The 60,948-nt window shown below is 44.5% G+C and overlaps 1 protein-coding gene, 2 long non-coding RNA genes and 3 other non-coding genes across 6 annotated transcripts; 3 read left to right on the top strand and 3 right to left on the bottom strand.

The window, feature by feature from the left end:
- Nucleotides 1-2,278: 2,278 nt before the first annotated feature.
- LOC145504751 (NBPF family member NBPF4-like) lies at nucleotides 2,279-19,990 on the bottom strand. Its single transcript, XM_081486058.1, has 10 exons — nucleotides 19,777-19,990; nucleotides 18,510-18,561; nucleotides 17,411-17,625; nucleotides 16,129-16,180; nucleotides 15,311-15,486; nucleotides 14,252-14,303; nucleotides 13,295-13,461; nucleotides 9,558-9,785; nucleotides 7,354-7,553; nucleotides 2,279-3,415 (listed from the first exon to the last, which is right to left on the bottom strand). Exons 1-9 carry the CDS (start codon nucleotides 19,988-19,990, stop codon nucleotides 7,363-7,365), a joined length of 1,347 nt encoding a protein of 448 aa, XP_081342184.1. The 3' UTR covers nucleotides 2,279-3,415; nucleotides 7,354-7,362.
- Nucleotides 19,991-40,387: 20,397 nt separating this feature from the next.
- On the top strand, nucleotides 40,388-40,551 carry LOC145508163 (U1 spliceosomal RNA). The gene has a single exon (XR_014055417.1). It is a non-coding gene; the product is annotated as a U1 spliceosomal RNA (small nuclear RNA).
- A 4,850-nt stretch (nucleotides 40,552-45,401) lies between these two features.
- On the top strand, nucleotides 45,402-45,475 carry TRNAN-GUU (transfer RNA asparagine (anticodon GUU)). The gene has a single exon. It is a non-coding gene; the product is annotated as a tRNA-Asn (tRNA).
- A 529-nt stretch (nucleotides 45,476-46,004) lies between these two features.
- Nucleotides 46,005-47,982, bottom strand: LOC145505067 (uncharacterized). Its single transcript, XR_014052818.1, has 2 exons — nucleotides 46,834-47,982; nucleotides 46,005-46,730 (listed from the first exon to the last, which is right to left on the bottom strand). It is a non-coding gene; the product is annotated as an uncharacterized LOC145505067 (long non-coding RNA).
- On the bottom strand, nucleotides 47,362-47,433 carry TRNAQ-CUG (transfer RNA glutamine (anticodon CUG)). Its single transcript has one exon. It is a non-coding gene; the product is annotated as a tRNA-Gln (tRNA).
- Nucleotides 47,562-52,336, top strand: LOC145505068 (uncharacterized). The gene is made up of 3 exons (XR_014052819.1): nucleotides 47,562-47,628; nucleotides 48,829-48,960; nucleotides 49,428-52,336. It is a non-coding gene; the product is annotated as an uncharacterized LOC145505068 (long non-coding RNA).
- Nucleotides 52,337-60,948: the final 8,612 nt, after the last annotated feature.

Raw genomic sequence — 60,948 nt, 5'->3', positions numbered from 1 at the left:
CAACAGTGCAGAGAACCAGAGGGTGACAATCTTGAGGAGGCACAATTACTGGGATCAGGTGTGAGACCAAGCTGAAGGGAGCATCCTTTGGACACTCGTGGTGATGAAAAAAGAATGGTGCAACTGGCAGAAATTAAAGGTCCTACTGGAAGAAACAGAATCCCCAAATCAAGAGACACACCATGCCTTTCCCCCAAGCCTTAACTCTGCTAGAGTAATTGCACAAGACAGACCTAGAACAAAGAAATCAGCTAAGCCACTCACAGCACTAATCCCTTCTGACCTGGAACAACTGTTTCTCATTCAGGTAACCTAGTCATGTGAAAATGAAAACTATAGAGCAGACATTTCTTCCAAGGTGACAGAAGAAAAAAGTGTAAAATGAGAGTCAAAAATTTCAGCAAATGAAAAGATTGCCTCAAAATCAATCAAAACACATTGGAAAATGTAAAATGGCATCCATATTTTGAACTGATCTGAACAAAGCATTCAAAGATACATACACATGGAAAAAACTTCAATATTTTATGTAAGAAACACAGAACGTGAGATACAAGTGCGCAGGAAAGAAGAAATGAGAAATTGGAACTGGCAGAGATTTAAAAAATTGAAGGTAAAGAAAATCCTTTGAAAAAAAAAGGCTAAATGACAAGGTACATAGAGAACATATTTATCGAAACATATCAGGGACACTGCATGAAAAATGAAAGCATCAAACAGAATAGAAATGAACAAAAGATAGTGAGAAAGGATCAGAGAGAAAGTCATAGAGACCTAGGGGAAATAGACCTGGAACGGTCAGTTCTAAGACCTATCCTAGTAGAGCTGAGAGACTTTTTTTGAAAAAGAAAAATGGTCCTGAAGCTCCAGACCACCCTTTGCCCTCAGTGAAGAAAAATCAATTTACATTCTGCATCTCAGCAGAACTTATAAAGTAAACATTATTTTTTTAAAAAAGTCAATAGAACTCATTGTGGACAAGTTCTTTATATTTAGCCAAGCTGTCTGTGCTGTATTAAAGCAACAGAAAACAAGTATTAAACATATCAAACTTAAGGAATCCTCAGTCCATCATGAGAAATCTTTAAAGACAAACTCTGCTCATCAAGAATTGACAGGAAACTATGGGTTTTGTACATCTGGTCATCACTGAATATATGTGATTGTAGATTTAAGCCACTGTGTCGTGGGCCCTGCCCTGGGGGCAGCCTAGGTACACCCTCAAACTTCTGCAGGGAGGCTGCTAGTACTCCCAGAGTGGGACAGCCATCTTGTGCCACCAGGGGGTCGAAAGGACCCAGTGGGCCCCTCCTCCAGCTCCTACCTCTATCCTACCAATTAGCACATTAAAAAAAAAAAAAGCTAGGAAAAATACAGTATATAAAGGGTAAGACAGAAGGAAAAAGCAGAACAATGTCCTTGATCTTCACAGTAGTAAAAAGTTGATGTTGATAGATAACATTTAAAATGTTTTAAATATTAGAAATGAGACAAAATACTAAAGGACTAACGTGTCAGAAATTTTAGTGCACTAACTAGCTACCAGGCCTTCCAAATCCCAAGCAAAACACACAGACACAAACAAATATGCATACACAAATAAAATAAAATAACAGAGAAAGAAACACAGAAGATACAATCTACTACAAATGGTAAACATAGATTAAAAGATGCGAGAGGTGTTTAAGATACAAAACTGAATAGGGAGAAACAGAGGGGCTTCCCTGGTAGTAGCTCAGCTGGTAAAGAATCTGCCTGCGATTCAGGAGACCCCGGATCGATTCCTGGTTTTGTAGGATTCCCTGGAGAAAGGACAGGATACCCACTCCAGTAGTCTTGGGCTTTCCTGGTGGAATCTGCCTGAAATGGTGGACACCTGGGTTCGATCCCTGGGTTGGAAAGATCCCCTGAAGTAGAGCATGGCAACCCACTCCAGTATTCTTGCCTGGAGAATCCCCATAGACACAGGAACCTGGCGGGCTACAGTCCGTGGGGTTGCAAAGAGTCGCACACAACTGAGTAACTAAGCACAGCACGGCACATGAGAAACAAGAGTATTTATATGAATAAAATCAATCATGTTAATAGTGGACTGTGGATGGGAGAGGGGTGGGAAGGAGGTTCAAGAAGGAGGGGACATATTTATACTTATGTTTGATTCCCATTGTTGTATGGCAGAAACCAACGCAACATTCTAAAGCAGTTAGCCTCCAATTAAGAATACATTTAAGAAAATAATGGATTATAACACTGAATTTTAAAAAAGCATGAGCTTAAGTTGAAACTCAAAAATATTTTTAATAATATGTTAGGGGTAGGGATTGTCTTTTCCATAGCACAATGCTGGCTATACCACAGATATGAAATTGACACACATCAGGGACCAATAAAGGATGGTAAACTTTTTACAGAAGGAGCACCATAGAATACGATATTCATACACTCTCAAAAGCCCACTAATCAAATTACTCATTACAGACACAAAATCTGCCTTTTCAATGAACAGATCTTATCAGCCTCTGCATAACAGTGTTCAATGTTAAAATAATAATCGTGGAGACAGGTAAAGTGGACACTCTTAACCTCCAAACAGGCTGCGCTAGGAAGCACACAGCATGTGCTAGATGTGTTCTTGGCAAACAGGGTTTACCTGAATTTAATCATGAGGAAATGATCAGACAACTGCAAAAGGTAGACCTTTGAGTAGACAACTGACCAATCCTCTGCAAACAAGTCAATGTCACGACCATCAAGGACAACTACAAAAAGGTGAGGAGATGTTTGAGGTTCCAAAGGACTAAAGAAATACAGGAACACAATCTTTTTAGTCCTTTGGAACCTACAACATCTCATCTCCTTTTTGTGGTTGTCTTTTTGGGGCAAACATCGACTGTTTGAAAAAAGACAGGCCAGTTGTCTGGTTCAAAGTCTAAATTCTGCAGTTATCTGGTATCTACCTCAATATTAAACACAGGATAAACACTTGAAGCAAGAACAATGTATAGTAAATGCTGTCTGCTTTGAGCACAGTCCATCCGGTGGCAAAGAATGACCGGGTTGATATGTTGTCTTCTTCTAATTGTTCCCATGCTGGTGTGTGGAGGATGAATATTTAGAAGAGCAAGAGTTAAGGTCTTTCCAAACTGTGTGTCCATCAAAGCATCGATCACCTTACTGAGGATTACATGCGGAGGCTGATGACTGGGATTACTCCCATCAATTCTGTCCCTTGGAGTGTGGAGAGTGGTCGTTGGTTGGGACGTTCGTTCTCAGGAAAGGATCCCTCTGGCGTTGCTGAGGTTGAAATTGAGTTGCTGTGGTTGAGTTTTTTTTTCATCAAATGGAAAAGGTACATATTATAGTGTGGTTTCTCAAATTGACGATATCTTTTCTTAGTTCCTAACGTAATTGGTATCTGTGAAAGACAGACAGAGAGAAGAAATGTGAGTCTTTGTTAGATCCTGCTGAGCCTGGAGGGATGGCAACATGGTGACTGGGGCCAGGGGCAGACAGAGCTCCTGTTGACAGGACGAGCTGAAGGGAGAGCCACAGGCTGGCTGGAGAGGAAAGTGAGGTCCATGATTTCGAAGGAATACCTCCCTAAACTTTCACCTAGCCTGTGGTGCAGCATCTAAGGACCCTTGTCCTCACCCCACCTGTGCTTGGGGATATCTCAGCTCAGAGCTTCTTCAGAGCCTCATCTGGATCCCTACCACTCAATACTCAACGGTCATTTCACTCTTGAATCCCCTTCATCTGTATGCTTTCCCACACGTTCAGGGATGGATGTGCTGAGCATCCCTCAAACACAATTAGAAACAGACTGCTATGGGAGCAGAGGATCCTCAATTGAGAAAGACACCCTCTTCTTACCTCTGCAGCCCCGCCTTCTGAGGAGGAGAAGCAGGCTACCGGAGAGTCCTGGAATGTGAGCACCAATAGGGACCTCAGAATGTATCCAAGTCCAGTTTCATAATTTACAGAGGAGGAGCTAGGTTTTCAAGGGTCTAAGGACTATCCAAAACCACATGACTTGTTACTGACAACCCAGGCCACAGGCCCTTCCTATATATTTGCGGGAAGGGAGAGGAGAAGGGGAAAAGCTCCAATCTGGAGGAGTCAACAGTTAATAGAGGCTGTTTGGTCATCCTCCTGGGCAGGAATAAGGCTTTCCAGGGAAATCCAGCTCCAAAGAGACTGAGGAATGAATGGAAAGGAATGACTGAGGAATGAATGAATGGAAAGGGGAAACTCAAAATAAAATTAGCGAAAAGAGAGCAGGGAGTGTCACTGTGTCTCAACCCATTTGCATCCCATGGACACCAAAATGCTATGGAGGTGATTTCATGCTGGATCTTCCTTAAGGCATTTCTAGGAATATCCTTGACATCTACACAAATAAAACTCTGAAGTGAAAGAGGGTTCAGTTTAGTTATCCTAAATTCTCATCAACTTTTCCTCAAACTTTTCTCAAAGAAAGAGTCTCTACTAGTATTTTATGCTGGTGTATAGAAAAACATCCAGGAAAACATCTACTTCTGCTTTATCGACTAGGCCAAAGCCTTTGACTGTGTGGATCACAACAAACTATGGAAAATTCGTAAAGAGATGAGAATACCAGACCACGTTACCTGCCTCCTGAGAAACCCGTATGCAGGTCAAGAAGCATCACTAGAACGGGACATGGAACATGGACTGATTCCAAACTGAGAAAGGAGTATGTCAAGGCTGTATATTGTCACCTTGATTATTTAACTTATACCCAGAGTGCACCATGCGAAATGCTGGGCTGGATGAAGCACAGCTGGAATCAAGACTGCCGCGAGAAATATCAATAACCTGAGATATGCAGATGACACCACCCTTTTAGCAGAGAGCGAAGAGGAACTACAGAGCCTCTTGATGAAAGTGAGTGAAGAGTGAAAAGGGTGGCTTAAAACTATGCATTCAAGAAAAAGAAGATCATGGCATCTGGTCCCATCACTTCATGGCAAAGACATGGGGAAACAATGGAAACAGAGACAGATGTAATTTTCTTGGGCTCCAAAATCACGGCAGATGGTGACTGCAGCCACGAAATTAAAAGACGCTTACTCCTTGGTAGAAAAGTTATGAGAAACTGAGACAGCATATTAAAAAGCAGAGACATGACTTTGCCAACAAAGGTCCATCTAGCCAAAGCTACGGTTTTTCCAGTAGTCATGTATGGATACGAGAGTTGGACCATAAAGAAAGCTGAGTGCTGAAGAATTAATGCTTTTCAACTATGGTGTTGGAGAAGACTCTTGAGAGTCCCTTGGACTGTAAGCAGATCCAACCAGTCCATCCTAAAGGAGATCAGTCCTGAATATTCATTGGAAGGACTGATGCGGATGCCGAAGCTTCAATACTTTGGCCACCTGATGTGAAGAGTTGACTCCTTAGAAAAGACCCTGATGCTGGGAAAGACTGAAGGCAGGAGGAGAACGGGACAAGAGAGGAAGAGATGGTTGGATGGCATCATCGACTCCATGGACACGAATGTGAGCAAGTTCTGGGTGTTGGTGATGAACAGTGAAGCCTGGCATGCTGCAGTCCATGGGGTGGCAAAGATTTGGACAGAACTGAGCAACTTAACTGAACTGACAGAAGGGCATGTCAAAGGATCAATATAGCAGGATAAGGCCTAATATTCATTACGGGGCTTTTGCATAAAGCATAGATTCCATGAAAAATAACTTGTCGAATCTGCTGTTCTGAGCCAGTTAGTAGTCTGTGAAACAAGTTTAGTGAATAGCTAACTGCATGTGGCATTTTAACAGTAGAAAAGGAAACACTAAATTTTATTCTTGTGGCAAGGTGGGGGTTGATTTTATACTTTGGGGTCTATGTAATGTTTTTTTCTTTGTTTTATTGTATCTTTTACTATAAAAATTGTGAGAAACTTGAATCCAAACAGAGAGATTATATATCTAACTTAACTATCTACATCTCTTTTTTTCTCTTTTCTCTTCTCCAGGCTCTACAAAACAGTTCTGTTGAGAGAAAAATGCAAATTCCCTTACTTGTTACTATTCAGCTTTTTGAGGAAGCAGCCACTCATAGGCCACTGCCATATTGGTTCCTTGTATCCTATCAGATCCACAGTCCTTCTAATCCTTGAGGCATATTAGCAGAGCTTTGATATCCAAAGCTCATCCCCAGAACTTTAAAATCAGAATTTCAATGGATTGGGTGTAGGCATCCATGTTACCTCAAAACTCAACCCGTTTTCATTTTACAACAGCATGATTTAGAACTACACACTAGACCACCTACACTATTTCACACCAGTCTTTTTATTTTCTCCTTCTAATCCAACATGGACTTCTCTCCACTGGCCCTAAAGATGTTTTGGTCTTTCTCTGTTACTCGCATATAAATAACTGGCTTTCTCAATTGCATTGTCTGAAGCAATGATTATCTTTATTCGCATGTATCTCCCTGGGTCTTCATAAACGTGGCCCAAAGTTAATTCAGTACAATGCTGTCCTACATTCCCTGGCCTCAGATTTCAACTCAGCTCATTTTTCTGGGCTTTTACTAATATGGAGAAGGAATCATGTGAGTAAACTGGAGAGGTCTGAATACCTGTCCATCTCATGCCCTATGTATTTTGAAAACCTGGCTTCTGTATCTCCTTTCCCCCAAAGTCCCTTTAGGGAGCCATTTACTGTCCTCCACCTAATGCCAGCTCCAGGGAGTTCCTGCAAGTCCCCTGCACATTAGCAAAGTTCTGCCTATCAGAGGCTGTGGGGAGTCATGACTCAGGTGAGTGCAGCACTCCTACCTATGACCCAGGGTCTTATCTTATTTTAGTAATGAAGGCCTTTTCCTTCAGTTCCAGTGTTTCTTATTCAGGTGCAAAAGCTGAGGGTTAAGGGCTGTCCTAGCTACTTTCCTCCAGAAGCCAACTCACATGCGAGTGATTCCTTAAGACACGATCCTGAAAGAAAGAGGCAGTGGACTTGGAGGCAGGGGCAGGGAAAGTAAGGTGAAGAAACCAAGCATGTGTGTGATTTAAGGCCAATGTTTTCAGTGGCTTAAATGCTGCTATTCTGATGAGGAGGACCACGGATCTGGGCTTCCTTGTGGCTAATAGGAAAGGTCAGAGGGAATATGAGGATGGCAGCAGTGGGAAAACAGTAGAGGTCCGAGTGGAAAGAGGAGATTGAGATGGAAGGGCACTGCAGGGTGGCAGCCCCCATGGAAAAGAGAGGAAAGACCACACAGAGGTAGTGTCAGCTGTTGAGTGAACAAATGAGGAAGAGAACAATTAGTGGGAGATTTAGCCACAACAGATAATGAGCATAAGGTAGAAGTACATGGAATTACCATTGTTCCCTAAGCTTGAAGGCCAGGGAATCTGCATGCCAGTCTCCACTTGCCAAACAGCAGTTTTCTTTTGATAATCTTCTCCTTCAGGACACTTAAGCACTTCATCTTGCTACACACTGGATGCACGTGTGCGCCTGCTGCGGCGCCCTCACCTTCCAGCTTGGGAGGGTTCTTCATTCTGATGGAAGCATCCAGCTCTGAAGATAAAACCACAACCAACAGGATCCATTGTTAATCATGATTTACGAAGACTTACTCCTTCACCCAAGGAGGACATCAGGTACAGAAAGTGTCCAGGAACAAGAAAGGCCATCTGAAAGCCCATGGGTAGGTGAAGACAATGGGGATAGTTTTATATTTTCTTTTTTGCTGATCTTCCTTATACTACCCAGGATTGTTAAGTGTGCCACAGGGCAAACATGCTTCCGGATGCCAAAAATGAGCCAAGAAGAATAAAACGGATGACAACAGAAATTCCTAGGTAGAAAAGACAAAGGCAAGAAACTCCTACAGGATGCAGTTTGTACTGTTGGCTGGGAAGAGATGAAGCAAAGTCAAAATTGAAGGAAAACCTCATGAGAGAAAAGAAGTGGGGAAGTGTAAATTGGAAGGATTTTTAATGTGCATGAATATAGACTTCATATATATGTAAACACACTACATATGATATGTATATATAATTTAAATAAGACATAGACGATATGATAAAAATGGAAGAAGACTCACAAGTGAGTGTGTTTGTGATGGAATAAATGAGTGAAGGATTGGAGCTATTGAATGGGTCATTCTATTGGCTTCCTGATAAGTTGAACTTGGAAAACAAAATAGAAAAATAAGAAGAAGGAGCAAGAAGCTCTGTTTGGTGACAGGAACTAGGAGATATGAGCAGTGGGTGGGAGCCACAGTGTGGAGGGGTGTGAAAGTAAAGGGCATTAAAACTACCCTTTGCTGCAAAATCTGCTGTGAAGCCTGGGTTTATGCTCAGGACTCCGTGGGAGGTGAGCAGGAAACAGAGTGACCGAGCCAGTGAGGTTCAGTCTTGGCTGAGAATGTGGGAGGCCAAGCACAAGAAAAGGAGACACGAGAGGGAAGAGAAGACAAGAAACACCGCAAGACCTAGTGGCTCTTGTCAGGCTCTGCATCCCGGCCCTCCCTGGGCACTTTCCTTGAGACTCTCCATGCTGCCACAAGGCGTCTCCTTCTTATCTCACCTCTACCTGAGGACATGGGTCTCTCCTTATTCCTCAGATGAGGCCACAGCCTGAGGGATGAGCACCAGGTCGAGTCAGGGTCCAGGGGACGATGTGGAGAGCAATGGAGGGTAAGGATGAATACGTCCCAGATGAAATGGATGTGAGGGTCTGAAAGCTCTTTTAAGGAAATTTGAACAGATGTGGACCCAGAGGAGAGGAAAACTAGGAGACGGACATGGAGATGAGTGGAGAGAAGGACTTAAATGGAGTATCGTAAAAGGGACAGGTGGGTGCACTTCAGAAATGAGGGTAGCCCTTTATTCTAAAATGAAGGTACAATGAGGAAAATCAATTGGATATGAAAAGCAAACATGGGACTGAGTTGCAGGGCCAGTGTTTACACTCCTACTGAATGTTGCTAATACACTGTTACTGAGAGCACCCAACAGGAGTAAATCGCCTTGATGACACATGTTGAACGAAGAGGAAAACATTGCCAAGCTACCTTTCTGAGAAAGCAAGGGAAGATGGGGTCTAGAGAAAGGGTAGACCATAAAGCCTATGCTACCATAGAGGAAACAACCATTGTGCAATGATTTTGTAAGTGTTAAAGCACCAGAAAGACACAACGCTTAGATATTCTATATTCATAGTGGTTATCAAACAAATTTTAGTGAATCAGACACTCTGGACATTATGTTGTTTACAATTCCCAACAATCATGCAAAGGAGAGAATTTTTCAAGTGTTCAGATGAGGGACGAGAGAGGTAAATACCTAGGAAGATAAACAACGTGGCTCAGTTAAACAAGCAGGAATATGCAGAACCAGGGCCTGAGGCTGAGCTGCTCCTGAGGCCCAGGTTCTTGCTCACCTCATTCTGGTAGAGGGTCACAGGTTTCAACTGGGCCGACAGCGGGCATGGGAGAGGCCCTCTGCCTCCTTCACCCACAGCTGTGTGAGGACCAGTACATGGACCAGAGCTTTCGAATCCCCTTTTCTTTCTTACCCAGAAAGAGTGGTCCTTGGTTTCCAGAATCAGGGTTGGTGGGAAAGCCCTGGGTGGTGGAAGAAAGACCAAGCATGGCTTTGCTGTCACCACAGTCAAAGTGCTGGTCCAGCTGCCGCTGCAGACAATTGGTCACGTGGGTGCTTTCCTGAAGCTGTGCTTGTGGAGTTTGCACCTCTGACCCTGGGAAACTCACAGGCCCCTGGTGACAGTCCACCCAGGGGTCACCTGAAAAGAAAGGAGGGTTCAGGACCAGTGGAAGCTTTTCCTTGCTAAGTCCTCTCTGGACACCCATTTCTACCGTCCTTGCCCATGAGTGAAACCACCCAGAAACCCAGACAACAAAGGCAGACATCGATGTGAAGAAGATGCCATATTTCTGGCTGTGACTGGGGTGGTGAGAAGGCAGGTGCCAGGCTGCAATTTCTTGAAATGAGAAATCAGACACTTGAGTCTAGAGGGTTTGGGTGACACAGGAGGTCAAGCCTCGTATTCTGTTCTTAGCCTCAGTCTTGTAACCTAGAGAAAAGGATCTAGACAAGCCTCTAGGCATGGGGGGAGAAAGAGTTGTTGATATCTGCCCACAGGAATAAAAGAACAGGGAGAGACATATGGCCTGAAGGCTTCAGGTACTACTAGAATTTGAGCTGAAAGATACGAGTACACGCCAGACCCTTTTGAACTTCCTTGCTTGAAATTTTTGCCTATGCTTTCACTCAACCATACATGTATATATAGAAGAAAATCTATTCCACATGGAGCAGACTGGGGGGTGCATGGTATTAGCAGCTAGGACTAGTGGAGAAGAGGTCTGAGACCCTCTTGGAAACACGCCTGTGTCTCTTTAGAGAGAGACACAATGTATACTCCTTCAATACACGTTCCTCCACTGGTGCCTGGACAGTGCTCCTAATGAAATCTGTTTCTATTTCTACTGTGAAATGAGGACATAGTCTCAGAACGTGGGCTAACCAAAGATATCAAGTACCCTCCTCAGGTCCAGGTCAGGCTCATGTGAGGTCACAGCCGCCAGGGCCTGCTCTACATTGCTGTGGGGCTCTCCTCTCACCTCCTGCTGATGCATCTGCACCCTCAACAAGGTTTGTTTAACTGTCTCTCATGGATCTCTTACCTCTTAGTCTTCCAGACAGCATCTGTGCCTGACTCTCCTCAAAGATTCATCCAACCTCCTTCTAACTGTTTTCTCTGATTCAGTCCTCTCCACGCTCTCAAAGGTCACCTGTCTTATCACCCCCCAATCCTGTTTTATCACATGTTCCTCAGTTGATGGAAATTCATCCTCCCTTCTCTGCTCCACAGATCTAACCTCCTCACTCGCCTTTCCAGTGCTCCTGTCTTCTAGTCCCTCTTTCTTCTGCAACATCACTGCCCACAACTCCCTCTGCAAATCCTCCCAGGACTCAGGCTGGCCCCTTTCTGACCCCAGCCCTGCACCAGGAGCCTCTGCGAGCTTCCGGGGCTTTTTCCAAAAGCACTTCTCTCAGTCTGGTGTGCCCTTCATATTTCCATCAGGCCAAGTTCATTAATCATTCATCCTCCTATTTTAGGACACTTGATCAGATTTTAGGATAATTCATATTGGGTAAAGGGTAAATCCTCGTATAAAATTTGGTGTTTGAAAGAACTGTCAAAACTACATATCCCCTCATTCTCCAATGTTATTTTGAATCAATGTCTAGGATTGTTTTTAATTATCGTTGTGTAACTTCATCATCTAATTTTCTTTGTCTTTTCTTGAGAATGGGTTTTATTAGACCTATGCTTTGAGTATTCTTTCCACTGACAGAATATAAAATAACCGAACATTTTATCCAACATCAACAATTCTGCCCAATATTGCTAGTGTGGGGAAAGTCCTCCAATAGAAGATCAAGTTGTAATTTAAAAATCAGGTGTTTGTGTTGTTTCTGCAGGGTTTCTCCTTGTACAGAGAGGATGGGGTAGACCTGACTACTTGTACCCACATGGCTGCATAACAGCTATCCACACTGGACTCAGGTTATCATGAAACTCAAGACACAGGATGGATCCCTGTATAGTTTAGATATTCCATTCATCCATCTCAATCCATCTGTGGGGATTTGGCCTTTCCCGGCCCACTGTGTACAATGGACTCGCAGGACTGGGCCGTATCACTGACATCTCACTTCTGAGACACATGTCTGAGCCTCACTCATCCCCTTCACAGGAACCCACACCCGGCTGTCAGTGTTTCTGAGATAGAGCTCCACAGTTTTTTAATGGCTTCAGCACAGCCAAATTCAAGGTGTCCCTGGACCCATCGTGACAGCAGGTGACCTGGGGGCAGGAGGTGGGGACAGGTGTGGACTCTCACCCTGGCTGATTCTCCAGAGAGCCCCGTGGAGCTGTGGCTCCACCTGGAGGGGCTGGAGGAGCCGCTGGCTCTGCTCTCAGGACAGAGTGCACAGAGGGATAGGGAGCTGGCAGGTCTGAGTGAGGGACCACAGGGGTTCTCTGCAGCCCTCTGGCAACTTTATGTTGAAGATTAACATAGCTGCAAATCATTTGGTCGGGGCAAAGAGGAAAAGGTGAGCAACATCCTCTCTTAGTCACGGATGGTCCAACTACTGAGAGGAGAGGACACAGCCTGAGCCAGGGAGTCAGGCCCAGGAGAGGTCAGTGTCCCACCCGCCAGTGGCCAGGAGTCTGGGCCAAGTGAAGGGACCTTGCTGATCCTCAGCGCCCTCGGCTCCGCTATGAGACACCACAGGCACCTGAGAGGGTGCCTGGGAGGGCTGAATGGGGTGTAGTGCGCTTGGAGCTCACTTAGTAAGGAGCATGGCAGGCAACAGGGGCACAATAACTGTGTGTTCCCTTTCGGGTTTGCGAACTACTGTGATCCTGAGAAAGCCTTTGCTTCTCTGCTCCTCAGGGAAGAATGAGAAATAAGAAATCAAGATGATCTTATGAATCAAAGTCCTAACAATAAAAATACTTCTCCTAAAGAAAAAGTCAAAAAATAGCTCAAGAAGGATTTCATACTAGGTTTTCATTTCCATACCCTACGAACTGCTACCCAAGGGGACCTGGCTCATAAATTAGCTCAATACCCCTATCAGATACACAGGTTATGGATAGTTTCCATGCGGTTATGCCACTGAGATTGCATAAAACATTGAAACTATAACCCGCACGTGGAAGACTCCTTTTGGCTGCACAAAGGATGAAACACAAGGGTGTCTCTAGAGGATGGAACAACAGAGACAGATACTTGGCTTCATGGAAATGACAGGGCATAGGCAGATTTGATGTTCAGGAGCTAGTATCTAAATGCTTCAGAGGGAGGTTGGCAGCCCAGGGGTAAGAATCTAGAGCTGGGGAACAATAGAACATGCTACAAATATGGAGCAGATTGCAATCATGAATGAAAAGCCAGAGAACTTGCCAGAAACTTCAAGAAATAAAATTCGCAACAAAATGTCATGACTACAAGGATTCTTATCTTGATCAAAAGAGCTCTGTTACACAAATTCCTGCAGGTGAGACAGTGGTAGCTGAGATTCTGCCCTGATCCCTCCACTTGCCCTCTCTGGTCTGACGTGATACCAGAAGCCTGTGCTGATGAGATAAGTTCAGGTGACAGAGGGCAGCCTGGGGCAAGAAGAATGCAAAGGCTCGAGATGCCTTTTAAAAATTGAAACTGAGAACACAGTTCTAATCAACCTGAGCCTAGGAACCTGTCTGGGAGTACTCACCGTTTACACCTAGATCCAAGAAATCTTCTCTTGTCTCTGTTGGGAAGGAGGCACTTCTATAAGGATGACAGGAACCTGTCAGATGATGGCCACTAGAAGCAGCCAGATAACATTCATCCAGTGAGTCCGGCTGGACTTCATTCTCTTCTACCACGAGCTGATCCATACTGAGATTTGAGGGGTTGGGAGAGCAGATGGTTAAACAAGAGGGATTAGTCAACCTAGAGCCACAGCTGGTTTTGGTGGGAGGGTTAAGGGAGAGGTTGCAGAAAACAAATGGGGAGTCCCCTTAAAGGAGGTATAACAATCCCCCCCACCCACAACTCCCATCTGGGGTCTGAAGGCGCTTGCAAAGGGAAAGGGAGAGAGAGTGAGGGAGAGTGAGCATGAGATGCTCTGAGCACAGAGAAGAAATGAGCTCAGGAGGAAAATGAGCCACCCCAGGACACACAGTCATGTCACACACGTCCTCAGAACATAAAGGTGACTTCAAATACACCATAAGTTTTGTTGAAATTTACATGCTGCATCCAAATGAATACCAGCTCTGGCATCATAATGGACTCCTGGAAATCTTGTCTCCAAGACCAGTATTTTTAATACTGCAATGTGACATGAATTTTTTTTTCCTAGATACTACCTTGCCATGAAATACCTGCCAAGGTCATAACACTAAAGACAGAGGCAGATAAGTATCGCATGCTGGTTTTCATAAGAAGGAGAGAACAGAGGAGTCCAAGAAATCCTGTGGCTGATCAGTAGCCCTGCTTCAACTGATTGCAAGTTACTATCATTGAGAGGGATTCATGAAGGGTGAAAACAGACAACCTTGTTCCAGGGACAATTTGTGGTTGTCTGAATGGAAGAAATAGGCATGTTCAGCGCTTTCTGATTCCCCTGCATGTGAGATGACCAAATGTCACCACTGATGTCAGACCCATGTTTCTCCATAGTTACCTAGAACAGATGATGTCTTGATCTTCCTTGTCCTCCAGATCAGCAAGATTTTCTGTGGATAAATTCAGACAAGTTGAGAAACACTTAGCAGATCTCATTGTGTAAATTAATAATCCACTGTCCAATACTGCCATGGGGACGACAATATCAGCACTGCGATGACAGGCTATTTAAGGAGGATATGCCAGATGCCTCCAGTTGGATCTCTCGGACTCTCCTTGGCTTGCTTTTCAGAGCCATCAGGCCAGATCTCCCTTCCCTGGTAGATTCTCACCACAGTATCCTCTTCCAAGTCTGAGTAAAAAGTTCAAGATTCATCTTCCCCACAGAGTCTGGGGAATAGCCCACAGCAATCGAGCAGAATATTGTCATACTCAGGCCTTTCTCATCATAAGCTGACTACTTTAGCAGAACGATGAGTGGAATGAACAAAACCTAGAATCACATGAATCCTAGTTGTTACACGGAACCTTCAGTCATTCATGGGGTGGGAAAATGCCAGGGCTCTGCCGTGCTTTGCAGAAACCTACAAGCAAGGTGATGGGAGGGCTCTTTGCATCCTGGGGTCCAGATGCTTGGTTTGCTAAGACAAGCAATTTAGAGGAGACAGACACCGGGGATGACAGCAGTGACACCAGGGAAGCAACAAATCATTAAGGCTGTTAGCGCCTCTGGAAAGGCACAGAAATTCCAGGGACACTTGGGTATGGAGATGGGAGCATTGTGGGCAAGAAGAGACATTGCATTGGAGTCAGGAAAAAACAGTCATCTCCGGACACCTGCAAACATACAAGTGAGTGAGCGTGTCACACCAGCCTTGAGTCCATGACCTAACTTGGGGCCGGACCCGTAGGCTCCACCTGAATGAAGAAGACAGCATAGCTCCCAGACCCACCTGATGTCTGTACTTAAAACTCTACCACAGAGTCTCATCCAAATCACTGTCTACAGCGCTTCCAACAGGGATGACAAACCTCAGCACCCCAGAGGTGGGGAGTACGAAGCGTACAGAGTCTACCTGGGCATATAGGTGGAGTTCTATCACAAGAAAATACTCACTGGTTACATCCCGAGCATAAGACACATCCACGTCCTCAGGTGAGAAGATGGCATTGCTCCGATAAGGCCAGAAGGAGTCTGACAGGTCAGGAAGAACCGAGTAAGTCAGGTAGTGTTCATCTAGAGAGTCCTGTGGGACTCCATTCTCTATCATCTGTGGCAGCTGTCTGTTGAACCTGGTGGGGAGGGACGGCAAAAGATTAAGCCAAGACTTATCAGAAACTGTACAGTCCTATCTGGTTTTGATGGAATGTTTGAGTGGTGAAGCCAAGGGTCTGATCCATGACAGGGAGAAAACTCTGTTTTGTGTGTGAGACACAGCGTGGTTTCACAGCGGCAGAAGAGAGAAAAAGCAGTAGGTGCTCAGTGGTCTGACCAAATAACAGGCTGATGAACAGACAGATTTCTCTGTGATGGTACAGTCACGCCTCACATACAGGGACACGGAGTAGTGGCTTTCACACTTCCACTTACATGGCATTGACATTACTATGACACACATGCCAGCATGCTAACACCAAACATATAGCAGATATGCATCTCACTCTAGAAACCACACCTGATAGAAAAATTGAGTGCAAAAAAATCACTCTGACTTAGTTCACCTGGGTCGACTGACTTGGGGTGGAAACTTGACCAGTAAATAAGAAATTGGAAACAATACAAGTACCACAGTGAAAGCAGAGAACATTATGAAAAAGAATAATAGTGGTGGGCAAAACTGACGACACAATACATTCAGCACTTTCTGTCTTTCCCCGGATCAGAGGTCTGCAGAGGTTATCACTGTACAGGAGCCCACAGATATTCAAAATTACCTCGGGGCCACAACCGCTGCTCCTTTCAGGTCATCGTGACCATTCTGGTTTTCTGCAAAGAAATTAACAGAAGAGTTATGTCAGGCAAATGCCTTTCCAAAACGCCCAATCCTGTGCCTATCTTCAGAATGTGGTAACAGGCTATTGAGACAGAAATAATCCAGGAGGCCCTAGAATGAGCCTCAGAAGAAGGCACTGGGTTTCCTTCTTGAGCCATTGGACAAATTTCCTTGATATGATATGTCATCGGCAGAGTATCCTGATCCCCAGTCTGTGCAAACAGCTAAATATATCCTTTTCCCCACAGTTCCTGGGGAACAACTTAATTATATCCTCAGCCTGCTATAATACTCAGGCTTTTTTCATCTGAAATGTTGTTTATTAATGGGATAAGTGATTTCACACTGAGATTAAATGGGAGTGGAATCCACACACCATCAAGTCAAATGAATCTCAAAGCTGCAAACAGAGGCCATTCATCAGGTTGGGAAGTTCCAGGGCCCTGTCTTCCCTCAGAGCTGCTGCTGCTGCTGCTAAGTCGCTTCAGTCGTGTCCGTCTGTGCGACCTCATAGACGGCAGACCACCAGGATCCCCCGTCGCTGGGATTCTCCAGGCAAGACACTGGAGGGGGTTGCCATTTCCTTCTCAATGCATGAAAGTGAAAAGTGAAAGTGAAGTCGCACAGTCGTGTCCCCATGGACTTCGCGACCCCATGGAGCCTACCAGGCTACTCCATCCATGGGATTTTCCAGGCAAGAGTACTGGAGTGGGTTCCCATTGCCTTTTCCGTTACCTCAGAGAAACATACCAAAAACTGACAGTGCGCATTACCTTCTGCTATCAGAAACTTCGAACAAGATAAGTCCAAGGAAAAGAGAGAGGCTATGGGTTGACAGACGTGAACGAAAGTCGTGACATCTCCAAAGAAATAAACAAGACTGCAAAAAGCCTTGGACAGGTGTAGGAACGCAGGGACATTACCCAGAAATGACAATTAAAGCATTTCCTGTGAGATAAGAGGTTCATTCAAAATTAGGAAGCCTTTGTACCTCCTGTGCCACAATTGCTAAGGTTCATGTGAGTCTGGCTGGACCACCTTGGGTAGAGTGGTTTACCCCAGGGACAACCATGACAGGGAACTTAGAAAAGTTCATTCATAGAATGTCTCATTTTAAATGCAACTATAGAGTCTGGTTCAAATCAGGCTTCAGTATGGAAGCATAGGGTCTATCAAACGGGATCATTCTCCCAGAGTAGACTAACAGATATATCGAAGACTACCTGGGAGACCAGTCGAAATTTCATCCTCTTCAGCATGAGAGCAACCACAGGCTCCATCCATGGCAGACTCCACATTCTCTTCATCAAATGCAAATTTTCCATCACTGGAAGGCTGGTTGCAGGCAGAACCTTCCTGGAGAGTGGAAGGTACTGAAACACATTCATCTTGGGATTGCTGGAACACCACCTTCTTTTCAACATCCAGCAAGTTCACGCTGTGTCAGGTGGAGAAGGGATGACAGAAAATTAAGAGGATTCGACCCCAAGCTATCTGGCTGGTTTTCATGACAGGCATTGAGTTTGCTCACAGAAAGCAAAAGGGCAGTCCCCTTAAGGAGGGAAGTAACTCCTCCTGATGTGGAGTGGAGTGTGGGTGCCATGGGGTAGGAGAGAGACAGCAGGTTCTCTGGGCACTGGGCACACAACCAGCGGTTGAAGGAGGAGATGGAATTTTCCCTACATGCTAACGTCACCACCCCCAGCACACACAGAAGGCAGGGACAGTGGTTCAGACTTTTCTGCACAGATTGTATTGATCTGGATATCCTGTGTCCAAGTGAACACAGCTTTTAAGAAGTTAAAGATGTGTTTGAGTTTGGACTCTATTCCATTCAATTTTAAAATATTTCTTGGCACAAATATAGCTTCAAGATCAGTTTTTCAGAGTTGGAGAAAAAGGAGGTATAGACTAGATATTCTGCCTTCAAGAACTATTTTTTTCAATATTTTGTTGTAATATGAATATCGTTCGATTTTCCTCCCTTGAAATCAAATATTTACCAACATGCTGATGCCAAACCAGTGTAAGACCCATAGTCTCTCACCCTACTTTAACCACTCAGGAGAAAACACACGAATACAGGAACTCCCAGGTTTAGTTATTTCACCTGGGACAACTCACTGTACATTACTAAACTTGAAGGATTGAAAAACTGAAACGCACAAACTTGTGAAACATAAATAGACAACACTACTAAAGAGATACTTGCTGCTGCATGAATAGATGAAAGAGTTACATAGAGTACTTTCTATTTTTCTCTGGATCTGAGGTCTCCTGCTGTCACCACTGACATTCACAGCCCACAGATCTTCAAATTACCTGGGAAATGAGAGCTCTTGTCCACTCACTTGCTTGTGATCGTTTTCATTGTCTAGTAGGAAATTCAGAGACAGCAGGTCATGAGAAGCAAATCAGATCTCACACATATCTACTCAGGAAACACATATACAACAGGGACCTTAATATTCTAATTGCAAGAACATAATTCTTTAGCAAAGATATTCTAGGACACTTAAGTCGTATGAGAATTAGACTGGACTGCTTCCAGACCCATCGAGGAAATTTGCTGCTTGATCTGGTATCTCTCCCAACAGCCTTCGTTCTGAGTCTGTAGAAGCACTTAAAAATGTATCTTCCACAGAGATGCTAGAAAATGAGCTGAGTTATTTTCTAGAATTATTTCTATAGTGCTGCTTGGTCCCATCAGACTATGTGGTTGTTGATGGTTTAGAGGAATTTATACTTGAGACTAGAGTGATGGGTGAATTGTGAAAGCGTTAGCCGCTCAGTAGTGGCGGTCTCTTTGTGACCGCATGGACTATAGCCCACCAGGCTCCTCTCTGTCCATTGAATTCTCCACCCAAGAATACTAGAGTGGGTGCCATTCTCTTGTCCAGAGGATCTTCATGATACAGGGATTGAACCTGGGTCTCCTGCATTGCGGGCAGATTCTTTACCATCTGAGCCACCAGGGAAGCCCAGTGAAATCTATTAACCTTCAAATCAAAAAGAATCTTTGGTGCTACACAGAAACCATGACCATTTGAAGCTGGAGGAACTGCCAGAGCCCAGCCTTACTTCATGGAAACATCCAAGCAAGGCAATGGGACAGTTGTGTCTGTCTTGGTGTCAGATACCATCTTAGCTAAGACCTGCCAACATCGAGAAAAGGGAGACTGGGGCTGAGCGCAGTAAAACACATGATGGAAATCACCTCTCCTTATAAAGAGGCAAGTCTGTCATCACTTCTGGAGAGGCCACGAACATTGACAAAAATTTAACTCATTGCGGGGAACAACACACTGGCTCCAAACGAGTTCTGACAGACACCTCCTGTGGATTTCCAGCTGAGGTGGTTGAGAGTTGTCACAAGTGCTTTGTGTCAAATGCCTGATACTGGGGTCAGGGTGACAGAGACAAGCCCGGAGCCAAAAAATGAATGAGAGCTCCCTGACCCACCTGATGTCTGTGTTCCATAATAGATCCGTTTCCCTGGTTTCAGCTAAGATGTGTCTATACAACCTGTCCTTAGAGATGACCTTCCTTGGTCTACTCGGCTTGTGAGGAGAAATAATATGGGGGCTACCTGAGATATTGCTTGGAATTTCATCTTCTTTAGCATGAGAGCAACCAGCGGCTCCATCTGGACCAAGGTCTACTTCCAGTTCATTAAATTTCAATGTATCATCACTGCAAGGCTGGGGGCTGTCAGAACTTCCTTGGAAAATTGAAGGCATCAAGGCACATTCATCCTTGGATTCTTCAGGCACTTCCTTCTTTTCAGCCTCCTGCAGCTCCATGCTGTGCCAGATGGGAAAGGAATGAGAGAAAATTAAATGGAGAAGATCTGACCCCAAGCCATTCTGGCTGCTTTTGACAGGAGGCATGGGGAGTGGTCACAGAGAGTAAAAGAGCAGGCCCCTTACAGACAGAAGGAGCTGTCCTCTCTCATATGAAGTGGAGTGTGTCAGTCTGGGGATGGCAGAGGGAAACAAGCAGGTACCCTACATTCCGGCCACAAACCTCTGATGAGGAAGGAGATTCAACCATCCCAGGATGGGACTTTCAGGAACAGGAAGCACAAACGAACTTCGCACCAAGTGCTTCCCCCGGGTCCTAATCCATGTTGAATATAAGGTGAAGTAGTCAAGTGAATCGGAGAAGGCAATGGCACCCCACTCCAGTACCCTTGCCTGGAAAATCTCATGGACGGAGGGGCCTGGTTGGCTACAGTCTATGGGGTCGCTAAGAGTCGGACACGACTGAGCGACTTCACTTTCACTTTTCCCTTTCATGCACTGGAGAAGGAAATGGCAACCCACTCCAGTGTTCTTGCCTGGAGAATCCCAGGAACGGCGGAGCCTGGTGGCCTGCCGTCTATGGGGTCGCACAGAGTCGGGCACAACTGAAGCGACTTAGCAGCAGCAGCAGCAGTCAAGTGAATAAGGGCTTCCCCGGTGGCTCAGTGGTAAAGAGGCCTGCCAATGCAGAGATGCAGCTTCGAACCCTGGGCCAGGAATATCCCTTGGAGAAGGAAATGGCAACCCACTCCAGTCTTCTCCATGGGAAAAAGCAATGGACAGAGGAGCCTGGCATGCTCCAGGCCGTGGGGTCACAAACATTCAGAGACAACTGAGCAACTGAGCATGCACAGTGAACTGAATACAGATATTAAAGCCTGATAGACTCTCGGAGATGTTCTACCTTCTCTTTAGGAACACAAAGGCCTGCAAGGCCGCTTTCACTCACTATTGTCAAGGAAAACCAATTTTGTTTTGCACAGTTGTCCTGCGGTTTCATTTTTCTAATTGCTTCTCTACTAATTCTGTTGCTAGTTACCTTCCTTGCAAGGCTCTAAAACACCTGTGTAGAAATAGATATTTATCTCACTTGGACTTCCTTTAGAAGAGAACAGATACTCTCTGTGTGGAAAGGAAATCCTAAGGGTGCTGCATTCACCTTGGGTCATACATACACATAGCACAGAGACAGCAGACAACCAAGTTACAGGGACATTTCCATGTGGGTGGGAGTGAAGTAAATGAATCCCATCTGCAGTTGTGCTTATACTTACATCTGGCATGTGACTCTCTTGAGGTACTTATTGTTCTTTTGTGACCCTGTCCACATTTTCCCTACATGTTACCAGCTCCTGATAGAAAGACTGAAAACCACAATCACAGAAAACTAACCAATCTAACCACATGGACTACAGTCTTGTCTAACTCAATGAAACTATGAGCCATGCCGTGTAGGGTCAGGGTGGAGAGTTCTGACAAAATGTGCTCCACTGGAGAAGGGAATGGTAAACCACTTCAGTATTTTTGCCTTGAGAACCCCATGAACACTATGAAAAGGCAAAAAGATAGGACACTGGAAGATGAATTCCCCAGGTGGGTAGGTGCCCTATATGCTCCTGGAGATCAGTGGAGAAATAAGTTCCGAAAGAATGAAGAGATGGAGTCAATGCAAAAACAACACCCAGTTGTGGATGTGACTGGTGATGGGAAGCAAGGTCTGATGCTGTAAGAAGAATATTGCTTAGGAACCTGGAATGTTAGGTCCGTGTTTCAAGGCAAATTGGAAGTGGTCAAACAGGAGATGCCAAGAGTGAACGCCAACATTTTAGGAATCAGCGTCCTAAAATGGACTAGAATGGGTGAATTTAACTCAGATGACTATTATATGTACTACTGTGGGCACGAATCCCTTAGAAGAAGTGGAGTAGCCATCATAGTTAACAAAAGAGTCCAAAAGCTAGTACTTGGATGCAATCTCAAAAATGACAGAATAATCTCTGTTCCTATCCAAGGCAAATCATTAAATATCACTGTTATCCAAGTCTATGCCCCAACCAGTAATGCTGAAGGAGCTGAAATTGAAAGGTTCTATGAAGACCTACAAGACCTTCTAGAACTAATACCCATAAAAGATGTTCTTTCCATTACAGGGGACGGGAATGCAAAAGTAGGAAGTCAAGAAACACGTGCAGTAACAGGCAAATTTAGCCTTGGAGTACAGAATGAAGCAGGGCAAAGGCTAATCGAGTTTTGCCAAGGGAACACACTGGTTATAGCAACACCCTCTTCCAACAACGCAAGAGAACACTCTACACATGGACATCATCAGATGGGCAACACCAAAATCAGACTCTGGGAGTTGGTGATGGACAGGGAAGCCTGGCATGGTGCGGTTCATGGGGTCCCAAAGAGTCGGACACTACTGAGCAACTGAACTGAACTGAACTGATATTCTTTGTAGCCAAAGGTGGAGAAGTTCTATAGAGTCAGCAAAAAGAAGATCGGGAGCTGACTGTGGCTCAGATCATGAACTCCTTATTGCCAAATTCAGACTTAAATTGAAGCAAGTAGGGAAAACCATTAGACCATTCAGATATGACCTAAATCAACTCCCTTATGATTATACAGTGGAGGTGAGAAAGAGGTTTAAGGGACTAGATCTGATAGAGTGCCTGATGAACTATGGACAGAGGTTTGTGACATTGTACAGGAGACAGGGATCAAGACCATCCCCAAGAAAAAGAAATGCAAAAAATCCAAATGGCTGTCTGAGGAGGCATTACAAATAGCTGTGAAAAGAAGAGAATCAAAAAGCAAAAGAGAACAGGAAAGATATTCCCATTTGAATGCAGAGTTCCTGAGAATAGCAAGGAGTGATAAGAACACTTTTCTCAATGAACAGTGAAAGAAAGAGAGGAAAACAATAGAATGGGAAAGGCCAGAGATCTCTTCAAGAAAATGAGAGGTAGCAAGGGAATCTTTCATGCAAAGATGGGCTCAATAAAGGGCAGAAATTGTATTGACCTCACAGAGCAGAAATATTAAGAAGAGGTGGCAATAATACACGGAAGAATTATACAAAAATATTTTCATGATCCAGATAACCAAGATGGTGTGATAACTCACCTAGAGCCAGACATCCTGGAATGTGATGTCAAGTGGGCCTCAGGAAGCATCACTACAAACAAAGCTGGTGGAGGTGATGGAATTCCAGGTGAGCTATTTCAAATTCTAAAAGATAATGCTGTCAAAGTGCTGCACTCAATATGCCAGCAAATTTGGAAAACTCAGCAGTGGCCACAGGACCGGAAAAGGTCAGGTCTGATTCCAATCCCAAAGAAAGGCAATGCCAAAGAATGCTCAAACTACTGCACAATCGCACTCATCTCACACGCTAGTAAAGTAATGCTCAAAATTCTCATAGTCAGGCTGCAAGAATACATGAACCGTGAACTTCCAGGTGTTCCAGCTGGTTTTAGAAAAGGCAGAGGAATCAGAGATCAAATTGCCAATATCCGCTGGATCATCAGAAAAGCAATGGAGTTCCAGAAAAACATCTATTTCTGCTTTATTGACTATGCCAAAGCCTTTGACTGTGTGGATCACAAGAAGGTGTGGAAAATTTTGAAAGAGATGCGAATACCAGACCATCTGACCTGTCTCTTGAGAAACCTGTGTGTAGATCAGGAAGCAACAGTTAGAACTGGACATGAAACAACAGACTGGTTCCAAATAGGAAAAGGAGTACGTCAAGGCTGTATATTGTCACCCTGCTTATTTAACTTATATGCAGAGTACATCATGAGAAACACTGGGCTGGAAGAATCCCAAGCCGGAATCAAGATTGCCAGGAGAAATATCAATAAACTCAGATATGCAGATGACACCACCCTTATGGCAGAAAGTGAAGAAGAACTAAAGAGCCTCTTGATAAATGTGAAAGAGGAGAGTGAAAAAGTTGGCTTAAACTCAACGTTCAGAAAACTAAGATCATGGCATTTGGTCCCATCACTTCATGGGAAATAGATGGGGAAACAGTGGAAATAGTGTCAGACTTTATTTTTTTGGGCTCCAAAATCACTGCGGATGGTGATTGCAGCCATGAAATTAAAAGACGCTTACTCCTTGGAAGGAAGGTTATGGCCAACCTAGATAGCATATTTAAAAGCAGAGACATTACTTTGCCAACAAAAGTCCGTCTAGTCAAGGCTATTGTTTTTCCAGTGGTCACGTATGGATGTGAGAGTTGGACGGTGAAGAAACCTGAGCTCCGAAGAATTGATGCTTTTGAACTGAGGTGTTGGAGAAGACTCTTGAGAGTCCCTTGGACTGCAAGGAGATCCAATCAATCCATCCTAAAAGAGATCAATCCTGGGTGGTTCATTGCAAGGTCTGATGTTGAAGCTGAAACTCCAATACTTTGGGCACCTCATGCGAAGGGTTGACTCATTGGAAAAGACCCTAATGCTGGGTAGGATTGGGGGCGGGAGGAGAAGGGGACGAGAGAGGATGAGATGGTTGGATGGCATCACCGACTCGATGGACATGGGTTTGGGTAGACTCCGGGAGTTGGTGATGGACAGAGAGGCCTGGCGTGCTGCAATTCATGGGGTCGCAAAGAGTCGGACATGACTGAGCGACTGAAATGAACTGAACTGAACTGAGTGTTCAAAATTGACTGGTGCCAAAAACATAACTCTCTACTGCTTTGCAGTTGAAGAAACTGAGGCATAGACAGGGTCGCTAATGGGCCAAGACCCCCTTGCTGTAAGTGCTACAGAAACACCCAGGTAGCATCCCTTCTATTCTAAACCCCACCCCACATTTTCCAGTTCACTCTTGTGTCAGATTCTTCCAAGTAGCTGTTTCCTTCACCCATACTGCATTTCTACCAAAAACGTCCCAGATGTATTAACAATTTCTCACTTGATACTGTTTTTCACAACAGACATTGTTCAGAAAAGTCTATCATTACCCCATGATGCATATTGGTGACTTTATTAAAAAGCTGGATATGGTTACTTACTTACTCTCTCCTGTTTCATTCATCAATTTGTGTTCTCTTTAGTTACACCAGTATAGTGTCTTAATTACTGAAGTTTTAACCTGAATTTTGAAATCTATTAGAGTAAGTCCTCTGACTTAATTCTCCTTCAGTGTGTCTTGGCTAATTGAGTTACTTTGATGTCCACTTACATGTTATAATTAGCCTGCAAGATATACCTCCCTCCAAATGCCAGCTGCAATACTATTCAGAATAACAAAGTTTTGACATTCTAAAAATATTATCTTCCAATCTATGAATATAATGTATATTTCTATTTATTGAGTTGTTCTTTAATTTCAGCAATAGTTTTCAGGCATCGTCAGTATCTATATTCTTAAGCATTAAATGATCGTGGATGTTTATCTCTATTATGTTTTACTGAATTTCATTTCCTAATACTGCTGATGTGGAGAAATGTGGTAGACTTTTAAATGAATCCTCTTGACTGCACCATTTAAAAATATACAACTAAATGCATTTTGATAGATATATACACTATGGAAACTACAACTACATTCAAGATGCAGGATGTTTCCATAGGTCACAACTTTCCTTGTTCCCCTTTGGAGTCCATCACTCCCTCAACTCTTAGCCCCAAGCAACCATTGCCAGTTTAGATGAATTTGCCTTTTTAACAAATTTATGAAATGGGACAGTATACATATTCTTTCTTGTCTGCAAATTTAGCACTCAACATATAGATAAGAGATGATGTGTGCAAAGCCTCAAAATTGTAAATGCAGAAGAATATTATTACCATCTCCGCTTCAGAAATGAGTCCCATTATCCTGGCCCCTGACAAGAATGAAGATCTCTAATTTTTCTCCAAACACCTTTTATCCACTTTATTGCACACTTACTTGCAGGACATCCACGTGTGGGCACTTCCAAGTTTCAGGCTGGGGGTCTAGGGCAGAGCCTCAGGGTCTCGTCCTCCTCCTCCTGGAATTGGTGCTCCCAGCAATATAAACCTCATCCTCCTCCTGGAACTGGTGCTTCCAGCAGTATAAACCAACTGGATCCATCGTGTGGATCTCCTCGGCAGGTGCACAAGTTCACTGTGGACTAAGTTACTCTCCTGGTCCTTCCTGCTCAGCTCAGGTTGCTCCTTGAGAACTTAGATGATGCTGTGCATTCCTCACTTCCTGTTGAATTTTCCAAGCTCAACTTGTCCTTATCCTCACCTCCCTAGGCAAACAGCTCCTCGACCATTCCCTTGCTTTTCTTTGGGTTTTTTCATCCTCCGAACCTGTTGATTTCCTTTCTTCCATCCCCTCTCTCCTTTCTGTGTGTCCAGTGTGTGGGCCCAGTTGAGGTTCCTATAGGAGATGCACAGAGAAGGAACCAAGATCAGGTCTTGGCTGCAGATCCTAGTGCACATTTAACATGCATCTCAGTCTCTCATGCACTCAGAAAAAAACTCAGCAGGAAAGGAATTTGGAGAATTTGAACAACCTTATCTTACAGATGAGGAAACTGAAGTCCAGAGAGATATGGAGATTTCGCCTAAATTCCCACACCCTTAGGCAGCAGAGCTGCCACACAAACCTTAACTACAAGTTTTTGTATCCAAAAGCACCAGGAACCGAAGGCTAAATTTCAGGGGACATTTGATCAAACATACTTCTTATTTCCCTTCCTGAAATAAAAATACCTGACGGACATTTCCACCAAAAAATGTCATCTCTTTTCAATAGTCCTATATTTATACTTGGCATTCCTTTCTCCAGGGTATCTTCCTGACCCAGGGATTGAACTCAGGTCTCCTGCATTGCAGGAGGATTCTTTACCATTTGAGTCACCAGGGAAGCCCAATCTCTTTCCAAGAGTCCTATGTTTATACTCTGTTTTCCACCTTGGTGGAAACAATGGGACCAAGGAATGCATGAATATTAAATACATCACAGTCTTTATTTAAAAATTAGATGTGATTCTCTGTAAAACATCTGGCTCCTGTGCTAGAGGCCATATTCCTGAGAGCCAGGTACTCTCTGTGCCTTACTCAACCCTCCTCCCCAGAGCCTCTTCAAAGCCTGCCACATAGAATATTCAGTAAATACTTGTCAAGCAGGTCAATACTAGTTACTAGGAATCACTAACTCTTACTAATGTCTTCTACTTCCCACCCTATTTCCATCGATCATACCCTGTGTCTATGTGAAAACAATGAAAGCACAGCCCTGGTGACAGAAGTCCAAGACGCAAATTCCAGTTCCACCAAAATACCAAGTTTGCTTTACGTGGTGACTTCATTACCCTCTTTGAGCACATGGATCTCATGTATAATGGAGAAGAATGCATCATGTAAAATAGAGAAAGTAATACTAACCTTGGATGATTAACTGTGGTATCATACAGGAGACAGGCCCCAATCCCTGGGTGCTGGCTGCACGGTATAGAAAATCTACACCAGAACACTACACGGCCTGTTATAAACTTGGGGATAAGGCTCGAGAAACTGCATCTTAGACAAAGATTCCAGGGAGATTCTCATGAAGGAAAAAGCACCAACATTAAACAAATGGCCTAGAACGAAGACCTTGAAATCCTAACAGGAACAAGCATGACTCAGCTTAAGTAAAGCAAGTCCCTTGTCAAGGTGGCTTCTCAAGGCGAAACGTCTCCTTTGCAGGATGGTGCCCAAACCTGCCCAGCCCCACTCTCTTCCAGGACAGAACTGGGCAGCAGTGGCCAGTGTTACATGATGAGACCTCAGGAAGTGAGCATAACTGGAGACCTATCCTCGCGCTCCTCCATGTGCCAGCTTCACTCCAAACCCACAGGTAACCACAAAGCTGAGTAGGTCAGCCTGTGAAATGAAGTCTCATTTAGGATCCACCTCTCTTCTTCCAGGGCATCCTCTTCCATTTCTCCTCTAGTCCCTGCTCACAGAGTAAGGTAAAGGAAATATTCTAGCGGTGCCAAGTCCTTCCAAGTGCACCCCTCATCCTCCTCACTCTGGTCCTCGGGGCGGAGCAGGGTTTGAAAGAGTCAATGACTACCTCTGTGCTCTCACAGTCACACCCGCTCAGTCCCTGCACCCTGGTCCCCTCGAAGCCCACTCTCAGACCCTTCCAGAATGCCAGGTGCCAAATTTGCAGAACATTCTTCCATCATGAAAAGTTATTACAGAAAGTGGGATTGTTTCTACACAGATCCTAACCCCATATACGTGTCCTGTGCACAAATCCAATTCAAACTCTCCTTCTACCTCCTAGCTCCCTGGTCTCCGCCTGCTGGAGAGGTGCACCCACACAGGTGAATGCTGGGATGCAGCCCAGTTCCAACAGAAGAGAACAGGGATTCTCAGTAAAAGGCTGTGTCCAGGCAAAATGAGGCATTTGATGGAGTCGGTCATCAGCACCCCACCCACTGCTCTTTCCTGCATCTTTTTTTCTTTTCTTTGGGGTGTTTTTTCCAACTCTCTAATCAGCTTTTGGATTCCTACTTCAGTGCCATACAGACAAAGATAATGTCATACTGCTGCTGCTGCTGCTGCTGCTGCTAAGTCGCTTCAGTCGTGTCTGACTCTGTGCGACCCCATAGACGGCAGCCCACCAGGCTCCCCCGTCCCTGGGATTCTCCAGGCAAGAACACTGGAGTGGGTTGCCATTTCCTTCTCCAATGCACGAAAGTGAACATTGAAAGTGAGGTTGCTAAGTCGTGTCTGACTCTTCGCGACCCCATGGACTGCAGCCTACCAGGCTCATCCGTCCATGGTATTTTCCAGGCAAGAGTACTGGAGTAGGGTAATGTCATACTAGAGATGTTTTTATGCAAACACAGGTGCAGCCATTTATGTAATAGTAGATAGTTGTGACTGAGACTGAATTGGCACTTCCAAATCAGGGTTAGTTAGTATGTTGGAGGAAGAAGAGCTAAGAAAAGGCATTTTAAGGTCTGTTTACAAATAACAGGACATAGAATAGGCCAATCTCCTTTGGAAAAGCAAATTCACCTGGATTACCTACTGGAAGGACTGGAGATGGCAAATATTCAAAACTTTAGCAACCAAAGGCAATGGCCTTGATGAGACAATGGGATGGTTAGTTGAAACATTAAACAGCAGACATCATTTACAATCATTTTTGCTCCTCTCAAACAAAGACCACATCACAGATCTCTTTGGAAGAGTTGAGTGAGCTTTCTTCCTTCCATAATAAAAGTTATTTGAGGGAATTTTTGAGTACCAATCATTAAGCACACAGGATGAGTTGACATGAGGTACTAACGTTTTAAAATTTATTTATTTATTTGTTATTTTTGGCTGTGCTGGGTCTTCATTGCTATGCAGGAGCTTTCTCTAGTTGCAGCAAGTAGAGGTTACGCTCTAGTTACTGTGTGCAGGCTTCTCATCGTGGTGCCTTCTTTTGTTACAGAACCAGGATCCTAGAGCATATGAGCTTCACTAACTGTGGTGACTGCATAGGCTTTGTTTCCCTGCAGCATGTGGAATCTTCCTGGTCCAGGTATCAATCTCATGTCCTCTGCATTGGCAGGCATATTCTTAATCACTGGGCCACCAGGGAAGTCCATGAGACACCCACTTTTACTTTAGGCCTCCTCTCTAAGGGTGGAGAAAGGGCATTGTTCCTTGCTAAGGAATGTTCAGTCAAGGGTCAGTGTGAGGAGAAATATTAAGGTAGATTGAACTCCACCTTATCACACTCAAAGTCAACTCAGGCAAAGGTCACACCTATCTAGACTATAGACTGAGATCCACAGCCTTCAGTTATTTTTCTAGACAATGGGAAACCCCTTACACTTACCAGTTGCCCAGGTAACTGTACATGTATTACAACTCCCTTACACATACCCCTGTATGGGAAGAGGCCCCTAGGGCTTGCTTAGCGTCACATGTCCTGTGTTTGAAGCCAGTTTACTCTTCAAGCAAGCTCACCTAAACTTCTGGATATCTATGTGAGAGAGGATGGTGATATTTAGAGATTTTGCTGGCCAAGCCCCACCCCCCACATGGGCCCCACTAGTGACCAGGATGCTCCATCCCCACCTCCTCCTGTCCTTCTAGGGGCTGCAGGGGCTGACCTGCTAGAGGAGCATCTTGGTGAAATCTGGGATCTGCGCCAGTGCCTGGAGGAGTCCATCTGCATTAAAAACCACCTGCAGGAGCAGCTGGAACAGAGGCTCAGCTCCACTGCCCACAGAAGCAGTAGGAGAGGCCCAGGGCCTCCTATTTCTGGTCTATTTAGGGAGAATCTGAAGGTTGCCCTTGGGAAGAACTTCGCAGATTTCAAAACACTGTGGTAGGCTTTCCTCTACTGGCTTTTTACAGTCAGCAAGGCAGGGGGCAAGTACCATTCCCCTCCCATTGTTGCTGTATCTGAGCTCAGATAGTAACTCTCCTCACTGCAGGTCTAACCAGGTCTGGTCCCCAGAATCCTGACTTCTCACCCATCCTAAATCTACTCATGTACTGCCTGCTGACTTCTGTGCCCTGGTCTTGTGATTGTCAAGTGGTGGAGCCAGGTCTGTTTGCAGGGCCACTCCCAGATGCTCACTGTGGTAGCCTCCTGCCCACACTCTCCCTCAGGCTGCTGACACTGGGAGGCCGGCCTTCCCCACACCCTTGTCCTGCCCACACCACAGCAGCAGCAGCTATTTAGGAAATAGAGCCTCCTGAACAACTCACCCAGGGCATGCGAAATGCACACAATGAACCCACACAGAGGAGGTACATGGTCCACAAGGCTTTACATGCAGGAGTTGAGGCCCTCAAGGTCTTCTGCTGGATTGGGAAAGATGTTTGGAGATACAGAATGAGCAGTGAGCCTCTGTTACCCAAATGTGTGACTTGCCTGCCTGCATTTCCCAGGACAGGCTCCACCTTTTACTTCTACAATCTGGGCCTGGAGTCCACACCTCAGCTCTGCAATGAGAACAGAATTCTTAGAGGAGAACACCAGAGGCTTCAGGCTCAGTTCAGTCACATTTCCAGGGGTGGGAGGGCACTCCCAGCCCCTTTCCTCCCTGACCACACCATTCACCAATTAGAGAAGCAAAGAGAGAAGGTGGAGGGAATAGAGCTAATCAGACCCACCAAACCAAACTTCTATAGCTATTCTCAGTCTAGAAAACATCCTCTACTTCCTACAGAAGATCATGTCTGTATGCACATGTTTCATACTAAGCACTTTTTCCCCTAGTGAATGACAAAAGCCATCCTCTTGCCCTTAAGCAAACTGGAGAGTGAACTGGCCCCTGAAGAGGGAGCTGTAAGGTCTGGCCACCAGGTGTTCAGTGGCTTTGAGCAGAGATCTGACCACAGGAGGTGGCGGGAAGGTTTCACTCTAACCTGGTGTCAGCAGCTGCTCCTCCAGACCTCAGCGCCTCCCCTCAGCCCTTGACAGGCTCTCACATGATCCTGGCTTCTGTCACCACTCAGCCCTCTTCAGCCTCAGTTAGCTACCAGCAGGGCCTGATAATGGACTCTTACTTCCATTGTGTTCCTTTGGTCTCCAGGGTGAAATCCCTAAGGGCCCTGCCATGCACTCCAGTCCTGTGACCCTTGACTTCCAGGAGACATGCAAGAAGCGAAGCCACCAGAGGTCCTTAAAACAGCAGGAAGGATGGGCCTGCGCCCCTTCTTCACAGCTCCCTGTCTGCTGAGGAGGATCTGGAAGGAGTCAGAGATATGGCCTCGTGGGCAAGGTGAAAGGCAGAAGGCCTTTCCTGCAGTTGAGGAATAACCAGCCAGGTCCCCATGGCTCAGCACTAAGGAAAAACATGCCTAGTTAGTAGAAGACCTTGTGACACTGCTTCTGAACACTCAGGGGCATGGGAGCCGGCAACAGACATTTCTTGCCTCATCCCCTATCCTCAGTGGGTCAGCTCAGGGGAAACAGGACCTGCTTCCCCCCAATGGAGCATGTGGTCCCCACATTGGAGCTCCTCAGCAGAGCTAAAAGCACAGGACTGAGCAGCGGTGCCCTGCAGGACAGTGTGGGCAGGGGGGCCTGACTGCCTAACTTGGGGTTGTCACAGCTGGGTCACCATCAGGCTGGGCATCAGTCTACACTGCAGCACCTGAGTTCTTTGAATTCACGTGGTAGGAGTGGAGACTCCCAGACGCCGTCTCATGTTTAGCCTAGACCTCCTGTTTCTATTGTTGTTCAGTCACTCAGTTGTGTCCGACTCTTTGTGACCCCATGGACTGCAGCATGCCAGGCTTCCCTGTCCTTCACCATCTCCTGGAGCTTGTTCAAACTCATGTCCATTGAGCCGGTGATGCTATCCAACCATTTCATCCTCTGTCGTCCCCTTCTCCTTCTATTTCTGTTAAGATCTCCAAAAAGTGTCACTCTTAAATTTGCTTTCCTATTTGGTTATCCTAACTTCACTTTGGGATTTGGGAACCAAAGGCCACAGCGAGGCTATTGAAAGTCTTGTGTAAAGCAAACCAGTGATCATTTTAAAGTGATATGTGAGCAGCCCCCAGCTGTGTTAAAGTCTTGTCTGTGTCTTCACAGTGCTTTAGAAAGTGTGTATATATGAACAAATGTAGGATATTTACTCATATACATTGTTACAAGGATATGTTGAAGACTAACATAACTGGTGGACAGGGTTGGTGAGAGGAAATGAAATAGTGGTTTTGATGGCCATTACACCAAAATATATATATAAAGAAATAAGTTTTTCTTCCCCTACTTCATTTCTAATTTCAGCACCAGTCCCAGGGCTAAGTGGGGAAGAATAGGGAAGACAAATGGTCACCGAGAGCTCACCTCACTAACACTTAAAGTCTAAGTTTAAAAGAATGATTTACTGTCTTGCCTTTTTATACGAATCTCCTATTTAAAAATATTAAAAAGCGGTTCTTAAATTTAGGGAATCTTAGAATGAGCTGTTGTGATTAAAGAAGCTACTTCCTGGCTTCCATTTCCCAGAGATTTAGTTGGTGTGGGGTCCTAGAGTCTGAATTTTTCACATAAGGACAACCATATGTTTCTGATGTGGGTAAGCTGTAGATCACAGTTTAAGACCTATTGTTCTATGACACTGATTCAAACCTATACACAAGCTTGTTCTCTTTTAGTTAAAAATCTTTAATTAAAAAGTAGATTAGATGAACCACAAATTAACATGAAGATCTTCAAACATTCCTTGGAAAATGTCCTTAGTTACATTCTTTTGCCTTCCAGAATTAAAATCAGGCACTCATTCCACAATTATTTCCTAGTAACAGTTGAAAAATAAAACAAGCAACAACATGAACAAAAAAACTCACCACCACTACCACCAATTACAAAACGATCCTTCAAATGACTCAGCCCTGAGGTAGAGAGACATACCCCCTTTCTGAAGTAGATGGGATGACCTCAACTTCTGCTTTTTACACTTGACTAATTACATATTTTCCATCAGCACCTCTGGCTGTCACTATAGAGGAACTCACTGGCAGAATTAGCAGAATGGGTGAAAAGTCAGCCAAACTATGAACTATTACTTTAAGTTAAAGTAGTAAAATTTGAGTATCTTTTGCTGTGTGTGATTCAAGCATCCCAGAAAATTTCCTTCATCCCAGTGTTGCTGGGGCTTCTAGGAATTGATAATATAATCAGTAATTAATGGAGGACTCAAGTAATACTTTTAAAAATTTCATTTTGTGGACAAAGCTTTTACAGAAACAACAACATATGAATCATGTAAATTTCAGATCTGGTCAGTATCAAATCACAAATTACTTTTGGGGAAAATTCCTGAAAGCTATTTCGTGTTTCACCCTTTGAAAGGTAGTACTTCACCTTAATTTAAAAAAAATTTTGCAAAAAACTGTATCTTTAAGATGGAGTATTCTACAATATTTAACTTTTCATAAATTATATTATTTCCCTCTACATGTTAGAACCCATTCTAAAACAAATGAAATCAACCTGTGTCATTACCAATGTCTTCCAATTTGCTGTAAATGAGAACCACATTGGGTACAACTGTGCAGGAAATAGGGTGAGAGTCCTTGAGGGAGAAAAAATGGAATGGAAAAAAGACACCTAACGAAATGCTTCAAACATGTGCCAACATTGCTTGACCTGTCAGCAGACAACCTGAAGATCCATACAGGGTTCATTATGTCCCCCATCTTTTAACTTCTAAAATGAACGTAACAGACACATTGAATTGATGTTCTATGTTTGCTGTGATAAGTGACCATGAGTTTAGCCTCTTAAAAGAACACACTTTTATTATTTTACAGTTCTGTAGGTTAGGAGGCCAACAAAGTTTTCATTAGACTAAAATCAAAATGTTGACAGGACTGCCTTACCTTCCGAAGGCTCTAAGGGATAGTATGTTTCCTTGTCAATTCTAAAGGAGGAGGAGGGTGAAACAGAGGCAGAGTAAGGAGGAGGATGACCAGAGCCTGAATGGCAAAGAAGGTTCTAGTCTCTGGTCCCAGAATGGCAGCCACTCTCTCTTGAACTTCCCCTGACCTCATGGTGGACACTTACACATGCCCAACCACCACTTTCATCCTCCAACCCCCTTGATTCCCATAAGAGCAGCCTCTGATCACATCCCCCTCCAAGCCCCCTTACGTGCTCTGATTCTACAGATTTTTTCTTTTTTGCCTAGGTCTCTCTAGAGCTAGCCACAGATTCCTCACCAGCACCCAAACCCTGGTCTGTGGCTCTGGAGAGTCCAAACCACAGGAATCTCCCAGGAGAAAAGGAAATGCAGGCCACATGGGCTCACAGGGTCACTCTGCAAAAATCTCAATCCAGCTGTTCAAGACATGCCAGGTTGATATTTGGGAAGATGTAATAACTGTTTACCAAAAAAAAAACCAAAACAAAAAACAAAAAAGCAACTCCTTTGTGCAGGTTATTGTTACATGGGATAACTTACACTATAAAATCCTAAACCAGGTGATCGATTCTCATTCTAAAGTCACAGATAAGCCTTAACAAGGGAGAGCGGGCTGTGAGTACTAATTACAGGAAATGAACAAAACTGGGGCAGAGCCCACAAAGCCCAGGTAGGAGAAGATGCTTAGGCCAATGGCTAAGCAACCTCCTGTATTAGTCAGCTCGGGCAAGCCATACAAAATTTCCATATATTGGGTGGCTTAACCATCAGTCTGTTTTCACACATTCTGGAGGCTGGTTGTCCAAGATAAAGATTCATGTTATGTTCATGTCATGTCATGTCAAATCAGTTTATGATGCGAACACTCTTCCTGGCTTGCAAATGTTATAGCAGATTTCTCACTGGGTCCTCTCCAGGCCTCTTCTCTGTGGTTGAGCTGGGGTAGGGGCAGGAGCCCAAGCTCTCTGGTTTCTTTTCTCATTAGGACACTAATCCTATCAGATCAGGACCCCAAGGCTACGGGCTCATTTAATCTTAATGCCAAAAATCAAAATGGCTGTCTGAGGAGGCCTTACAAATAGCTGGGAAAAGAAGAGAAGCAAAAAGCAAAGGAGAAAAGGAAAGATATTCCCATCTGAATGCAGAGTTCCAAAGAATAGCAAGGAGAGATAAGAAAGCCTTCCTCAGCAATCAATGCAAAGAAATAGAGGAAAACAAGAGAATGGGAAAGACTAGAGATCTCTTCAAGAAAATTAGAGCTACCAAGGGAACATTTCATGCAAAGATGGGCTCGATAAAGGACAGAAATGGTATGGACCTAAGAGAAGCAGAAGATATTAAGAAGAGGTGGCAAGAATACACAGAAGAACTGTACAAAACACATCTTCACGACCCAGATAATCACGATGGTGTGATCACTCACCTAGAGCCAGACATCCTGGAAAGTGAAGTCAAGTGGGCCTTAGAAAGCATCACTACGAAGAAAGCTAGTGGAGGTGATGGAATTCCAGTTGAGCTATTTCAAATCCTGAAAGATGATGCTGTGAAAGTGCTGCACTGGATATGCCAGCAAATTTGGAAAACTCAGCAGTGGCCACAGGACTGGAAAAGGTCAGTTTTCATTCCAATCCCAAAGGAAGGCAATACCAAAGAATACTTGAACTACCGCACAATTGCACTCATCTCACACACTAGTAAAGTAATGCTCAAAATTCTCCAAGCCAGGCTTCAGCAATACATGAACCGTGAACTTCCAGATGTTCAAGCTGGTTTTAGAAAAGGCAGAGGAACCAGACATCAAATTGCCAACATCCACTGGATCATCGAAAAAGCAAGAGAGTTCCAGAAAAACATCTATTTCTGCTTTATTGGCTATGTCAAAGCCTTTGACTGTGTGGATCACAATAAACTGTGGAAAATTCTGAAAGAGATGGGAATACCAGACCATCTGATCTGTCTCTTGAGAAACCTGTATGCAGGTCAGGAAGCAACAGTTAGAGCTGGACATGGAACAACAGACTATTTCCAAATAGGAAAAGGAGTACGTGAAGGCTGTATATTGTCACCCTGCTTATTTAACTTCTATTCAGAGTACATCATGAGAAATGCTGGGCTGGAAGAAACCCAAGCTGGAATCAAGATTGCTGGGAGAAATATCAATAACCTCAGATATGCAGATGACACCATCCTTATGGCAGAAAGTGAAGAAGAACTAAAGTGCCTCTTGATGAAAGTGAAAGAGGAGAGTGAAAAAGTTGGCTTAAAGCTCAACATTCTGAAAACTAAGATCATGGTATCTGGTCCCATCACTTCATGGGAAATAGATGGGGAAACAGTGTCAGACTTTATTTTTTTGGACTCCAAAATCACTGCAGATGGTGATGGCAGCCATGAAATTAAAAGACACTTACTCCTTGGAAGGAAGGTTCTGACCAACCTAGACAGCATATTTAAAAGCAGAGACATTACTTTGCCAACAAAGATCCATCTAGTTAAGGCTATGGTTTTTCCAGTAGTCATGTATGGATGTGAGAGTTAGATGGTGAAGAAAGCTGAGCGCCGAAGAATCGATGCTTTTGAACTGTGGTGTTGGAGAAGACTCTTGAGAGTCCCTTGGACTGCAAGAAGATCCAACCAGTCCATCCTAAAGGAGATCAGTCCTGGGTGTTCATTGGAAGGACTGATGTTGAAGCTGAAACTCCAATACTTTGGCCACCTCATGCGAAGTGTTGACTCATTGGAAAAGACTCTAATGCTGGGAAGGATTGAGGGCAGGAGGAGAAGGGGATGACAGAGGATGAGATGGCTGGATGGCATCACTGACTCGATGGACATGAGTTTGGGTAGACTCCAGGAGTTGGTGATGGACAAGGAGGCCTGGCGTGCTGTGATTCATGGGGTCACAAAGAATTGGACACGACTGAGAGACTGAACTGAACTGAACTGAACTTCCTTAAAGATAGAAGGCAGGAGGAGAAGGGGACAATAGAGGACAAGATGGTTGGATGGCATCACCGACTCAATGGACATGAGTTTGAGCAATCTCCAGGAGATGTGAAGGACAGGGAAGCCTGGCATGCTGAAGACCACGGGGGTCACAAAGAGTTGGACACGACTGAACAACATCTTCCTTAAAATGCTTTCTCCAAATGTATCCCCACAGGGATTAAGGTTCAACATATGAAGTAGGTGGGGGTGGGGGTGGGGGTGGTGATATACATTCAGTTCCTAACACCCTCCCCAGCCTTCTCCTCCCATGAAGGCATTTACAGCTCTCAGTTCTAGTCCCTAGGAACTTCCCAGGCACTGGTTACTCAGATTCCTCTCCCCATAGACTTTCTCCTTCTCTCTCTCTCTCTGACTCTAGTGCCTGAGCTCAGGGCACAACTGTTGACTGGCTGATACTAAGAAGCAGTGGACTGACTTGCCTTCACCTGAATGACTTTCAGAAGGGAGTGGAAATGTGGTCGCTGAGGAGATTGGCTGTGGAGGCAGGCTAATGCTTCCCCAAAGATGCCCACATCCGGGTCCCTGGCATCCATGATTATGTTACTTGATGTGGCAAAAGAGACTTTACAGTGTGATTAAATTAACGATCTTGAGATGGGCGCCCCATGGAATCTCAAAGGTCCATATAGAGGGAGGAAAGAGAGTTGGTGTCAGAATAATGTATTGTGAGAATAACTTGATCAGTTGTAACTAGCTTTGAAGATGAAAGTGACCTATGAGAGTAGAATGTGGGCATCTTCTAGAGGCTGGACAAGGCAAACAGATTCTCCCCTAGCATCTCCAAGAAGAACCACCACAACCCAACTGTCACATTGATTTTAGCCCAAGGAGATGCATCTTGGACTTCTGATCTCCAGAATCATAAGATAATAAATGTGTGTTTTTAAGCCACTAAGTATGTAGTAACATGTAACAGTAGCAATAGGAAACTTCTACAGTGGACCTCGGTTTATAAAGAATATTTAAAACCAGTTATGGTGGGAATTTGTTACCATAGCTTTAGACCAATTACTCTATCCCCAGAAATGCAAACTTTCAAACTGTTTAATTTTCAGTGTAGAAAATGTAAATAATACTGCATGAGGTACCAACCATGCCCGTATAAGAGGTTGAAACATCACTTGCGCTCAGGGATAAACATCTAGTTTGCTCCAAGACAGGATTGTGCATGCCCGGTCTATTTGACTGACACAGGGTTGTGGGGGCTGGGGCACTGAATTATAATGTTCTCCACTGGGCTAGCTACAGGTCAGTCCATTGTTATATCTTGATCAATTACTATCTGAAACCCCCTTTCCCTTGATGAGGAATTTTCCATATTCTGCAACTTCTAAGGATCACACACTTATTTAGTTTTCCGAGGGGCTAAGCTGTGGCTCTATTACCAGGAATTGGCCACTCCCTATAAGTAACAACTACTCCAGCATTTAATAGGAGTTGAGAGACACAAGGAGTAGGCCCTGGGAAAATTCTTTCTGGCCACTGCAACAGAAGAATCCCCCCACCACAAGATCTTTAGTTTAACACCGACCAGGTGCATGAGAAGTCATGGAACCATGGGTGGTGTCTAGTGCCCAGGCCCAATAGGGTCAGCTGTGCAAAGTTATAGGGTTTGTCACTCAGCAGGAGGCACCAGTGTCCTTTCCATTTGGTTTGTGTGCTTGCTTTCATCGGCCTTTCTTATTCCTCCCAATTTGTACGAATTCATTCTCCAGTTTTCTGGAGATTCTCTAAAGTATTACTAGCCCTGGATTAAAGTTTATGTCAGATGAAAAGAGCCAGAGTCTATTTCTGATGGTTGCAGAGAGAAAAATGGGGGTGAGTGGGCACGGGGGGAAGGGAGGAAGAAAGCAAGATTCTTCCTGGAAGTTAACTGGGTGCTGAGTTCCTTTGCTGTGAGCCCGAAGATTTTCCAGAAGTCACCTTCCCCCTTAAGCCAAAGGCACCTCAAGGATCAAGTGACTCCATTTCCCCTTGCTCTCTGGCCTGAAAACACACGTTGGCTGCCTTCTCCAGCCTCCCACTTCTCCACCCTCAGGTCTAACTAATCCAGTCTTATGCAGCAAGAGAAAACAAATAAACAAACCTCACTCTTCAAGCAAACACGTCATCTTTCTTGCCCTTATTTTAGTCATTAGTTTCTATTTCAGAATCCTCATTTCGTGTATTCTGTATGGTAAGCAAAGGAAAAACATTGTCCTTGGGATATCGTGAGAATGAAAAAGGGAGAATCTGCACAGATAATAAATCCACAGAGTAGCACTTTGAGATGTAACCCTAAATCCGTATGTTTATACACATGAAATATACATATGTTTTTATTTTGTCTCTATAATATTTCTATTCACTGTTTTACAACTTGTTACTTTAAAACTTCTGCATCAGCGTAACACACGATCCCTAAATTTCTCTCCTCGGCGTGCAATCCAGAACGAAAGGTCAGACTCCGAGGAGGCTGGAAAAACCCGTCTGTATCTCCATGCATAGGTATGGCTGAGTCCCTTCGCTATTTACCTGAAACTACCACAACATTTTTAATTGGCTATACCCAAATGAAAAATAAAAATTTTAAAGTTAAATAAAATCCGCCTATGTCTCACTTAAAGGGTAAGAGGTCTCTTGTATCGATGTAAGAAGGTCGATTGCTAAGGTTGATGAAATCATGATGTCACTTCCCCGTCACAGGGGACTCGCCATTGGTCATATCGACAGGGGTGGGGCCGGGCTTGGGTTGAAGGAGAGCAGCCGCCTTAGAGGTCCTGAATGGGGTTGGCTTATGTAAATCTTTCAGCGCAGTGGTACTGTTCCCGGCGAGCCACTTCTCCGGTTACGGAAAATTTCCTGAGATTTTGTTGAATTTTTTTTAGAAGAGTTATTTGGAGGGCCTGAGAGGCATGGGAAAGGAGAGGGTGCGGAGGGTGCGGAGGATAGTGGAAGAGTTGCGGGGAAACGGCAAAGTGAGAGTGTGTGTAAGTGAACGTGTCTAAGGCTGTGCGGGGTAGGGGAAGAGTCAACTCATACTTACCTGGCCGAGGAGATACCACGATCAAGAAGGTGGTCCTCCCAGAGCGAGACTCACCCATAGCACTTCGGGTGTGCTGACCTCTGCGATTTCCTCAAATGGGAGAAACTTGACTGCATAACTTGTGGTAGTGGGGGACTTCGTGCGCGCTCTCTCCTGATAACTAAGTCGTAACTGCAGACTTAACTATTATCTTTCTTTAGTGGTGATTTACTCATTAAGTCGTGTCTGCTTCTTGTGACCTCACAGAGTGTAATCTGCTAGGCTCCTCTGTCCATGAAATTCTCAAGGCAAGAATACTGGCATGGGTTGCTATTTTCTTTTCCAGGGGATCTTCTTGACCCAGTAATCACACCCGGGTCTCCTCAAACAAGAAATTGAGCAAAGCGGTGTGATTACTTTTGAGACACCTCAGGCAAAACTTCTATTGAGACACTTGTAGTTTTTCACTCATTCAATGATGTCTGATTTCTTTGCAAGACGTTTGCTAGTCATGAAACTTTGTGTGAAGTCTTTTGCTGTTGTTTGACAAATGCAGACATCAAAAGATTTTAGTGCGAACCTGTGTTCTGTACCATGTATAACTCTTTTAGAATCTTAATGGTTTTCTCAAAACTTGAGTTCATATACAAGTAACAGAAACTAAGTTTACTTACCTGCTGAAACAACAAAGTCAGACTGGGGACATTAAACAAAGGTTTTCAGGAGATTTGGCATCAGGTGAAGAAGGACAGGGAGTGATCCCTGAGAGATGGGAAACAATGGCTCCAATGGCTGTAACTTATTGCATGGAGAGTTCCCAAGCGAGGCACCAGTAGCAAACTGAAAACCATCCCAGTGGACCTTGCTGAGCTGAGGACACAAGTTCACGGATGCCAAAGAAGCTAGAGTCCATAGGGACAAACTCCCAGGGAGGAGAGAGATGCTGAAGGTAATCAGGGGAGCCCTGCAAAGGAGATTCCTCCAGTGGGCAGCAAAGTACTAATCAGTGCAGCCCTGGGAGAAAACTCCCCAAAGTCAGGGGGAAATCTTTGATAGGGTCAGAGAGAACAGAGAGCCTGGCACTCACAGTTATGCTCGTCCTCAACAGGTAGACTAGAAAATACTAATAATAACCTTGTAATTAAGGAGATCCTGGAGTGGAGTACTCAAGGAAATCTTACCTCAGTAGCAGGAACTTGTTAGCCCTAGACTGAGTGTTCAGCTGCTCCAGACCATTTAGCAAATCATAAAAGCAAGACCTGAAACCATCAAACTGTTTGCAAATAACTTAAGGGCAACCCTGAAGAAAACTCAACATTTATAGGAACACAAAACTATCCAGCACCCAACAAGATAACATTTACAATGTCTGGCATTCCATCAGATTTTTAGGTATCCAAAGAGGAAGGGGGAATGACTCACAATGCAGGGACACATTGATCATTTAGGAGTGACCGAGAGCTGACACAGATATCAGAATAACCAGGGAAAGACATTTAAACTTTTATTCCAGCTATATTCCAGTCAAAGCTATGTTTTTTCCAGTGCTATGTGCTTAGCTGTGTCAGACTCTGTGGACCCCATGGACTATATGTAGCCCTCCAGGCTCTTCTGTCCATGGGGATTCTCCAGGCAAGAAAACTAGAGTGGGTTGCCATGCCCTCCTTCAGAGAATCTTCCCAACCCAGGGATTGAACCCATGTCTCCCACGTTGCAGGTGGATTCTTTACCATCTGAGCCACCAGGGAAGCCTGTTTTTTCCAGTAGTCATATACAGATGTGAGGGTTGGACCATAAAGAAGACTGAGAGCTGAAGATGCTTTTGAACTGTGGTGCTGGAGAAGACTCTTGAGAGTCCCTTGGACTGTAAGGAGATCAAACCAGTCAGTCCTAAAGGAAATCAACTCTGAGCATTCATTGGAAGGATTGATGCTGAAGCTAAAGCTGAAATACTTTGGCCACCTGATGTGAAGAGCAGACTCATTAGAAAAGACCCTGATGCCGGGAAGGATTGAGGGCAAGAGGAGAAGGGGGCAACAGAGGATGAGATGGTTGGATGGCATCACTGACTCAATGGACATGAGTTTGAGCAAACTCCAGGAGATAATGAAGGGCAGGGAAGCCTGATGTGCTGCAGTCCATGGGGTCACCAAGAGTCGGACATGACTAAGGGACTGAACAACAACAACATCACATAAGTTCAAACAGTTAAGTAGACACATGGCAAACATAAACAAAGACCCAGTTTAACTTTAAGTGATGAAATCAATGTCTGAAATGAACTGTATTGCAGGGGATTAACAAGGACCAATTAGAAAATGCAGAGGATTATTTTTGATAGGAATTGCACTGACTCTGCAGATCACTACGAGTAGTACTGGCATCTCAACTACACTGAATCTTCCAATCCATGGAGGTTGTCTTTCCATTTCCTTAGGGGTTCTTTAATCTCTTGCAGCTATGTTTTGCAGTTTTCAGTGTTCAAGTCTTTCACCTCCCTTAATAACTAATTAAGTGATATTGTAAGTGGAATTGTTTTCTTAATTTCCTTTCCAGATTGTTCACTCCTACTGTGTAGAAACACAACTGATTTTTGCCTGTCGTGTACCCATTATGCAAAATTCAGTTGTTGACTCTGGTAGTTTCCTTGTGTGCAGGGTTATTGGGGATTTTTCTATGTATCAGTTCAGTTCAGTTAAGTCGCTCAGTTGTGTCCAACTCTTTGCAACCCCATGAATCACAGCACACCAGGCCTCCCTGTCTATCACCAACTCCCGGAGTCTACCCAAACTCATGTCCATCGAGTCAGTGATGCCATCCAGCCATCTCATCCTCTGTCATCCCCTTCTCCTCCTGCCCTCAATCCTTCCCAGCATTAGGGTCTTTTCCAATGAGTCAACTCTTCGCATCAGGTGGCCAAAGTATTGAAGTTTCAGCTTCAACATCAGTCCTTCCAATGAACACCCAGGACTGATCTCCTTTAGGATGGACTGGTTGGAACTCCTTGCAGTCTAAGAGTCTTCTCCAACACCACAGTTCAAAAGCATCGATTCTTCGGCGCTCAGCTTTCTTCACCATCTAACTCTCACATCCATACATGACTACTGGAAAAACCATAGCCTTGACTAGACGGACCTTTGTTGGCAAAGTAATGTCTCTGCTTTTTAATATGCTATCTAGGTTGGTCAGAACCTTCCTTCCAAGGAGTAAGCGTCTTTTAATTTCATGGCTGCAATCACCATCTGCAGTGATTTTTGGAGTCCAAAAAAATAAAATCTGACAGTTTCCACTGTTTCCCCATCCATTTCCCATGAAGTGATGGGACCAGATACCATGATCTTAGTTTTCTGAATGTTGAGCTTTAAGCCAACATTTTCACTCTCCTCTTTCACTTTCATCAAGAGGCTCTTTAGTTTTTCTTCACTTTCTGCCATAAGGGTGGTGTCATTTGCATATCTGAGGTTATTGATATTTCTCCTGGCAATCTTGATTCCAGCTTGTGTTTCTTCCAGCCCAACATTCCTTATGATGTACTCTGCATATAAGTTAAATAAGCAGGGTGACAATATACAGCCTTGACATACTCCTTTTCCTATCTGGAACCAGTCTGTTGTTCCATGTCCAGTTCTAACTGTTGCTTCCTGACCTGCATACAGGTTTCTCAAGAGACAGGTCAGATGGTCTGGTATTCCCATCTCTTTCAGAATTTTCCACAGTTTATTGTGATTCACACAGTCGGAGGCTTTGGCATAGGGTAGGAGCACCCATCTGCAAAGAGAAAGACAGGAGATTACCCGTTTTGGGTCACCAGTAACCCCTGAATCTTCGATCAGCATGCATAGCCTAGGCCAGAGAAATGGAGATAGGCCAGGAGCCTTTCTTCACAAGCAAATCCAATCGGCAGGAACAGGGCGACCCCTGGAGGACCCCTGAGGCCAGAAAAGGGCGGATTCTTATCAGCTCCGCCAAATGCCCCCGATTAGACAGCGTATTATTTACGGTGCGGCGGGCACTCTCCTCCGGGGGGCACCTGGAGCCCTAGCGAGGCCGAAGCTGGAGGGGAAGCTGACTCCAGGCCTTGGGGGCTTCGGGCGGCGTCTGGGCTGCTTCAGAGCTTGAGTTCTCTGGCGTGGTGTCCGTCTCGCCATCCCACCCACCCGTTCGGTGCGCAGTAGGGGACAAGCCACCAAGTCCAAAAGGTAGAACCACACGATGTTGCTGGCGGTGATCAGGCACGAGAAGCCCGTTCTTTGGTAGGATACGAATTCAGACCCAAGTATTTAGGCGCGGAACCGTCTTGGGTGGGGAGCTCAGAGCCGGTCCAGGTGGTGCCCTCTTGGCCTTTCTAGAACTTTTATCTGTTCCTAAAATCACCTGCTAGAAAAAAGGTTTTGAAGAACGACCGACCTGAAAAATCTAGGTTTATCTAGGACTAAAAACTTGTAGGCGGCATAAGAATTCTCCGTCTACCGACCACTCTCGGCAGCTAAGACGGAATGCATCCACCGCCCAGCATTTCTTGGGCGACTGCTGGGTGCCAGGCCCCGTTCCGGGCGAGTGGCTGCATGGTGAGCCAACTCCAGGTCGTGCGCTGTGGAGTTATTCCCTGGAGGCGCCGAGAAGGGACAGTGCAGTGGGGACACAGCCAGTTGCTGTCCTTGCCCCGTGCGACCCCCAGGGCCCCGGGGCAAGGCCGTGAGCGCTACCTGTGAGGCCGATCACGAATGGGAAGTGGAGGACTTGAGCCCGAGAGAAGCTGCAGTTGTCTCGGGTAGAGGGGCAGCTTTGGAGGCGGCCAGGAGCAGGCGAGGACGGTTGTGAGCTCCGCGGTGTTTTCGTCCGAGCCCCAGCTCACTCTGGTTCCACGTCCGCCGCCTGGCGTGCTCGGCGCCCAGATTCAGTGTCTCTGGTGCCGGCGAGGTCGGGCCAAAATAGAGACATTTGAATCTTCTTTCCGCGGCGGTTGAAAGGCACAGGGGAAATCCACTCTGATTGCAGGATGTTACAGGAGGTTCTTGTAGCAGTTGGTCTCTGTGGCGCAATCGGTTAGCGCGTTCGGCTGTTAACCGAAAGGTTGGTGGTTCGAGCCCACCCAGGGACGAACTCGGCTTTGAATCTAGCGATGTCTCAGCCGTTAGTTTTATGCATCTGCCCTTCACTCCCCCCTCAGCACCCGCAATCCCCAGGCTGTTGATTTCCGCATGCTCCTTCCTCCTGGTTTTTACCTGGTGCCGTTGATCTCTCTGCACCACCCTGAGGCCTGCCCTCACTAAGCCATCTCCCTTGAACCTGCCAGGACAGTTGCCAGTGGATAAAGACACACGGACCAGGGGTGGGGAGGGGGAACACTCTACTCAAGCTATGACGTCACCACCTGCAGGGGCACCGCAATGCCAGGTCTCACGATGCCTCCACCCTTTCTTGTGGAAATATGACTTTCTTCCTTCCTTCTCTTTCTTTTCTTGCGCCATCGCAGGTACAATAATCCGGTTTCAGAACACTACTGTCATCTTCCATTCCCTCCAGCCCAGCTGCAGACAATTCTCGCTCTTTCCTCTAGCCCCAAGGAATGTATGTATTGAATGTACTTGTATGTGTTTATGAATTCACAAATATTGACAAACACCCAATTCCAATTCGGAACTACAGGGTTTTTATTGAATATCTATCTTTTAAGTGAATCTCTTTCTCTAACACCAAGCATTTTTGTTTTTAAGGGTACTACTGGGAGTAATAGAAATAGGATATCCCAGAAAGTCCTTCACTTTTCCCCACATTGCATAGACAAAACAGTACATAATAGCAAAAATACCGCTAACGGTATTCAGTTGCTGAATACCACTCAGTCGTGTCGGTCAGTCACTCAGTCCTGTTCTGACTCTTTGCGACCCTAGGGACTGCAGCACGCCAGGCTTCCCTGACCATCACGAACTCCCGGAGCTTGCTCAAACTCATGTCCACCGAGTCGGTGACGCCATCCAACCATCTCATCCTCTGTCGTCCTCAACAACGATATTGGGGAAAGCAATTTGGGGGTTTGTTGTCCTGAGGTATACATAAATTGTTGCTTCATTTTAATTTTATAACAATAAATTGGATGTAGCTTCCAACTTAAATCTAACCAAATAAGGTATATTCACTATAGTCTAGCCTTGACTATAAATCCGCAGGTGTCTCAAAGGCCAGGATGAAGTTGGATAAGGGACCCTTGGTCTCCAGAGACGCTGGATCCGCGGCCCTGGCTCCTCTTTCTGCCTGAATTTGGAAGGAAAGGACTAGATTTCCTGGAGTCAAGGTTCAAATCTTAGCCTAGTAGCGGCTTTTCGTGTCCAGCGGAGACTTAGGAGCGAGAAATTCTGAAAAAAAAAAAAAATCGAATAAATCGAAATAAATTGAAATAGGATCAATTTAAACTCGAAATAGAATTGGGCACATGAATTAAAATACAGTTCTTCTCACCGGAAAGCTGTCAACCTGGCTGATCAATGACATCACAGCCCCCGCGACCATTTATTCACAGGGACAAGACGTGCGGTGAGAAGCCCCCTCGGTGGGCGCAGCTTCTGCCTTTCACCCCAGAGACCCAGGGTGACCCGATGGGGTGGGGGTGGCAGTGGCTCGGTCGTTGCGCCCCTTGGCGGGGCCGGGCGTCCGATGGCCAGCGATGGGCAGAGCCTTTAGGTCCAGCGAGGACGCCCCGGGCTCGACACCCACCTGCCCGCCACCTCTCCGTGGATCACGGACCTACACAACTCGGATAATAGGCTTCCGGGACCTCGGCTGCTGAGGGGGAGGCAGCAGAGCACGGGGAACGCGTGGCCTCTTTCGCAGGACCCAGACGTTCTGGTCCCGAGAGCAGGAGGGAGGGGGACGCTGGGGCGGGAAAGCAGGTCCACTCAGCGCGCTTCTGAGGCGCGAGTTCACTTTCAGGAGGAGACAGAGCTCCGGCTGAGCGCGTAAAAGACACTTAACGCAGTCTAAAGAGAAAGGTCCCACCGAGACTCGAACTCGGATCGCTGGATTCAGAGTCCAGAGTGCTCACCATTACACCATGGAACCCTCAGCGCCTCGATACTCCCGCCGACGAGCTAGGCCTGGCGCGGCCGCGCCGGCCCAGGACCCGCCTCCTGCCCGGCGTCCTCTTCACCTCGCCCCGAGCAGCTTCCTCAGTGACGCCAGGGGGCGCCTGGCTCGCCGGCCCGCAGCCGTCTCTTCAGGTTTGGACGTTGTCGAATGAGACGAAACCCATTTGGGGTGAGCAACAAGGAAAGGCTCTTTGAGCCGCCTCAAAATGCACCTGCACTACCGGCATTTCTAGAGTTTTATACCCAGAAGTAAAATTCTCGCCAGAAAAAAAAAAGTTCTTTTTCTCTTTGCAGTTGTCCTCTTCCCGCTGCCTTGGGAGCGCTGAACATCCCCAGAAAGAGCCCTTGGGATTTCGTGGGATGTCCCCTTCCTGGGACCCCAGGTCCAAGGGTAGTAGAATCTCGGGGCACTGCCAGCTTCGTTGGTGGACAGAACGTCCTCTCTGTATTGGGAACCCGATCGAAGCCAAAGCGACAGCGACCCTACAGGTCGCACCGCGAGCACCCACACCGCTGGCGCCCCGTGGGGTGTGGTCGGATGTGGGCAGCTGACAGTGTTTCTTCTGGGCTGTTTCCTTCCTTACCTTCCTTCTCTTCCTCAGCTTTCTGGGTTCACCCTCTCCCCGCCCACCCGCGTTCCCAAGACTGCGGCGCCCGCTCGGTTTTGAGAGGGAAGCCCAGCGCCCACGGGCTGCCCTCTAGACCTTTCCACTCTCCGGACGTTTATATGATTCAGCGGCCAGTTTTAAAGTTTTGAACATCGGCCACATTTGAAAGCCTTTCACACCCACCCATTCTGCAGAGGGGGATGCACGAGTAAGAGGGGCACGTGGCTGACTGCAGCTGGAGAGGCTGTGTCGTCGCCTGTCACCTGGGCGGGGGCTCCCGGGGCTGCGAGGAGCAGGCGGCCAGGGCCATGCGCCCAGGTTTGGGGCGTCGAGGGCCGCCCGCTGGTGTCAGCGCCCAGACGTCCGCTTGTCAAGACTCAGCGCTGTATTGTTGGTATTTTCAGCACAGGAGGGAGAGCTTGGGGAGCTCGTTCTCACCCCATGTCAACAGCATAAGATTTTATAATCCTGCTCTGTGAGTACCGTTCGCGAGCATGACTGTTAATTGGGAAACTTGTGGTTGAAGCCATCACGGAACGTTCTAGTCTTACTTCAACTCATTTTCTTGTTTCCGAGTCTCAAACCTGACCAAAGCCTCCCCTGCTGCCTTTATCCTCCAGGCAGCAACCTCAACCGGTAGCTCTCAGTTCCTGTTCTCACTGTCCTTTGCTCTGTAGACACAGGCGGGGCAGCTGTTGTAACTCAGCAGTCCTGGATCTTCATTGTTTGGCCCCAGTATGGTTTCTCCCCGCCCTCATCAGATGCAACTGGTCTGCACTATCTGCAGCCCTGCAGCTACCCTGACCTGCATGATTCCACACCGATTCCAGGAGAACTACCAGGCTGCAGAGGCTGAAGGCACAGGCATGGGAGTCATCATGGTCAGTCTCCAGGTTGGTGCACATCAACAGCTAGTATTAAGTATGCCCTTACAGGATGCTACCAACACTTTGATTTGAGGTGTTGCATCCTTACATTTTTAAAAATTAATGACATTACTTTTTAGGACAGCTTTAGGTTTACAGGTAAATTGAGCACATAGTAGAGAGTTTTCACACATACTCTGTTGTCCCTCACCCAATTTCTTCTATTATTGCTATTTTGGATTAGTGTCATTGGGGGTAGGGGAGTAGCTGGGGAGTGGTTGGAGGGGGTCAAAGATCTCATGATCAGGAAAGTGGTTTTCCAAAAAATGGAGTTTCATCTATTGCACTCCAGATGTGCCGAACACTTTGATTTCTCCAAATTTGGGAAACTCCAATGCACAATTTGTGGTAATGGGGGACTGAGTTTGCACTCTCCCCTGAAAGTTAATGGTTAATTGTGGTAGTTTAGCTCAAGTTGTGTCCGTCTCTTGCAGCCCCATGGACTATAGCCCATCAGCCTCCTCTGTCTGCGGGATTTCCCAGCCAAGAATACTGAAGTGTGTTGCCTCTTCCTTCTCCAGGTGATTTTCCAGAACCAGGGAGTGAACCTGGGTCTCCTGCATTGCAGGCAGATTCTTTATTGACTAAGCCACCTGGGAAGCCCTAATGGTTAATAACAGACCACTTAAATATATATTCAGTAGCTTGTGTATACTTTTGGAGGGCATTTCCTAGATTCATTTTCCTGGAAGATAAATGTTCCTGCTCCCCTTCTAAGTTGCTTTGGGAAATAAAAATGCCGTATTCCTTTCCGGTGCCAGACTGCGAATTGACAGCTATCATAGTTTATGAGGATTAAGGCCCTAATCAACCAACCAAAATACTTTATTTCAGACCAGTTGCATTTCCCATTTTCCCCTGGAAAGGGAATGGACCAGGTTACTCCTTTACTGCAGAAACACCAGAGATCTTGAACTCAGAGAGACCTGTGTGACCCTGTGCCTCTTCCAGCCTGGGGAGGACAGATATTTCTAATATCTCACCTGACTTTCCCTACTTCCTTTTCTCTTCTATAACTGGCATGGCCATACTGCCAACCAACAAACAGTAGTATCTAGTGCTGTGTCCCTTATTTAGTAACTAAGGCACAGGATCATTTTAAACCACCAAGAGGAGGAATTTCTGGGATCTCTTTTGGAGTAACAGATGAGGTTCCTGAGAGAGGGTTTGGGAATCTCTATCCCTCCTTCAGGGCCTGGTTTGTAACCTAAGGATTTGAAATGTCTGGCTTCTCTCCCTGGCTCCCCAGGGAACATAAGTCAGCCTGGGGGCAGTGTTTCCTAAGTGACTCTCCACAAAAGCCTCAAAGCTGGAACTTTCCATTGGACCACGTTGTAGTCATGTTCACCCTTTCCTTTGCAGGACCTTTTGGAGATTAGAAATAATCAAGGGTGACATGCTTTTAAAGAGCCATGTCCTATATAACTACTGTGTATAAAATAACTGATAATTAATGAGAACTAATAACTAATGATAATTGAGAGAATCTACTGTGTAGCACAGAGAGCTCTACTCAGTGCTGTATGTTGACTTAAATAAGAAGGAAATCCAAAAAAGAGGGGATGTATATATACGTATAACCGATTGACTTTCCTGTACAGCAGAAAGCAACAACATTAAAGCAACTATACACCAATAAAAATTAATTTTAAAAAACAAAGAGGCATGTTGACTCATAAAGGAATAGTTTTCACAACAAACCTCAGAGAAACATCCCCTCAGCCTTTGGGCAAGGGGCTGTGAGGACTGCATTCCCCAACATATAGTTAAGCAAACATTGTCCTTAAGACTGGTATGGTGCTTTTAAAATAATTAAAATAAAAGTATTTTTTTAAGTATAGTTGATGTAAATCATTATGTAATTTACACATGTACAATATAGTGATTCAGAATTTAAAGGGTATATTCCACTTAAACTTATTATAAAATATTGAATATATTTCAGTGTTGTATTATATATCCTTGCAGCTTATTTTATACATAGTAGTTTGTACCTCTTAATCTCTACCCCTGTTTTGCCCCTCTGCCTTCCCTCTCCTCACTGGAAAGCACTAGTTTGTCCTCCATATCTGTGAGTCTGTTTCTTTTTAGTTTCATTCACTAGTTTGTTATATTTTCGTAGATTCTACATATAAGTGATGTCTGACTTACTTCACTTAGCATAATACTCTCCAAGTCCATCCATGTTGTTGAAAACATCAAAACTTTATTGTTTTTAAGGCTGAGAACTATTCCATTTATTATATATACCTCATCTTCTTTATTCATTCCTCTGTTGATGAACACATAGATTGCCTTCATATCTTGACAATTGTAAATAATGTTGCTATGAACATTGGGTTGCATGTATCTTTTCAAATTAGTGTTTCTGGCTTTTTATTTTTTTTCTGAATACATACCCAGCAGTGGGATTGTTGGGTTATATGGTAGTTCTATTCCCACTAACAGTGACCAAGGTTCCCTTTTCTCCACATCCTCACCAGCATTTGTTATTTGTGTTCTTTTTGATGATAGGCATTCTGTAGCATGAGGTGATATCTCATTGTGGTTTTGATTAGCATTTCCCTCATGATAGATGATGTTGAGCTTCTTTTCCATTGGCCATCTGCATATTCTCTTTGGGAAAATATCTGCTCAGTTCTTTTTTTAATTGGGTTGCTTGGGGGTTTTTAATGTTGAGTTGTACGAACTGTTTATATATTTGTATATTAACAACTTATTGGTCAAGTTTTAAGGGTTTTCCTTAGTTCACAGTTTCACCATGTTTGTGACTGTGTTCTTTATTTTGTAAAAGTGTCTTTTCAGGATCTTGATAGATATTTTCCAACTGAGTTTATAAGGGGGATGCCACACAAACACAAACTAACAGAAACTGGATTTACGCTCCCACCTGAAACAGCAAAACAAAAAACAGCAACAAACTGAACAAAATAGATAAGACCAATACAGTATACTAATGCATATATATGGAATTTGAAAGATGGTAACGATAACCCTATATGCGAGACAGAATAAGAGACACAGATTCATAGAACAGTCTTACGGACTCTGAGGGAGAAGGTGAGGGTGGGACACTCTGGGAGAATAGCATTGAAACATGTATATTATCATATGTGACACAGAACACCATTCCATGTTCGATGCATGAGACAAATGCTCAGGGCTGGGGCAATGAGATGACCCAGAGGGATGGGATGGGGCAGGAGGTGGGAGGGGGGTCCAGGAAGGGGAACACATGTAAACCCATGGCTGATTCATGTCAATGTATGGCAAAAACTACTACAATATTGTAAAGTAATTAGCCCCCAACTAAAATAAATAAATTTATTTAATAAAAAAAAAAGATTTTCAAGGGACTAGGCTGCTGCTGCTAAGTCGCTTCAGTTGTGTCCGACTCTGTGTGACCCCATAGACGGCAGCCCACCAGGCTCTGCCGTCCCTGGGATTCTCCAGGCAAGAACACTGGAGTGGGTTGCCATTTCCTTCTCCAAAGAGACTGGGCATCAGGCAATAAAGGTCAGTGAGTGAGACCTGAGAAATGAAAAACAAACAGATAAGCCCTATAGTTGCTCCAGTTCACCACTTGGAGAGAGTTTCTCAGCACGGCAGGGGAGAAGAAACTGAAAAGAAGCCCAGTGGACCTCATTGAGTTGAGGACACTGAGCTGAGTTGTTGTTCCCCATCCTCATCTTCCCTTTCAGCAGGTTGAACCTATTGGTGTCTGCTGTTGTTATTCTATCTACAGGCAGATATCCAGGCTGAACTGGGAACAGTCATCTTTGAACTGCCTTAAGTAAGGAATGTGTACCCTCATTCTGTATCCCCCCACGGAAACAGCACAATGCTTTACCCACAGGGCTCTGTAAATGCATTCATGGAACTCAGCTAATTTAGGATCCATATTATCTAGATGAGCAGAGATATTATATTTTATAAAACATGATGGAATAGAGGAGTGAATCAAGGAGCATTAGGTTATTCTGTTTCTAACAGCACTAAAGACATATCAACCAGGTGAAAGCCAGGATTTTAGTGCCAGATCCCCATACATTCTTACTGCAAAACATGAAGTTGCTTTACTCCTTTTTAATTTTACTCATTTGAACTAAAATTTAAGGATAAAATACTAAGTCCTACAATTCTAGGACTATGACTGATATCTACATTGTCTTTGAAATGGGGTGAGAATTTGAAGTCCGAAAGGCATTACCTTGTCAGAGAGAAGACAGATTGTTCCCGATTGTTATGACAATGATAAATCTATAAGACTTATTAAACTCGCCTCGTTATATCTCCTGCTGACCAAAACATAGACAGTAGAGACAAATATCACATTTTCTCTGGAGACCTTGGCAAGACTGACTACTTTGAACCAACATGGATCCCAGGTGTTATCCTGAGGCTGAAACCAGGGTGAGAACCAGGGTTGTTGAGCCATGGTAGGTCACCAGTTGTTGGAAAAGAAAGAAGGGTGAACTGGACAAACACTGACCTCATCCCTAGGCAGCCCTGACCACTTCCCCCAGTGAATCCACCACCATTACACTTCTCATGACTTCTTGGTTACTGGACCGAGAGCTCCAGGAAAGTTGAAATACTATTATTGGTCATCTCTGTATTCATAACTCCAGGCACTGAATCAAGTGCTGAGAGGGTCTCAGTGGTGGTTGTTCACTGACTGAATAAAAGTGGTTGTAAATCTTTAGTCATTTCAACTACATACTTACCCAAATATCCTATCAGAGATGCTCTGCTTTCTCCCAGGATGTAGCAAATTTTCTTCCTTAAAGAGGTGCCTACCCTACATCATCTGTTCCCTTTGACACTGACCTGTGATGACTCTGATGAAGAGCCTGCTCTCCTCAGTGATTCCTCTTAATGGTTCACTGTCACTAGGAAGAGATATCCTTAGCCTACCCTCCTACCCTGTAGGCTGCCTCAACACCATAATTGAAAAGAGCTCCACATTGCATGGAAACACTCCACTTGTATTCTTCTTCCCACTATTTTGGTATCTTCAGATAAACCTTAGTGATATCTGGACTCCAAGTTGTTAACAAAGCATAAGGAAAAATAGGCCCGTACAAATATTTAAGAAATAGTGTGTGTAAAACCTTTCAAAGTATGCATGCAGAAGAATATTATTAGTTATCTATGCTTCAGATGGAAGGGTCTCCTTATCCTGGCCCCTCCATACCTCAGAGAAGAACTGGTTAAAGAAAGAATGGGCATCTCCAGCCCTTTTCCAAATATTCTTCATACCTTTAAGTTCACCCTTACTTGGGGCATCCATTGTGGGGGCAGTTACAGGTGTAAGCAGCAAGGTTCAGGACAGGGCCTCAAGGTCTATGCCTCCTTCTCTTGGAACTGGTGCTTCCTAGTAGTGTAAGTGAATCCTGATCCATCCTTGGGATCTCCTGGGAAGGTGCACAAGTTCACTGCAGAGTAAATTACTCTCCCAGTCCTCCCTGCTCAGCTCAGGCTTCTTCTTGAGGACTTGGATGATGCTGTGTACATTATTGACTTTCCTTTGATTTTTCCGAACTCAACTGGTACTTCTTTTCATCTCTCCTGGCAACCAACTGCTCCACCATTTCCATACCCTTCTTTGTGTTATTCTCATTCTTCCAACCTGTTGATTTCCTTTCTTCCATCTCCTCTCTCATTTATGTGTTTTCAGTGTTTGGGGTCAGCTTAGGCTCCTACAGGAGACACACAGAGAAGATACCAAGATCTGGTCTTGGCTGTAGTTCTCAGGTCATATTTAATATGCATCTCAGTCTCTCATACATTCAGAGAAATCTCAACAGGAAGGGACTTTGGAGAATTGGAATAACAACAATTCCTTACTGATGAGGAAACTGACCCCCAAAGAGAATAGGACATTTTTAAAAACTCAGGAGCCACTTACTGACTGTAGAGCTACCACACAGGTTTTCGACAGAAGCTGCTCTGTTCAAAGCATGAAACACACTGTCCAGGAAACTACAGCTGAATTTCAGAGGACATTATATCCAACATCAGTATTTCTACTATTAAAAATATCTAGAAGACCTTTTCTGTGACAATTCTTTTATCAGTGTTCCAGAGTCTGATTATTTATATACACTCAGTTTTCAAACCCTGTTGACAAAATGGGAGCAAGGAACTTAGATGTATTAAATACATCACAGTCATCATTAAAAAATATATGTGATCCTCTGTAAAACATCTGGCTCTTGCGCTAGAGGTCATCTTCCTGAGAGCAGGTGCTCTGTGTGCCTTGCTCACCCAGTGCCTCTTCAAGAGCCTTACAGATACAACTTTCAGTAAATACTTGTCAAATAGATCAGAACTAGTTACCAGGAATCACTAACCCTTACCGATGTCCTCTACTTCCTACCTTGTTTCCATCAAATCCTACCCTAGGTCTGTGCTAAAGAAATGAAAGCACAACCCTCGGAACAGCCATCAAAGATGCAAATACCTATTCCACTATGTACCAAATTTGCTTTACAGGGTGATTTCATTACCTTCTTTGAGCATATGGATCTTATGTATAATAGAGAAGAATGTATCATGTAAAACAGATATGCAAGCATTAAACTTGGGTGAGTAAGTATGATAGATACTATGCAGCAGATAGGGTTCCATTCCCTGGGCACTAGCTGCACAGCTAAAGAACACCAGTCATTGTGCTGCTTGTGAAAAACATCTGGAGAGAAGGCCCAAGAAACTGCATTGCATACAAAAATTCCAAGGAGATTCTCATGCAAGGAAAAAGCCCTACCTTTAAACAAACACCCTAGAATAGAGACCCCAAAAGCCTAGCAGCAACAAGAACAACTCAGTGGGATTAGATCAAGTTTGTTGTCCAAGGTGCTGTGCCAGGGGAAATGCCTCTTTTCCAGGAAGAGTACCCACCTGGGGTGGGACACAGAGACGACCTTGCTTCCCCAGTCTGGGCTTTTAGTCCCTCTATTGTCTTTTAGGTTTTCTCCTCTTCTCCAATCACTGGAGCATCTCAGCCCTTATGTGGGTCATTTCTTTGGGAAGACCTCTGCTATTTTATTCTCCTCCTGGAGAAAGATATGGCAGAGATCAGTTCAAGGGTTCCACAGTTCTAGACTTTATCCTAAGCTACTTTCTTTCAGGTGAGCTGAAAGAAACCATGAGTTATAGAATTCAGGTCAATAAATATGATACCATGAGGGCAGCACCTCATCAGAGATGGTCAGAACCACAACGTGGTCAATATCAGCCCTATTCAGGTGGGGAGGACATGCTGATCACTTTTGTGAGCAGAGAACCCAGTCACATCTTTCCAAACTTCTGATCAACAGAACTCTGATAACGAGTATATTTGGCTTCCCTGGTAGCTCAGATGGTAAAGGATCCACCTGCAATGCAGGAGACCAGGGTTTTATCCCTGGGTCAGGAAGATTCCCCTGGAGAAGGGAATGGCTATCCACTCCAGTATCCTTGCCTGGAGAATTCCATGGACAGAGAAGCCTGGTGGTTTTAAACTATTGTTTTTGTAACCTGTTAATAGGAAGTAATAGGGAACTAATTCAGATGCTTATTTCTACTCACCTGATTTTCTGACTTTGCAGAAAAATATACACTAATGTTGTATGCAAAAAAAAAAAAAATCAAAGAATCACAGTAAAAATTTTGGGCTCACCTTCATGTGACTGTTTCTAAGCTCTTATATCATGAAGGACACTATGAAGGGCATTTCTGGTGTGGAGGTATGTCTTTGTTACCAAACAACCTCTAAAAGAATAAAGAGGAAACAGTACTTAACTGCACATAATTTTATCCATGAATTTACCATGTATCTCTGTTTCCTGTGGCAGGTCTATTTTTAAATCCTTGTTCTCCTGGACTCTTCAGACAAGGTTTATGCAAAGTACCAGTTGAGGGCTTCCCTGGTAGCTCAGTCAGTAAATAATTGGCCTGCAATGTGGGAGACCCAGCTTCGATTCCTGGGTAAGGAAGATCCTCTGGAGAAGGGAATGGCAACCTGCTCCAGTATTCTTGTCTGGAGAATCCCATGGACAGAGGAGCCTGGCAGGTTACAGTCCATGGAATTGCAAAGAGTCAGACATGACTGAGCCACTAACACACACAACATGAAGGACACTATGAAGGGCATTTCTGGTGTGGAAGAATGTGTCTTTAATATTACCAAACAACCTCTACCAGCATAGGTGAAGCAATTCAAGGAGACCAGTAGATCAGCTAGTGTTATTAAGTTCCCTAAACTAAGTCCTTTGAATACAGCCTCTCCTTTTATTTTGATTACAAATGAAGAAAAAAATCTAATATTTAAAGTCCTACTCTAAGAATACACAGAAGAACTATAAAAAAAGATCTTAATAACCTAGATAACCATGGTAGTGTGATCACTCACCTAGAGCCAGACTCCTGGAGTGCGAAGTCAAATGGGCCTTGAGAAGCATCATTACAAACAAAGCTAGTGGAAGTGATGGAATTCCAGCTGAGCTATTTCAAATCCAAACAGATGATGCTGTGAAGTGCTGCACTCAATATGCTAGCAAATTTGGAAAACTCAGCAGTGGCCACAGGACTGGAAAAAGTCAGTTTTCACTCCAATCCCAAAGAAAGGCAATGCCAAAGAATGTTCAAACTACTGCACAATTGCACTCATCTCACAATCTAGCAAAGTAATGCTCAAAATTCTCCCAGCTAGGCTTCAATAGTACGTGAACTGAGAACTTCAAGATGTTCAAGCTGGATTTAGAAAAGGCAGAGGAACCAGAGATGAATTAGCCAACATCTGTTGGATCATAGAAAAAGCAAGAGAATTCCAGAAAAATATCTACTTCTGCTTCATTGACTATGCTGAAGCCTTTGACTGTGTGGATCACAACAAACTGAGGAAAATTCTTAAAGAGATGGGAATACCAGACCACCTTATGTGCCTCCTGTGAAATCTGTATGCAGGTCAAGAAGCAATAATTAGAACTGGACATGGAAAAAAGGACTGGTTCCAAATTGGGAAAGCAGTATGTCAAGGCTGTATATTGTCACCCTGCTTATTTAACTTATATGCAGAGTACATCATGCTAAATGATGGGCTGGATGAAGCACAAGTTGGAATCAAGATTGCCAGGAGAAATATTAATAACCTCAGATATGCAGATGACACCACCCTTATGGCAGAAAGTGAAGAGGAACTTAAGAGCCTCTTGATGAAAGTGAAAGAGGAGAGTGAAAAAGCTGGCTTAAAACTCAACATTCAAAGAACAAAGATCATGGCATCCAGTCCCGTCACTTCATGGCAAATAGATGGGGAAACAATGGAAACACTGACAGACTTTATTTTCTTGGGCTCCCAAATCACTGCAGATGGTGACTGCAGCCATGAAATTAAAAGACGCTTACTCTTTGGAAGAAAAGCTGTGACAAACCTAGACAACATATTATAAAGCAGAGATATTACTTTGCCAACAAATGTCTGTCTAGTCAAAGCTATGGCTTTTCCAGTAGTCATGTATGGATGTGAGTGTTGGACTATAAAGAAAACTGAGTGCCAAAGAATTGATGCTTTTGAACTGTGGTGTTGGAGAAGACTCTTGAGAGTCCCATGAACTGCAAGGAGATCAAACCAGTCCATCCTAAAGGAAATCAGTCCTGAATATTCATTGGAAGGACTGATGCTGAAGCTGAAGCTCCAATACTTTGGCCACCTGATGCGAAGAACTGACTCACAGGAAAAGACCCTGATGCTGGGAAAGATTGAAGGCAGGAGGAGAAGGGGATGACAGAGAATGAGATGGTTGGGGGTATCACCGACTCAATGGACATGAGTTTGAGCGAACTCCGGGACAGGGAAGCCGGGCATGCTACACTCCGTGGGGTCGCAAAGAGTCAGACATGACTGAGTGACTCAACTGAACTGAATGAACATTTAAACTTAAGTATCAGTTTTCCAATTTTTATTTTGCTCAAGCTCAATCATAGGGATTCACTCCTCAAGGATGAGTGAGTTCCCAGTTGGCAGCAGCCTGGCTGTCTTGCCAAGGGAAGTCAAATTAACCCAACATTAAATCTCTTCTGTGAATCAATCCCCCACTCTCAAAATCCCAAACAATGTATGAACCCAGCAGGGGACAGCATCCACCAAGCAACTTGACACGTTTGCACTACAAAATCCCAAACATCCTCTTCATGAAAAAATGATGTTACTTCTTTACTTCAATCATAGAGTTGCTGGAGCTAACTGTACTCAATACAGAACACACCCTTCTTCCTCCTATCCTCCCCCATATCACCCAGCCAAAGCCCAAATCTTATAATAGAGCCTTGTTAACACCATCTTACTTAGACCATGAAGTGTGTTCTTCTGGCTTCAAGGAATTAAAAAACAAAACAAAACAAAAAAAGCACCTAAGTTGTTCAATGAGAGATGTGTTCCTGGTACTTGGCTTCAGGGAATTGAAACCGGCTTTCCAGGAATGAGCAGCTGCAGAAACTCAGCCTCAGGCAGAAAGGTTATATTGTCAGTGAGCTTGGAACTCCAGAACTTATTTTTACCCTTCTAAAAAAATAATTCTTTCCACCAAACTCTTTGGTACTTAACGTGAGCCTTTAGGAGTATAAGCAAGATTTTTCCATATTTGATTGAGAGAGGTTGAGGTTAAGCATCAGAGAAGTAGTTAACAGAGACTGTGCATCACAAACATAACGTGAAAATACCTGAGATCTGTCACACACACACAAAAAACCCCACAAGAATAGCATCCTTTTTGGGCTCGGACCACCAACCATTCAAGTAAGAGGTGAAAGAGCTATGGATTACCCTGCGAAAGACAGTCTTCTTCTAACCTACATCCTATCCTATCAGTATGTAAGTCCAAACCATAGGAAATTCCCCTGATATGTGTGTCACTGTAACTCTGCTGGGATTGGCTAGGCTGGTGGTTGCACAAGGTTGAAAATGGCCACAATGTCCAAGTGCCCCACTAAGCATTCATGACTAAGTGAAGGAAGGAGTGTGCAGATTGCTTTTCAACATTGGGGCTCCACCTCCATCACAACCCCCCACACAAACAGGGATGACACTGCTATGTGAGGAAACTTGAGAGTACATCAGAAAAGCAATTGTCATCCAACTTTTTCCTAAACTTCGAAAATTGAAACCTAATAAAAGTTAAGTGACTTCAAGTCACATTGGAATTTATCTGAAGTGCTATGAAAAAACAGCCTTAATCCTATGTACCATACAGTAAGCAACTAAGCATCAAGCTTATTATAAACTTCTAGAGTCCTAGGAAGAACTTGTTCAGTGGGGAAAAGCTACTTTTCAGAGTGATGTTTTAGCTTCTAGTTTCTTGTACCATAGAAACCATTTTCTTAATAGGACTCAAAGTAGTATATAGTCCCAGGTGGCGCTGGTTGGTAAAGAAACCGCCTGCCAATGCAGGAGACATGAGTTCAATCCCTGGGTCAGGAAGATCCCCTGAAGAAGGCTATGGCAACCCATTCCAGTATTCTTGCCTGAATAATCCTATGGACCGAGGAGCCTGGTGGGCTACAATCCATAGCATCACAAAGAGTTGGACATGACTGAAGCGACTTATCATTCTCACAAAGTAGTATATGGTCTGTATAAAAATGCTACCACATATAGAATAATCAGCAATTCTTGAGAAAAAAAAATCTGATGTGGCTTATTGGGAACATAGAGTGCTCTTCAACTCCATTGGTTCACAGAGAAACAGGGTCTCTTCCTGCACTTAAACATATTGGACTTACATCTGTGCCTCTAAGATCATGTAATAATACAAGACCTACAATTTATAGGATAAAGTGATTGAAGGTGATAACAGTGACCACAAGGTATCAGGGAAATATGGCTTTGGGCTTTTGGAGTTGATAATGATACCTGCAACAGTGACTTTGGAAGTCATGTTAGCATATATGTGGTTATAAAGGCTATTGAATATT

The sequence above is a fragment of the Giraffa tippelskirchi genome, chromosome 5 (assembly GCF_054371585.1).
Source record: "Giraffa tippelskirchi isolate mGirTip1 chromosome 5, T2T-mGirTip1v1.2.pri, whole genome shotgun sequence".
Classification (NCBI taxonomy): Eukaryota; Metazoa; Chordata; class Mammalia; order Artiodactyla; family Giraffidae; genus Giraffa; species Giraffa tippelskirchi.
The sequence above is the reverse complement of the archived record's forward strand: the minus strand, read 5'-3'. Positions and strand labels throughout refer to the sequence as shown.

Excerpts from the sequence above, each read along its gene's own strand:
- LOC145504751 (XM_081486058.1), bottom strand. The coding sequence starts at position 19,990 with ATGGAGCTGCAGGAGGCTGAAAAGAAGGAAGTGCCTGAAGAATCCAAG. Across the intron at positions 17,626-18,509 it reads CAAGAGCTCTCATTTCCCAG|CGTGAACTTGCTGGATGTTG; the intron begins GTAATTTGAAGA and ends CACCTGACACAG. Across the intron at positions 13,462-14,251 it reads CAAGACATCATCTGTTCTAG|TATGGATCAGCTCGTGGTAG; the intron begins GTAACTATGGAG and ends CTCAAATCTCAG.